This window comes from Notothenia rossii, assembly GCF_949606895.1.
Source record: "Notothenia rossii genome assembly, chromosome: 9".
Classification (NCBI taxonomy): domain Eukaryota; kingdom Metazoa; phylum Chordata; class Actinopteri; order Perciformes; family Nototheniidae; genus Notothenia; species Notothenia rossii.
Window position 1 is genome coordinate 52,430,865 of NC_136907.1, and position 72,089 is coordinate 52,502,953.

The following is a 72,089-nucleotide window of genomic DNA, read 5'->3' on the forward strand; positions in this document are numbered from 1 at the left end:
GCAAAGATGGCAAAGAAAGGCAAGTGTCAGTGTATTCTCTTACCTATATTTCAGTTTTTGTATTGTTAGATTAAGATTGACAAGCTCAACATTTCAACTCTGTTATATTAATTAATAATAGTAGATCATTGTTTATTACAAAATAAACAATAGTTTTGCAAAATATTACAATTTTGTAATGTCCTTAACTTCCATGTGGTGCCATATCTTAGCTAAACAACAGGCGCGTTCACACCGCAGTACTTTTCCCACTTTAGTTCTGATATAGTTCCGAAATGTCACGTTCACACGAAAAAGAGCCGGAACTAAAATTAGTTCATCAGAACCTTTATTACCCCCTTTTCCGTCCCTGCAAGAGAGCAGGGACTTTCGTGGGAGAAAAAGGTTCTATGTCTGATTGGCTGGGCGGAATGCAAACCACGCACCGTAAAACTCTCAAAAGGTTTTGTGAAGCCGCCATTTTATTATCCTCGCATTAGCATTATTAGCATTAGCCCAGCGCAGAAACACAGAGAGACTAACTTATTGCAACACAAAAGAAAACATGGGAGCGATGGAGTGCTGAGGAGGTGTCAGCGTTCTGTCGATTTACTCGGAAGGCTTCAGTACTGAAGCCAGTCCCCAACTCCGGGGACTTCCGGCCGGGGACTTAGGGTGGCAGTATACGGCGTGAAGTTGTTTGCGGCCTGCCAGTAAACCCAAAGCAGAAGAAGAAGAAGTGACGTCAGCGGCTCATTTGCCTAATCCTTCCCCCAGGAACTGATTCCGTTGTGAACACGATCTGTACTTAGTTCATGAGACCTAAAGAGTTCTCATGAACTAAGTTCTCATGAACCTTTGTGGGAAAAGTACTGCGGTGTGAAAGCGCCTAAGGTCTCATGGCTAAACTTCAACCCTGTCACATTTTTTCAAGGAAATTCCAAGTAATTATTTATATTTTGTGCCTGAGGTGGGAACATGTAAGTAGTCCACTACCAGATGTTATGATCAAACATTTTGGTTTCATTTTTTCAAAGATATAAAGACCCAAAAGGCACCCGATTCAGAGAATATTCAGAATCCTGCTTACTGTAAGTAGGCCTACAGTAAAAGTACTTAGTTATAATTAAGTACACAAATGACATCACCCATCTCTTAAGAGAGCTAAAGGTGACCTGTGCAGAAACACATTTCAATCAATATTTGTCAATACTAAGAGCCGCTAGATTGTACTGCTGTAATGGAATATGTAAGCAAGGAGAATAAGAACATACCATGTGGACCAGCTGGAGTCTCATCTGCCTCCTGATCGCTGCCTCTGTCCCTCTTTCTGACACTTGATCTTTATTCCTCATACATTTCTTCTTCTTCACTCATGTCTTCATCTCCTCCTGGCTTCCTCCTGCTCTGACCCTCCTGGTCACTTCAGTGTACTCTCTTTTCCTTTTCCTCTTTCTGTTCTTCCTGATCACTTCTCAGATATGTCTTTTCGTTGTTGTTGAATCACTCCAGCTACTCTGGCCTGCAAGAGTCTACTTGTGAAAAGCACTGGTAGCCTAAAATGCTTTTATAACTTTACACGTTAGGGCCATGTAGCTAAGTAGCATATAATAAATATAACAAGTATTTATCAAACGCACACAGGCAGCTGTGTGCGTCAGCTGTGTCCAGACACACTGTGAGTGTGTCTGGGCTCCTGCATCTCACCTCTCTCTCGCCCTCCTTTCTCTCCCTGCTCCTCTGTGAAGCAGTAAACAAGTTTTAAAGTTGATCTTATCTTATTTTACCTCGTTAACTTCTTTTTATTTATGCATATTTTAATAATCACTCCCCTTTTAAACTGTATTTTGTTTTACTGTCCTGTAGTATAAATTGGAATGATTTCATACCTATTATTTACTCTGTTATTTTTTATAACTATAATTATTACAAAGGTGTGCATTGGGAATACTTGTTCACATGAATGGTGATCAGACCATTTGAGATCCACAGAGATAACTTAGACAAAAGTTAACCATCTAAACACTCCAAAAAACTTGAAACCTCCTCTTTTCATTTCAATTTCTAGAACATTTCTTGTTAAAGAGCTACTTGCAGGTTAGAGACACCAGTGAATAAATGTGTAGGAAAATGATTTTCAAAAAAATATACATAAATATACACTAGTGACATCTGGCGTCGTTTTTGTAAGACATTTTTACTTCCGCATAAATAAGACAACCCGCTTGTGACGTCACATGGGGCCGGTCTAACGTATTGATAAACATTGATTTATTGGACCAGGTTTAAATTATTCAATACGTTTCAACCTGGTTTTCATCCTCACCAAAGCACTGAGATGGCGTTGGTAAGTGTTTATAGACCTGACACACAACATAGATGACAAGAAGGTCTCAATTAAGTAAAAATAAACATAACATTCCCCTTCACATAAGCAGGTTGAGATTGTGTGCAGGCCGTAGCTTTGTTCTTCTCACAGGCACGAAATGAATGTGTATTATCAAATATATAGCAAAGCGGTAGCTCCTATAATTACCACAGTGTATGGTCAGAAGCCCGGAATCACTAATACAAAAGACTGATGGTGTACTGCGTTTACTACAGCGGTGTTAGATCGATCTGTAACCTACATTAAAGGTATTTATTGTGTCAGTGAAACTGATTGTGCTACTGTAATAGGAGAGGCAATTAAACATTGGTTCCGCTGAAGGGCCAGGACTGGACTATGTGCAGGTAAAAGAAGGTAGAATACAATGGTTATTTCAAAAAACATATTGCTTTACACAAGATTTTTTGTTGCAGCCGAAGATCTGCAAAGGTTCGACCGGACTTAGAATAGATTGGTCAACTTGAGTGGTAATATGGATGAACAGAAATACGTTTTTCTTTAAAAAACTGAAATAATTATAGGAACGTTTAACTAATTATTATTATTGATCACATTACCATGTTTGACACCAACTTCCTCCCGTAATTCTGAATGTCATGCATGCCAATAAATCATGTTCTAAAGTAAGACCCTTTGATTTTTCTTACCAGCTTGTAATGCTTTTTTAAATTATTATTACAACACCACACGTGTATATTTTTATCTCCCCCAAAATAATATCAAATGATTGTATTTTAAAGTAATGATTAATCATGATTCATTTGAATAATGTGATCAACATGAATACATGTGCTCCTGTTGTTATGCTTTTGCAGACTAACAAACAGCATAATAAGCTTATACTGTCCAAAAACTAAAGCAGATTAAGTAAGCAGAGTTTAAAGCCATGTGTCAGTGCATGCTGGCGTGCGCGCGCGCGTTTTTGTAATGAGTGATGAGAGAGCGAGGAAGATAAGGGGGAGAGAGGAACAGAGCTCCAGTTTTCTTCAGATTGAAAATTGGCCAACTCCCACCCTCTGTGTGTCCTTCCACTGCAGAGCACACGCCGGTGGCTCTACATCTCCCCCGGCCCCCGCTTTATTAATCCACGGACCACAAGTGTTTGTTTTCTCGCAGCAGAATGAGCGCTGAATGCAGCAGCTACTCCAACACTGACGGTGCGTTTGTGGACGGATTCTCGTGCCCCAGAGCCGGAAATGCCGCTGTTGCTGTGTACTGTTGCGGATTTAATGATGTCAAGTACTGCTGTGATGATCCCAACAGCTTTTTCGCCTATGAGTACGGATACATGTGGTGGCTGAGGTGAGGGAAATTTACATTTGAAAAAGTGTCATTATCTTCAGTGTTTTACTTATTTGTAACTCAATTGGAAATTCTACATTCAAGATTCAAAGGCTTTATTGTCCTATGCACAGTGTAGTTATGGCAATGAAAAGTCCCAGGGTCCTCCGACTACGCAACATAAATAAGACATTAAACAATAAAACACATTTGAAAAAAAATCTAAATAGTGCAAGAAATAACAGAACAGCAATCAAATAGTGCACGGGAATGTTGCAAGGCTATTGTGCAAATAATGCGTGTGTGTGTGTGTGTGTGTGTGTGCGTGTGCGTGTGCGTGTGTGTGTGTGTGTGTGTGTGTGTGTGTGTGTGTGTGTGTGTGTGTGTGTGTGTGTGTGTGTGTGTGTGTGTGTGTGTGTGTGTGTGTGTGTGTGTGTGTGTGTGTGTGTGTGTGTGTGTACTATCCAGTAATGTGAGCAGTGCCACCTGTTTTAACTCCTGACTGATAGATTATCTCATGAATCCAATCCATCCCAGCTGTCGCATGCTTTGCTTTTATTTATGGTCTGTTTGATTTAATATGTTTTCCTTTTTATTTTATTTCCTTATTAGTTAATTTGTTCATTTCAGTCATTGTGCTGTTGCAACACGTGCATTTCTGATCTGGAGATTAATTATGGCTCATCTTATCTTCTCTTAACACATTAACAGCTCTAGTTGTTTTAGTTTCATGTGTGGATGAAAAAACTATTTTGGTACAATAATGCTAATAACTCAACTCCATGGCTCCTTATGATTTACCTGCAATATTTAACATTATACCCTTTATTGAGCTAAACCAAATTATTAATATATTTGATCTTCCCCATTTGGATATTCTCTTTTCCATCCTTCAAATCATCATGTCCTCTGTAATGCTCTTTTCTCTTCTTCTCCTCTTTTCTTTACTCAAATGTTCTCCTCTTCTCTTCTTTCTCCTCCTGTCAACCATCCCCTTTCTGTTCCTCTGCTACTTTACCTTTCTACCTTTGCACTCTCCACTTCACTCCTCTTCTACTTGCATTGTCTCCACTCATCCCTTTTCTCCTGTCTCCTCTCTCCTGTCCTTATCTCCTCTACTTTCTCTCATCTCCTTGTCTTTTCTTCCCTCCTCTCAGTATCGGTGCTCTGGTTGGTCTATCCATTGCCGCGGTGGTCCTCCTTGCCTTCCTCATAACTGTATGCGTCCTCTGTTACCTGTTCATCGCCACCAAACCCAGTCGTCTTGACAACGGCCTGCCCCTCAGAGCGCCAGGTAAGTGCGTGTGTGTGTGTGTGTGTGTGTGTGTGTGTGTGTGTGTGTGTGTGTGTGTGTGTGTGTGTGTGTGTGTGTGTGTGTGTGTGTGTGTGTGTGTGTGTGTGTGTGTGTGTGTGTGTGTGTGTGTGTGTGTGTGTGTGTGTGTGTGTGTGTGTGTGTGTGTGTGTGTGTGTGTGTGTGTGTGTGTGTGTGTGTGGTGCTGTGGTAACTAGTGATTTTGAATGTGTTGCCACTCTTTCTGAAAGCCTGTGATTCAGAGACAATTTGCTGCAATCCTCATCTAAAAAATCATGTGGTTTGGCATTTGGTAAAGAAAACGCATGCTGATTTTGAACTATGCGGAATCTATTGTGTTTCAGCAGGAGATCCCAGTGAGGGGCTGAGTCGTGTGGGAGCGGCCTGCATCTCTGGTCCGCAGGGATTCAGAAAACACTTCATGAGCAGAAAGCTTGACTGTGATAACCAGCCGTCAGACCCCGAGCTGCTGTTCCAGAGGTGCTTCACAGCTACCGTCGTGGGTATTAAAGTAGAAAATCCTTTGTAGGCTGCTGAGGGACTCTGGGCTTCTAAATGGGCCCGGCGGTCCAGAGAAAAGGAGAGTTATGGCGCATTTCCACCATGGCACGGAGCGCGGTTTAAGCGTGTCGTGTCCTGCCCGGCCCGTTTTTGGTTGCGTTTCCACTAGGCCTAGTTCCAGCCCGGGGCTACTTTTTCACCTTTTTTCTGGCCCGACAAAATCATGTTTCTATCGGGCCCAACAAGCGGGACAAGCTACAACTACAACAAAATGAACGTATTTTACCGTGATTTAATTGTAATACACGTTTCTAAATGATGCCGAAGTAACAACATACTGATACCGGTTAGTAAAAACCATGAATTAATGCTTTGACTAGTCTGCAGACAGACGGCAGGCGAAAAACCTTTTAAAAGGCGTGTTGTCTAAATGGAGATCGTCCAAGCTAACGCACTATGCTCCGACCGTCCACACTCACAACAACCGCCTATACAGAATAAACCAGCGACTGTATTCGCCATGACACAGACAGTCTGTGGTTTGTACTTGTTTAACTTTTGTCTAGTTTCTGAACAGATATGAGGAGCTGTGAGCTTGAGTGCTAACAGCTAACGGCTGATGTTGTTTTTCTGAAGATGACGTCACGGCTCCGCCTACACTGCGTTACTATAGATACCCCAGTTCCTAAACTGTAATGGAAGCGCAGCATTAAAGTGAGCCGGGCCTAACAAGGCCTAACAAAACAGTACTAAGTCGAGTGAGGCCTGCGGTGGAAATGCGCCATTAGTCAATCTAAAGGCAGAATTTGCTGCCAGGGGACGGCTAGGATTTATAGAGGAGAGGTAGCTGCCATTACAAAGTTCTGATGGGAGTTGTGCTGGGAAAGAAGAACCCCTTTGCACCAGGAAGTCTCTAAATAGCAGTGATTCAAAATCTTCACACACTAGATAGTGCGCGTCCTGCATAAGCTATGTTTCAGCAGCAGTAACCGAGAGAAAATGGGCATCTATCTACAATCTTCTTTAAGGACCTGTTCACAAAGCGCCTTCTTCTGGCAGAAGATTTCATAGATTTCCTACAACGATATCTCGACACGGTATCATGACATGACAGACTATATTCGCCCCCTTCGATTTTGTTATCTAATTGTGTTAGTATGTTTGACGAATAATTTTGCTTTCACACTTTGTATGAATGAGCTTCAACCCTCTCTGACAGCTGTTAACTCAGAAGGACGATCCACTACAGAGATAAAACACTTCAAGGGTCAGCCAGACCAATGTGCTCCTATAAATGTTATTTTTAGTCTTTGTTATGATAGTTTAATCTGAAAGACAATGTCCAAAAACGCTTCTCCTAAGAGTTCTACATACACCGCTGCTATTCTGAAACGCTGAAATATTTTCAACACGAAACGCTTGGAACTGCTTTGGCTCTGATCGTATTGGAATCAATTGAAAAAATACGATGGCACTCTATCTGGACATGAGCCCTTAACATTTAAGACAGCCAAACACCAATGTTCATGCAACTGGAAACACGGTCAAAAACACGTTTTTCAACTCAACACACTCCCAGCTGCTAACATTCTAGCTTTTTCTTGAGAGCGCCACTTGCAATGGCATTCGCTTTGTCTCATTGGGATCAATAAAAATAAAAAAACACTGGAGCTAAAAAAAAGGCGCTACTGTATGTGGACGTGGGCGCCTTAAAAAATGTTTTTGAATGGCCTCAAGACAGCCAAAAACCCATGCTAATGCAACTGGACAAATAGGCCGATCTAGAATAGATGTCAAAGATGTGGCCTACAGAAGAAAAAAGACACACAAAGACAACAGTGGATTCTGGATAGCTACTGTAGGCCATAAGTTAACGCCCCACTGATGAAGAAGGGTGCTATATACATTGATACTCAGGGACTGAAAGACTTGTGAGGACCGTGAGATGGGAATAGAAAAAATGGCATTGTTGATTTTTCAAATGCTTGCAATTATATATGGTTAGTGACAATCAATTATTTGAAAGAAACCTATTCAAAAATACATTAATCTTTTTTCAAGTCTTTTTTAAACAATATGGGAATTTCGAGAACTGTGTTACTATAGACAAGACTAGAAAACGAGGGAAACAATCATTTATAACATTAAAAGGAGTCATTTTTGAAATTCATACTTATGACTCCTGTGGTCTAAGAAAGTTAAAAAGTATTAGTAAAAATGAACAATCCTTTCCTAAATTCAAAAACCCAAGACTTAAACAAAATCAAATTTGTGATGTCATCAAGTATAAATGATGGATCTCCTCCGTACAATTAATTTGGAAAGATGTTAAAGATGATGGTGAGAGATTTGATTTACAGTTTTGTTTTGCAACTGAGAACAATTCAATAGAATAAAGCATTGGAATGAAAAATAAATACTTAACTAGCCATTTAAATAACATTAATTTTGGGGGTCACCGCATGACTAAATATAAGGAGTGGACGTAGCCACTGTGACGTCACCCTTTGGTTTTTGTTCTATGGTTTTGAATTTAGTTTGGCCGTCGCCACCAACACACTGTGAAAGGGTTAGTTCAAAAAGGGAAACACAGACAACTCCGTGGTAGCAGTTTATCAATCAATTTGATGAATTTCAAAAAGTCTATCAAAATTAACATCATACTATATTGCAAAAACTAGCAATTGAAACCATAAATGTATCAGGCAAATGTTTACCGAGCTAATACATCAATTGAGAACTGGATAGTCAATTCCTTCTCAAAACGTTCAAGTGCCCTTGTAACTCAGAACGGTAGCGTAGAAATGTATAAATTCATGCAAAATGATCTTGTATTTGTGAGTATGTTTGCGTGTGTAACTGACCTCAATTTTAAATGTCAACACTTGTGTTCAGTTCTTTTTTGTTTTTCTCTGTAAAAATGTACTACAAAAATGAATACTTTAAAGTTCATTGAATTGTTTCTTCACAAAAGTCTTTGTGAGGTGCAGAATTCAAACTCAACTGATGGAATGAAATGTTTGATGGAATTCAGTTTTTGTACTCATGTTAAATGCAATTTCCCATTGGTAAAGCAAAGTGTGTGCACAGTATTCAACTGTAACATACATGTACATGTCAAAGAATGTAAAAGAAAAAAATCACTAAAGGGGATCAGTTTCTATTCTTTATGATGTTCCTATACATTTGATTGGAGTCACATTGCATCAGTGTACATAGTGTTTTATTTACACAGTTCTTTAAGAGCACCAACTAAATCTGGATCAAAAGACTCAACATTATTATGCATTGATTCAGCCAATTAATCGACGGACTGCCATGTGGTGGAAAAGCAACAAACAGCTCATTATATTTAAATGTCAAATACTGTGGAATACATGATTTTGATGCACAAAGTCTTAGATTTATGTTATCTACAAAAATCATATAAACACAGAACCTTCTAATGGCTATTGCATCCCAAAAATAAGATAATCATGACTTAATCTTAATCTATTATACTCAATCAATATATTATAGTTCTCAATTATATACAAAACATGTCTCTGAATTGTTTGGCTCACAATACCAAACAGATCATGCATTGCAGCATCCCATAATCCCCTCTGTTTCAGCCCTGTTTCAAAAGTGCTGATTCTCTGTCTGTTACTTTAGATGAAAATAAGGAGCCACCCCCCACGCCCCTCTGAGAGATATTTGGTTAAAAAGTACACAATGGTGCTCTAGGAGGAGATTCAGGTGATAAGGGGGGGTCAAATCTGATCAGCTCGTTTTCAGACAGGTTTTTATATAAATGGATCAGGAGCAAATATTTTTTCCTGAAACTTTCAGAATCTCTTTACACAGAGGGGACACATGTTTATGTATAAAAGACATACAAAAGTGGATTTTGCATAATAGGTGACCTTTAAAGATGTATGACATTAGAAAAACATGTGTTACTGGCACTATTCTGTAATTATTTTCCAATTGTAATTGAGAAACATAAATGTACAGGTCACCCCAAAATACACATATAAGTCTATTTCTAGAAATAATTACCCCACCGACGTTTCTGTGAGCAGTTACATGTAGGAACAACTTTTTCCCTATCAATCACTGCAGAGAAGGAAGCATGCATTTAATATCAGCGCAGGATGAAAACTTTGATGGTATCAATGAGTTGTAAAGATATGCTGCATTCCATTTACATTGGAGGTCAAAGGTCAGAACTGGGAGAGACATCACATCTGAGTTGACTGCGTTCCAGTAGCAGTAGCACGACTCTATGGGTACAGTGGGTGGAGCCCTGATGGATAAACGCCCTGTCGTACAACAACATCGACCCATCACACTGCCCCTGACCGGCCTTTGGTTAACAGCCACCGCACCCCAACTTCCTCTCATCCGGTTGAGACCGTGGAGAAGTCGGGGCCGCAGTTTACTTGGCTGGTAGAGCACATTCACAGAGTGTGCATGGACGATAGTGGGGAGAGTCCTCCAGCCCTGCATGGGGCTTACTGCGCACAATGTTTCCCGGGTCCCTAAGGAGCATGGGAAAACATAAGTGCATTATGTCCAGGGGGGGGTCATACCTACTGACCCACAGCCCCCCCCCCCCCCCCCCCCTCACCAGTCCTGTGTTGCCCCAGCAAGCACAGACGGTGAAAAGGAGCCAGACATGTCCCAAAGATAAAACCTTATGAAGGGGCCTGGCGTAGACCAGGTCGCCGCCGTGCATATGTCCTCCACATTCACACCCTTGAACAAGGCTGTTGATACAGCCATACCACGTGTAGAGTGTGCATGGACCCTAGTGGGGAAGGCTCTCCCCGCCTGTCCATAGGCATGTGAAATGCACTCGAAGAGCCATCCTCCCAGGCGTTTCTTGGACAGAGCTTTACTGGCCACACCATCCCAAAAGCACACAAACAGCTGTTCAGTGCGCCTAATGGGAGTCGTGCGCCCTACATAACATGCCTACATTTAGCCTCCCTGTCCCCAATATGGGGGGACCAGGCTATTAATTTGGCCGATGCTACGGCCAAATAATCGCTCTGATCCAGTGAGGTGGCACCTTGCGGAAGAGCAATCAGCGAGACGCCCCACATGACACCTGTGTTTATTTGCAGCCGCCCTGTCACGTGGCAGCGGGGCAGAGGTTCTCCGCCCAGCCTGCTGCCTGCTGGGAGAAGATGGGCTGCCAAGCTCCGCCGCTATGGTCATCATCACCTAGGGGGAAGTCCTGGCGGACAGACCTGGGCGTCCATGGACGCCGGACCTGGAAGTGCCCGACAACGAGAAGTCCTCGTCATCCTCCTCCCCGGCAAACGGAGCCATCCGCCCCGCTGTAATGGCGAACATGAATGGCACCGCCTCGGATGGGCGCGGGAAGGGGGGGTGCTGAGGGGGCTGCAGCACAGCCATCTGTTGGCATGAGTTTGTATTGATCATATCCCACTGAGGCACTCTGATAAAGAGGGCTTGCTCTATCTCTCTTTAGCCCCGCTTTAAAGCCACTATCAGCTGAAGAGGAAACTATTAGATGGTTCATTGAGACTTAAAGTCAGACAGTTCAGATTTGGTGCTGGCTTTTAATTCTTCAATCTTTTTCTGCAGAGAGGCAGGCAAACCCATCATATGGAAAGAAATTCATGGAGAGAGACAACAGTGAAAGCAAAACTGCATGTATCCCAGTATTAAGCATTACACGATTGTATTTGGTAAGATAAAGGATTTTATTCAATCACATGAATAATCCAGTCCTTGTAGGTTTATAAGAAACAAAGAGGTTTAGGAGTAACAATTTGTTCAGCTCCAGGTCTAACAATGAACCATTAGAAAACTGTAAAAGATTATAATGAGATTTGTATTCTCATTGAACACTATCTGCATATTGAGTTAGATCTGCATCCCTGGAGTAGAGAGACTTGTGGATCCTCCATTAGCATCGTTTATGCTTGAAATTCGTGGAGATGAAACAATTAGATGGTTGGTAAGAGCTAACTGTCAAATGGAAAAGTGCTATTTGCATAGACAGGGAACACACATAGAACCGGCCATCAAACGCAGATTACACCGAGTGGTTTTTGTGAAAAGATGTCCTTTGGGAGATATCAATAATTTTCTCAGTGAGCAATTGTATTCTTGACACCACTGTCTGTGATCAGCCTCTCTTCAAGCATTTCCAGCTATTTCTAAAGGATCTTTTGATTAAGTCGTATAGATATTCATCCTCTTTACTACATTTCCAACACAAAATCCTTAAAGGGGACATGCAAAATAACTTTTTCAGTTTGCCTTCCATAAACTCATTCAGTATTTTGGAGCTGCTTTAGTAAAAAACATGGGAATTAGCAAGCCATTCGGTTTGGTTACCTTACTACATCACATGAAGTCTTATTAGAATATAACACCTCCATGTGAGTATATAGCAACAGCTTGATAGCTGGATTTGCAATTTTTCTTGCCAATCAGAGAATATATTTTTTTCCCCAGAGAAATAAAATAACAACCCAAAAATAGGCTCTGAAATAAAAATATTTTATTCAATCAAATGAACACAGTGACAAATTTGTTCCAAGAAAAACAATTGATGCTGGATGAAATGATTACAACTTAATATTTAATTGAACTGCCTAGAATGGATATAATTATAAAGTGAAAGGGCTACTGCAAATTGATTACTTATATTTTTATTAATTCTACTCTTAGGCGGTGCACCAATGATTTCGGACCAAAGAGCAATTCATTAGCAATTTCTTTCATACTGAAGGAGGGGACTTGCAGAATGCTGATGTCTTTAGCTCTTGGGACTGACAAGAGCAATGTATGCGAGAGTGGTGAGTATCTAATAGAGAGAGATAAAAAAGTAGCATGTCGATTTAACATTTTACGTCATTAGAAGAACCTTATAGTCTCATGGATTAAAGCCAATGAAAGAAACAAAATATATGTGTAAAATGTCCAAAGCTTTTGAAATGCCAGCAGCCCCATTCAAAGGCTTTTGGCGATAGCATGAGGCAGGGCAAAAAAAGCAAGAATCAGATGATCTACACTACAGAATATTTAGCTATACTGTGAATGAGAAAACACTAGAAAATGCATTTCCTGCTGAAAATGCGTGTGAATGCTATAAACTGTGTACATTTGTTGCTGAATTAAGCTGAAAATGCAGAAAAAGCTAAATATTTTATTAGTTGAATGGTCTCTGTAGCCTGCTTTTAGCTACAAAAACCAAGTAAGGGAGTTCCACCCTCTGAAACTCCCTCCCTGCAGAAATCCGCAACGCCCCTTCTCTCAACATCTTCAAATCAACCCTTAAAACTCATCTGTTCAACATCGCCTTCCAACAAAAACTCAATCTCTCCCCCTACTTACACTTCCATTTCGGCCCCCTGATTTATGTTTATGTTTTCATGTTTTATGTCTTGTCCTTGTATGTTTCTTTGTAAAGCGACCTTGAGGTTATGAAATGCACTATACAGGGGCGGATCTACAGTTGGGCAAGGGGGGGCAGCTGCCCCCCCCCCCACTGTAGAGCCTTGCCCCCCCCAGCTGCCCCCCTAACATTTGTTTCCCTAAAACTGTACTTGTAGAAACAAACCTAAACTATTTCCACAAGCTTCTCAAGCAACGAAACAAGCAGTACATTCATTAAAAGTGAATCATTTTAAATATCATTTTAGGCCCGTTAAAAACGTAGCTACGGCCCTGCATTAAACTGCGGAGCGGCGTTCACACAGACCGCGGCTCACACAGCTGCAGAGAGGGAACGAGCTGTCCCAGCACCTGAAGGTGGATCAGCTTCCCCTGGGAGCATTTCCCCTTCCACTAGTTTTGTTTTTACTAAAGACGAGAGCTTGAAACAAAATATTAATAAAACGCTGCCGTTTGAATCGATAGCGTTTAACAGACGGGCGCTGTTTGGGACGTTACGTTACAAAATACTACGAAGGCAGCGCTAGCTGGGAGATCGATCACTTTATTTGCTAAACTATGCGGTACTATTAAATCCACGTAAATTACACACCACAGCAATGAGGCCAGATAAATTAAACCATACATCCTTTACCATCAAACTGGATCTAAACACAGCTGCCTGTGTGCGTTTGATAAATACTTTCTTATGTTATATTTATATGCTACTTAGCTACATGGCCCTAACGTATAAAGTTATACAAGCATTTGTACCAGTGCTTTTCACAAGTAGACTCTTGCAGGCCAGAGTAGCTGGAGTGATTCAACAACAACAAAAAGACATATCTGAGAAGTGGTCAGGACGAACAGAAAGAGGAAAAGGAAAAGAGAGTACACTGAAGAGACCAGGAGGGTCAGAGCAGGAGGAAGCCAGGAGGAGATGAAGACATGAGTGAAGAAGAAGAAATGTATGAGGAATAAAGATCAAGTGTCAGAAAGAGGGACAGAAGCAGGGATCAGGAGGCAGATGAGACTCCAGCTGGTCCACATGGTATGTTCTTATTCTCCTTGCTTACATATTCCATTACAGCAGCACAATCTAGCGGCTCTTAGTATTGACAAATATTGATTGAAATGTGTTTCTGCACAGGTCACCTTTAGCTCTCTTAAGAGATGGGTGATGTCATTTGTGTACTTAATTATAACTAAGTACTTTTACTGTAGGCCTACTTACAGTAAGCAAAATTCTGAATATTCTCTGAATCGGGTGCCTTTTGGGTCTTTACATCTTTGAAAAAATGAAACCAAAATGTTTGATCATAACATCTGGTAGTGGACTACTTACATGTTCCCACCTGAGGCACAAAATATAAATAATTACTAGGAATTTCCTTGAAAAAATGTTACAGGGTTTAAGTTTTTGACAAAAAGTAGCCATGAGACCTTAGGCGCTTTCACACCGCAGTACTTTTCCCACAAAGGTTCATGAGAACTTAGTTCATGAGAACTCTTTAGGTCTCATGAACTAAGTACAGATCGCGTTCACACCGGAATCAGTTCCTGGGGGAAGGATTAGGCAAATGAGCCGCTGACGTCACTTCTTCTTCTTCTGCTTTGGGTTTACTGGCAGGCCGCAAACAACTTCACGCCATATACTGCCACCACAATTCCCCGTCCGGAAGTCCCCGGAGTTGGGGACTGGCTTCAGTAGAAGCTGCTGGGACTCCCACCTCCTCATCACTCCACCGCTCCCATGTTTTCTTTTGTGTTGCAATGAGTTAGTCTCTCTGTGTTTCTGCGCTGGGCTAATGCTAATAATGCTAATGCGAGGATAATAAAATGGCGGCTTCACAGAACCTTTTGAGAGTTTTACGGTGCGTGTTTGCATTTAGCACAGCCAATCAGACATAGAACCTTTTCTAGCAGGGACGGAAAAGGGTTAAAAAAGGTTCTGATGAACAAATTTTTGTTCCGGCTCTTTTTGGTGTGAACGCGACATTTCGGAACTATATCAGAACTAAAGTGGGAAAAGTACTGCGGTGTGAACGCGCCTCTTGTTTAGCTAAGATATGGCACCACATGGAAGTTAAGGACATTACAAAATTGTAATATTTTGCAAAACTATTGTTTATTTTGTAATAAACAATGATCTACTATTATTAATTAATATAACAGAGTTGAAATGTTGAGCTTGTCAATCTTAATCGGACAATACAAAAACTGAAATATAGGTAAGAGAATACACTGACACTTGCCTTTCTTTGCCATCTTTGCTTCAAAGGACTTCTGTGATGTAATTCCCTCAATGCAGATCACACATGGACTGATCCATTATTTTATTAGGAGGGTAAATGGTATGGCGTGACGGGGTTGAAACGAACTGAGGGACGTGTGTCAATATGGCAATTTCATAGATAATTCAAATATTTTTTCAGAATTTCTTTTTGATCAGTTCAAGTTGATAAGCATATGATTATATTAGCAGCAACATTTTGGGATAATTGGCCATTTTAATTTGTTTAATATTACATTAATATGTAATAATGCTTAGTGAGGACATGCAAATATGTCTGTTGTCTACTACTAAGGCAATCAATTTTTTTAAAACAAAAAATATATATATATATTTAGTTTTACATTGTAATGCAAAACAACCTGTTCCATTAATTAATTGCTTTAAAATACATTTTGTAGTTTCCTTTCATTTAAAATTATTGAAGTAAGCTTGGGGGACTCAAAGGGCACCCGGTTGTTTGTCTGAACACCTTGTTTCTCTTGTGCATTAAGAACACTTGTGTTAGTGCATGAATTAACAATAAATAGGTTATATACAGTATAAAATACCACGTACTGTCTGCCCTCCCATGCCACCCTGGCATGACCTCTTGCCACCCCATGTAAAATGTTCTAGAACCGCCACTGGCGCTATATAAATTCAAGTTATTATTATTATTATTATTATTATTATTAAGTGTGTTGCTGAACTTAGCGGAGAAATGCAGAAAAGTGAAATGATTTGCAATGACTTTGTTGAAAACCTGAAAGTAAAATGTTAAACTGGAAGAGTAGGAAAAATAGTGAAGAAGCTTAATATTTAAAAGAAAAGGTTTAAAAAAGGTATAAACAACCTGAAATAGCTGAATGATTGAATGGTTTATAGCTGAAAGTAGGCTGAACTGCAAACTTTTGAACTAACTTGATGGCGGGTTATCTGTCGCCATGGCAACGGCATTTGATGAAACCCCGTAATACGCTTAGATGTGTTGATGGCTGCATCGTTACCAAACCTATGAAGTTTTGGGTCATTTGGAGCATTATCAATGCACACCCCCCCCCCCATACAAATTAGCCATAAACTCATTAAATATGGGCATATTTTAATGCATTTCAGGAACACAAATATGTCTCTTCCTCTCTCCCGCAGACAGCTGATCGCTGTCAGACCGGACCATGGCTGTAAAGGGCTGTCTAGTTCCCCCTCGACACATAGACTGATTTTGTCCATGTCTGCTTAGACCTTTCGCGACTGCAAAAATGTTTAAACAAACAAACATTGACCATATGCTGTTCACCAGCACCCACCCTCCTCTAAGTGACAAGCTACAGTTGGCTGTCTTTGTGTAACTCGATTTTGACAGAATAACAACTGGTGACTTCTAGAATTGTGTGAGTAACATTCTGTTTTTAGACTTCTCTGTTTCAGTGTGTATACTCTGTATAAATGCTCTGTAGTTGATCTGACTGAAATTGTGATTTTAAATCTCAAAACCGCTACAGTATATGTCAGGCAGAAACTTGGGACAATTAATTTGACTGAAACCTTAAAACTGAACTAACTGACTGCTTGGGTTAAACTTTGATTTAAACAATACTAAGAGCTTTATTGAGTAGGTGTAACTGTATTAAGGGTTAAACTCATAACTTTATAACTTAGGGTTTAATGTAATTGGAAAACCATTGTGACACTGAAAATACAATAACAACTCAGGAGGGAGCCAGTCTAGATTTCCTTTTGAGGGCCACCAGCTGCAGAGAGCTAACTAATTAAAGGGGCATGGCCCCACGGCTGCGTGAACTCAGCAATCAGGTGTACATTTTAGGCAGCACTTTCCTGGAGCGTGAGCTCCAGCGTCAGTCAGACGAAGACTGACAAAGACATTAGAGTCCTGTTGGAGTCACGAGGGAGGCAAAGAGGAGGCATATCCTACTTTGATTGAGCTAAGTATCTCTAGTATTTTATTTTATTTGTTTTTTATTAGCCCCTCATGCTATAATCATGTGTATTTTTCTCCATTCCTGTTTATGTGTCTTCCCGCAATTATCACTGGCCCCGTGTATCTCCTAATCGATATAACCGGCCTGCTCTCGTCTATCCCACATGCTGCACTGAGATCCAACATCTAGTTTCAGGTGGCCTGTGGAACTGCCAGTCAGCTGTTCCTAAGGCTGACTTAATCTCTGGCTACGCTTCCCTGCAGTCTCTGGATTTCCTTGCTCTCACTGAGACCTGGATTACTCCATCCAACACATCCACCCCAGCAGCTCTCTCCACAGCATATTCCTTGTCCCACACACCCAGACCCTCTGGCAGAGGAGGTGGCACTGGTCTCCTGCTCTCTCCCAAATGGAGCTTTTCCCTCTTAAAGCTACCTAACTTCACTCCTTCCACCTTTGAATTCCATGCCGTCACAGTAACCCATCCTACATCCTCCTCTCACACATCCCTGAAACTGGCCCTCCCGCTGTACTTCTCGGAGACTTCAACCTCCAGACAGGGAAGATAGCTGAACTAACATCTCTTTTAACCGCCTTTGCTTTCTCACTGTCTCCATCCCCACCAACTCATAACACTGGCAATGTCCTTGATCTCATATTCTCAAGGAACTGCTCTACTTCTAACCTCTCTGTAAACCCGCTCCACACATCCGATCACTTCTTCATTTCATTCTCTCTACCTCTTTCCAAACATAACGAACTAATCTCTTCTAATTCTGCACCTGTCCGCCGCAACCTTCGTTCCCTCTCCCCCTCTACCTTTGCCTCATCGGTGGAGGAATCTAGGTGTGACCCTAGATAACAAACTGCCCTTCACTGCAAATATAGCTGCTACAACCCGCTGCTGCAGATACACTCTTTGCAACATCAGGAGGATACGTCCCCAGCTGACCCAGAAAGGCTTTCGTCATCTCACGCCTAGACTACTGCAACTCCCTCCTGACTGGTCTACCTGCATGTGCCATCCGACCTCTGCAGCTCATCCAGAATGCAGCTGCTCGTCTGGTCTTAAACCTTCCTAAATTCTCCCTCCGCTCCCTTCACTGGCTTCCGGTAACTGCTAGAATCCACTTCAAGACAATGGTACTTGCGTACCATGCTGTGAATGGATCTTGCCCTTCCTACATCCAGAACATGGTTAAACCATACTCCCCAGCACGTGCACTCCGCTCTGCATCAGCCAAACAGCTCGCTGCACCCGCACTGCGAGGGGGACCCAAGTTCCCATCAGCAAAAACACGTGGGTTTGCTATCCTGGCTCCAAAATGTTGGAATGAGCTCCCCATTGACATCAGGACAGCAGAAAGCTTACACATCTTCCGGGGGAGACTGAAAACTCATCTCTTTCGACTCCACTTCGAGCGATAGAACTATTAACAAAGCACTTATATACTAATAAAGGGCTTGCTTATCTAAAGCCAGTTGAGTAGCACTTGAAATGTTTTAGCTCTATGAAACCTGATGTACTTATATGATTCTGTTTTCTTCAAGTTTCTACTTTTTTGGTCGAACGCACTTATTGTAAGTCGCTTTGGATAAAAGTCTCAGCTAAATGCAATGTAATTAAGCAATAGCTCACGACAGGCCGTGGTATATGCTCATTATATCACAGCTAAGGGGCGTGGTTCGGCCAGACGCGAAGCCTGCAGTTTGCTTTTCAGCCCAACGGTATACTGTTTTTCTTAGACGCGGAGGGATACTGACTTGTTGTGAAAAGTAACTTACAATTCTACCCGTGGTATACGCTCAGTATATCATGGCTAAGAACCAATCAGATTGCTTGATTTGACTTGTCCGTTTTATAATTAAGCAATAGCTCACGACAGGCCGTGGTATATGCTCATTATATCACAGCTAAGGGGCGTGGTTCGGCCCGACGCGAAGCATGGCTTCCTCCACTGCTCCTCTGTCCCAAGGCGTCCCCCAGGGTTCGGTGCTTGGCCCCCTCCTCTTCATCCTTTACATGCTCCCCCTTGGCAAAATAATTTGTCGCCACAACCTTCAATTTCACTGCTACGCCGATGAAATCCAACTTTATATCTCAACAAAAACCATCACCCCCACAACACACTCCACTCTCACCAACTGTCTCTCAGAAATAAAAGCATGGATGCAAACAAACTATCTCCAACTGAACAGTGCCAAATCAGACATCATCATCATCGGCCCCCCATCCCGTATCAAAGACATCCAGAATTTCAACTTCACCATTGACAGCCACACTCTATCTCCCCCCCCTCACATCCGCAACCTCGGAGTCATTTTCGACAGTCAGCTCAAATTCAACCACCACATAAATCACATCACCAGGACCGCCTTTTTCCACCTCAAAAACATTGCCCGTCTCCGCCCATCACTCTCCTCCTCTGCTGCTGAAATCCTGATTCATGCATTCATCACTTCACGACTCGACTACTGCAATAGCATCCTCTATGGCAGGCCTATTCAACTGGCGGCCCGCGGGCCAGATGCGGCCCAGAACCAACTCCCGAGTGGCCCAGCCTCCCGTAGCCAAATTCCTACACTAGTACAGACCATGAACGCAACACTCCGCATTGCATAGAAACCACCAAACCACAACGCAGCACGTTTTTTGAAAGTGCATCTAGTGGTGCTAGTAACGGTGGTCCTATGATAGCAACTCTAAAACATGTCTCTCTCAACTCTGAAGCGTAAACAGAGACAAAACGGTCATTTATCTTGTGGAGCAGATCCAAGTCAAGCTGGACCTTTTCGCGACCGACTTGAGCACGGGTCGGATGCTGCATTTTCCGACGCTCCCCAAACACATCACATCTCCGGCTCAAATCACGGATGGGATGACAGATTTCATTGCGAGGTTGAAAGAGAACTTTGCCGATCGATTGGATGGACTTGCTCTGCCCACAGAGGTGATGGGCTTTGCCAGAGACCCCTTCACTGTTGCCATAGAGGGGGACGTATCAACCAGAGCAAAGGAAGTGGTCCCCTGCATCGACAAGGGGAAATATACACTGGAACTTATTGACATGCAGCTCACTAACGGGCCAGCGAAGCTTTGGAGTGATGTCAACAAACAGCAGTTCCCTAACGTTCAGAAAGTAGCGATCTGTGTGCTCAGTATCTTTGGATCAACATACACATGTGGATCAAGCTTTTCACACAAGAACTCAATCAAAAGTAGCACTCGCTGCTCCCTGACTGACAGCTCTCTTCACCAATGTCTTAGGATTGCATTGACATCATATGAGCCAAAAATCACTGCTCTGGTTCAAAACTAAAAATGTCCCTTCTCCCATTGAGAAAGTCAGCGATGACAAATCACAAATGAGATGATAGTAAGCACCTAGTTTACTATAGTAGACGTGTACTGTAGTATTCATTCCTATAGTTACCCGTATCCCTTGTTATGGGTTTGTGCACTGAAGGGTTTGACAGTTCTTTCTGTATTCATTTAAATGCACTTTGTAATGTGTCTGGGTCAAATGTGACCAAAACGTATGATTTTTTTGTTATTACTTGAAAGTGAAAAAATAGTATTGCTTTGTGTTGCATTGGAGCTCTTTAGCTGTTTTTTTTGTATGTGAGGACATTTATTAAGACTGCTATTATTTTATTCAGTAAATGCACTTTTTGATGTGCCTGGTTCAAAAAACATAACCTGAATATTTGACTTCTAAAGCAAACAAATGTAATGCTACAACTATGCACTTTTTTTCAGATTCTGTTAAATTAATGCTAATTTGTTGTGTTTTTATGCACTTTTTGACCTACCTTTGTTAGATGAACGATGAATAAAAATTGCATGTTTTTCATCGCAGTAATATGTGTTGGTTTAAAATGTGTCACTACCCGCTTTTTAAAGGCCGCTGAATGTCTGGCCCAGCTGAATTTTGTAGTTATAAAATCTGGCCCAACTGAATGTGTAGTTGAATAGCCCTGCTCTATGGCATACCATCCAACCTCCTCAATAAACTCCAACATATCCAGAACTCTGCTGCCCGCCTCCTCACCCACACCCGCTCCCGAGACCACATCACTCCCATCCTCCAGAACCTCCACTGGCTCCCCGTCCGTCAAAGAATCCACTTCAAAGTCCTCCTCATAACTTACAAAGCCCTCAACAACCAGCCCCCCCCCTACCTCACAGACCTGCTGCACCACCACACCCCTTCCCGCTGCCTCCGCTCATCAGAAGCCAACCTCCTATCCATCCCCACCCGCACCAATCACCGGACCTGGGGGGACAGAGCCTTCTCCGTCGCTGCCCCCTCCCTCTGGAACTCACTCCCACAACCCATCAGAGACTGCACCGACCTCACCACCTTCAAAAAACTCACAAAAACTCACCTCTTCAATCTGGCTTTTCATGTGTGATTGTTTTTGTATTATTTGACTTTAACTTTAACTATATATTTATTTGTTGTTCCTTTCTTCTCTTCTCTTTTTTTCTTCACTATTATCTGTAAAGCGTCTTTGAGCACCTGTAAAAGCGCTAACAAATTAAATCTATTATTATTATTATTATTACGTGGTCACTTGTATAGGTTGAGGTTGTTCGAGGCTGTTGCTTGGCATGGTGAGAATATTGCTCCACTTTCTCCGGTCCCCGAGATTGGGCTTCCAGTAGCTCTGGAGAGAGCTTTCGCACCTGTGGCCACTAACGGTCATAATTTCTCTGCTTTGTTTCAAGACCCGCATCAGAAAGCTTTTGAATGGTGGTACTTTTCCAGTTGGTCTACCTGCTCTTCACGTAGCTCTGCATGTCGTAGTTTAGGTGCTTTTTTTCTGGAGATAGGCACTGCTCAATCCACTCCTCCATAGTAAGACCCCCCCGGAGTTCGAAGTTAATCTTAAATGTTTCCATTTTATGCTTTGTACGTTTGTTTCGTAACGGAAGAAATTTAAATATATTTATAAAACTGACAAGTCAAATCAAGCAATCTGATTGGTCGATAGCGTTTTTGCGGACCTCTTTGATTACAGATTTGAAAACATCGTTGCTTGCTTTAAAAGTAGCACAATTCATTATGTTAAACCTTCAAAAGTATCTAGATATCGCTGCCCTAATGCCAAAGGAACTGCACACTGAATATCTTTTGCCGTTTGATGTCTATGTCTGGACCGCTGCGTCAAAAAGGAGGGCTTCTGCCCCGTTACTTCTCCGCTGCTTTCTTGTTGCAGTATTTGCTTTTCAGCCCAACGGTATACTGTTTTTCTCAGACGCGGAGGGATACTGACTTGTTGTGAAAAGTAACTTACAATTCTACCCGTGGTATACGCTCAGTATATCACGGCTAAGAACCAATCAGATTGCTTGATTTGACTTGTCCGTTTTATAATGTAATGTAATATTGCAACCATGGAGAACAGTGATGGACGCTGCCACAATGGAACTCATATGAAATAAACAGCTGATTCCTCACACAGACAGTAGCCTGTTGTTTCTATGCATAAAATAGTGAGAAATATGCCTCTGGTGAATTATTGTATAACATATTTTTTCCATAAAAGCTGGTGGGTTGAAAGCAATACGGGAGGTGAAAATAACTATATTGTAGAATACAGATGAATTCTGATGCCGTGGCTTTATCTGAAACTGACAGCATAATTGCATTTATGGCCCGGGACACACATATTTTTTAGATATATTTTAAATAACAAGTTTAAATAAAATGCTGGAGTGTTTCTTGCTCTGCCATACAACAAGTGGGATTTATATTGTATTACTATACTGTAGCATATCGGTTTTGATTCCCACTGTCACGGATATAATCATATTCTGAATTGAATAAGATAAAGTACTTCAATAAAAATACAAAATAATGTATCTGTTTACGTGTTTTACTGAACGAGCATACTGTAGGCCTACTGTGATCTGCATGCACTTATCAAACATTTAATTAAAGTTTTTTTAAAAAGTGAGGGGGTCCAAAATCAACCAACGTGCTTTGTTTTTAACGTTCATCACTATAATAATCAAAAAGAGAAATATGAACGTTAGTTTTTACTGAAATGATCAAATAAAGTCAACATTTCACTGAGCTGTGTGGGGTTTACTAAACTTTTAAAAGATGTTTGAATGGTGATATACACAGTGATAGATGTTAAGGACTAACAAGTTTATAATAAATACATGTGTATTTATTTTAGGATCTTTTCATACAATCATACGTATTGGGATCATTTGTATTAATGTGGACTGGAGGGTGAGGGTGACGAGCATAAGTTTCCCTTTCCTTTTTATTTAAATTCCATCCTTGGTAACGAAGAATATGTTTCTCTGTTGTCCACGTTTAAAAAGCATAAAACAACACCACCAGAGCGCGGTGCAAAGTATCTAGATAGAATATGGCGCTGGGTTTACAATAGTTGTTGTTCTTATTATACATCAATGTAGTCCGCTGTATAGAAAACTGTAGTTTCCCCACAGCAGCAGACGCACATTCATGACGTCCGCTGGCGCATCATAAATACGTCAATAGTGCAGTCTCTTCTCCTAAATCCTTTTGAATTCTCTCACTATTCATTAACCCTGAAAGGGTCTGTGGGCCATCATCGACAAAGCTCTATCATCCCCCCTCTGTTAACAAGAGATAGTATGTTGCGAACTCTCTTTGTTTCAAATAATTGCCAATCGGAATTACATGCAGGGCAGCATCATCGGTCTGAAAGGGTCTCTGGAAATATCAAACATTTAATTAAAGTTTTAAAAACAGTGACAGGTTAAAATCAGAGGTGGATTATTTACCTAGGTAAAAATATGTGTTAGAAGTAAACGTCCTGCATTCAAAATTGCCAATTGCCCAAGTGAAAAGTATTATCATCTGGAAGTAAAATGAATCATTATGTTATTAGTATTAAATACATATAAGTATTTGTACAATTCATATTTAGAAATACTCAGTTGTAATTAATGATGCATACATTTGTTCATCCATTCAATGTGGCATCTGCTATAATGGGGTTAATGTATGATATTACTTAATAATACAACACATTACTGTATAATACGTGATAATGTATGAGTTGATTTACTTTGATCTACTGTACTGTGTACACCACAACAATATTACAAAAAATATACTGCATATTAAAGCAAAATGGGGCGAAGCCTGCGAGCTAGTTCAGGCAGTCAACTCGAGCACTTATGCTGCATTCATACATAACGCCCCTTGCCACTCTACAACAAACCAACAGAGTCTCCTTAATATGCCGCTCTATTTAACCTGCCAGTCCTCTCTCCATGCATTGCTTGCTGCTGCTATTGCCGTAGCTACCTTTACGTCGCTGCTGCTTGCCTGCCCCACCACCACCCCAGCTTCCACCCCAGCTTCCACCTGTAGGCTCGGGGGTTAGTTATTTGATCATCACTCATCGTGCTATGTATATCTAGGGAGTGATGATGCCCGAGCTTAATCGCCAAACTCAACTATATGCTGCTTCTAATAAACATGTTAAAGAAACACGTGAGTTGTCTGACTGAACTATTGTAAAGGTAAAAGTATGAGCATAAAAAATAAAGAAAGGATGAAAGCTTGTGTTTTTTTGAAGGCTCACACGCCACTACACTGTCCAATGGATATCCCTGGGGAGCCTTTGGCAAGCAATGCTCTATTTTTGGTGAAGAGAGATGCAAGGTGTATAATGAGGTGCCAATAGACTCATGATTCACACTCTAAGGCTTAAAGTAGAGCTCTCTGAAGATATTTTCCCTATTCCAAGGGGGAATGGAGAACCGAGTCTATCACAACTGGACCTTCTGTAGACACACACTCAAATGTGTGGACCGAGAAAGATAAACAAAATCAACGTAACACAGTAATATTACAGATCAACAACACAGATACGATCCTCATTTATTAATTTTATTTATATTTTATAAAATGTATTAATTATATAATTAAATCGATTTTTTTGTTGGTTTTATCTGAGTTTTTCAGGGTATTCTCTGAATACCTTGAAGGCCCTGATGGTTCACCACTGCCAAAGGGTGAGAGAAGATGGCATTGAGTGTGATTTAATAATAAATCAGATTAAGTCCTTTTGTAATAAAGTATGTGCTTTTAAAGCCTCGTCTCAGCTACGTTTAATCCACACCTAGTCCATAGTTGGAGGTGGTTCAAGAAAGAAAAAAGGCTTTATATGAGAAAAAAAATCCATTGACAGAATTGATCCTCCATAATAAGTCTGGCCTTCCAGTATAGATGCACCATTTACTTTAAATACAGCCATGGTCTTTTTTGTCCTGAATTTATAATGATAGACCTCTATTTTGAAACACTACATTTAAACGGTTTCACTCACTATTAAGATACTAAATGAAGATAAAAACGCATTTACATTCACTACTGACTGCAATAGTGAAAAGGAAATGGATGACAAACCTCATAAAGTTACTCATTAACATCTCTGTCTTAAGGGCATGGAGCAGGGAGGGTGGTATTATGGTATGTCCTGCAACCTTTGCCCAGGAAGTCTCCTATTCTTTTCTTTAGGAGCTGAAGAGGAAGACGAAAACAGCAGTTTAAAGTCAGGTCTAGGAGAATTACTCTGTTGGTTATCATATTTTCTACAGGTAAGTCCTTTTAGACTTGTTTGTGTTGTTGTAGATTGTTTAAAATTAAGGGTTACTACTGTATGTGTTCCTCTGTGACAAAGGTTGGACATTATTTCGGTCTGTTGTTGTTATGTGACCAGTGGTCAATTGAGATACAGCTACTTTGTGCGAAATGATATAACTTTAGCAGAAATATACAGTATTTACAGTGTATTTCCTCCTCTGGCATATGCTATGTTCAAAGTTAATAAGTAAGCAGTTCAAGACTATAATCATGAATATTGCTCTAGACCAGGCACATTAACTACCAAACATCATGTGACTCTGTGAGAAGGCAGGGACTATTTAATGTCAATATTTTAGGTATGATTTTGGTTCAGGTGAAATTGTTTGTCAGAAAGTCCTTCCCAGAACCAAAAGAGCTGTGAGTATTGGCTGTTTAAAGGCACCTGTTAGCTAATATTACACAAACAATGATTATCACAGCACACTGGAGAGTGTTGGTTGCATATATTTTGGTGATTTAGTTCATCATTAAATGGTGATTATGACACTGGTATCATTTTGTAGTGTTGAATCAAATCTTCTCGATCAAAATAGGATGAAAAGACAAAAACAATTGAGAAACAGATACCGTCTTACATTCCAATGTTGTTGGAAAGCTTTATGATAGTGGCAAAACAATAAAAAGTGTATTGGCCATGACATTTGAAAAACGAAGTATGTCTTTCTCACTGCAATTGTTGGGATGTCCCATCAGCCTTTACTTTAGGGATGGGTTCCCCCTTTTCAAAAAATGAACTGACAATCTCATATTTATGTACATTAAAAGTAATTTGGTTGCTGTTATTGCTACTTCCTTCCATACTTAATGCAATATACGTGATAGGGGATGATATTACCTTTGGACTTGAAATGCATTCTCACTAATTGAGAATCAAGTCCTATTTTGGCAGATTTCCAGCTATGTTTTTCCTTGTTGATCTGAAGGGTAGTAACACGAAATGGGCTGGTCTCATAAAATGTTTCCATGGAACAGAAATGCATTCTCATTATGTTTTCGAGGGAAGCTAAATTAATCATAAATTTGTTTCTAAACAAAGTCCACATAGGGAGGAGTTTGTAACGTTCATAACATTCGTCTACAGTACACTTACACATGTGACTTTAGTGAAGTACAAACATACTTATTTAACCTAAACCATGATCTTTTACTGAACCTATCAACCTGTTTTTATTTAAATGTTTCTAACTAAGCTTACTAACGGCGACTGTAATCTGGGAGGATTGTAATTGAGAATGACGTTTTGCTGAATGGACGTGATTTTTACAGGGTTACACAAAAGGGAATTCTGTACCTCCAAATTAACTGAATTAGTTTAAGCCTCTCCCAAAACCCTCTCATGATCTTCAGTAACATGTTATTTCTTCACGTTTTCCATCAGAAAGCAGAGATGGGCTTGTGGAGCTGCAGCCTCTTTGTGCTGTCCTGTGTTAGTGGAGCTTTCATCAGAGAGGTACATCTGGCTACTATATTTGATGTCGGGGGACACAAAGGCAGTCAGAGACATCTTCTGATGGAAGAAGATTACCCTTTAAGTAACGGTACTAAAATACTAAGTAAGTATTTCAAAAACGTTACCATCATGTAACTATTTACAACCAGGTGTGTTCAAGAACTTTGAACTCTATAACATTCAAGGTACAGGAAACAATTTGAAGTGTTAAAGTGGATACAATAAAATTTGTTTCCTGCTGTGTTCCCAGGGACGGCTGATCCAGACGAGGGCACAAAGTCGTTGAATTGGTCCTATATGGCCGCGGGCCTCGGCACAGCCCTCACTATCTCGCTCCTCATCGTGATGACCGTCAAGTTTCGTCTCTTCCATCGCTTCTTGGCCAGCTACAGACACTCTCTGCTCCAAGAAGCCGACGGGGTTAGCCAGTACGGTCAGGACGAGCTGCCCTACCCTCACAGTGTGATGGGTAGAATAAGAGAGGGGTCTGGGGGGGATCCAAGGGGTTTGGATGACGATGATGATGGCTTCATCGAGGATAACTATATCCAGGCCAGTGAAAAACACAGGGCAGAGAGGGAGAGAGAGGAGGAGGAGGAAGGGATAGAAGACAGCGACGATGATCTTCAGTTCACTATAGCATGATTGGATAGAGGGAGACAAAAGCGGCTTTACCACTCAGATAAAGGACTATAGAGAAGATTTTGATTGAAAGTCAGAAGAATAGCTCTGATTCAGAAACTTCCTAGCTCTTGACCTTTCAAATTAATCTAGGGAAGCACTATGGCACAAGGAAAGTCATTTTGGGCCCTCATATTATCTTCTGACCTTCGAGGAGTACTGAGCCGAAAACTAATAAATGTCAAAACTGAATGAGCCCCAGTTGCCTCAAAACTTCCAAAGCTGCAATAACAATTGGACTTGTGTACAAAATCAGCACATTTTAATAGTATGATATGATGATAGTTATAAAAAGACTGAACTAAATTGAAGTTTTTGAAGGATGTTACTGCCTTTCTTTGAGTTAATTTGAGTAGTTGTATCCAAAGGCTGGGTGCAGGATTGCCAATTCAGTGAAGCAAAAAAAGAAGAGATGATACGCACAGTGTAATATATAACATAAACCTTTATTGTACTGGGACAGGCCTTGTTTTGACTACACTGGGTCTACGTTGGACGTCATCTTTGTTCATCTTTTCATATACTATACGTTGCCCTTTGTTGTGCAAGCTATTCCTAAATCGATCTGGTCAATCAAAATGTTACCTTTACATTAATCTCCATTTATTGTCCTTGTATGCAGAGATGAAGTCCCAATTAAAGCTGAACATTGTAATTCTTTGAAAATGAATGTATTGTTTGTATATCCTTTTCCAAACAGTTGGAAGCTGCTGTTTGTACTCTGCTTATTAGTAATTGTAATACCACCTGCGAATCACTTGTAGTGTTGTTAGTAATTTAGTCATCTTTTATTCATATTGAAAGTAGGTGGGTGGTTGTTTATAATTATGTTGGCAATGAATTAACAAAAAAGAGGTAAAACAACTTGACACTTTTTCATTAGTTGTATGTGCAGAAAGTTACAGATTTAATCTAATTAGTATCCAATCTGTGTGGTAGGCAGGAACCTGCATTCATGTAAAATGGCAACAAATATTTCAATGCATTTCTATGTACAGTGTTCATCAATGATTACAAATCATTTACTGTATGAATATATTCTTTACAATTCCAATGCGTATTCATTCATTGACTCGTGAACCGTGAATTGTAATATGTCTGTTGTCAAATTAAGTAGGCTATTCACTAAATGGTTTATCCAGTTACTGTATTTCAAACTAAGAACATCAGTTTTCAGTTTAGTTTGTGCCATATGAAACACAATATTGTCCCATTGTAGAATCAATCATTACTGCACAAAAAGAACATGTGCAATTTTGAACAATACAATCAAAATGAGTTTAAAACAATAAAATAACAATAACAAATTGAAAGCGTGTTATTTCAGTGGGCCATTAATCAATAATGAGCCATGGTACAATAGTTAGCATTAGATGGACATTTGGTTCCACCGGTTTGGGTCTTAAAGATGATTTTGGCGCAGAGGACGAAAGAGAGCAGAAAAACGAGTTATTAAATCAAAAAGACTACCTGCTGACATTGATGCAAACATCCAGAATAGCAGCTATGCTACGCTTAAATTAACTAGCTTGGTTAGAAGGGAATGTTAGACGTGGTTTATTTATTGGAAATGATACAGAACATCAAAGTCTCGGGCAGCTCTTCTAGATAAACGCTAACAATAGGTTAATCCAATGGTTTGCATCAAAACATCAAGATGTACCGCTCACCAGATGTTAATATTGACATAGGTGCCGGGTCAGCCGACAGTCAGGACAGAACAGACTTCTGAAAGTGTGCTCTCATTCCCCACTGAGAGCTACAACTGAGGAGTGCACAAAAAGTCACACTTGCCACAACTAGAAAATAAAAGTTTTGAATCTCTGTTGTAAAACCTGAAAAACAAAATGCTTTCAAATCATAGACAGTCTTTCATTTCTAGATTGAAAAAGATACCCCCAACAACCTAAAAAATATTTCCCATCAGACCAACATTATATAATAGTGGTGAATTATGACTCTTTTTAATATGAGGAATTTTAGGATCCTTTGTGGTTTTTCATTTATAAAACATAGAATAGCGGATAGTGGAACATGCAGTACCAGCAAGAGAAACACACCTGTGCTTTTCCAGTTGGTCGGTATACTCCTGAAAAATTAACACAAAGCCAGAAATCTTTTTCACAGCAGTCATCTCAACAGTTGTGAGAATACAAAATAACAAAACTGTTCTTTGAGTCAATTGTAGAAAAACATACAGAGAATCCAACATAGAAATAGTTGTTTATTTGATTCGAACACCTTACTGACTCTTTATTTTCATGTACTCATGTAATCATGTTTCAAACGTTTTCCTCAAAATGTAGCCATTCTTTAAAGCATGCAGTGCTGCAGCTTATTTTGAGGTATACTTTTAATGATCAAAATTACAATATTGTACAGTATGCCAATGGAAAAGGACAGAATTGATCTAGAGCTATAGAACCAAAGCATCCTTAATGTATTTCTTTATTTAGTTGTTTGAAAGTCCGCTGGACAAATGTATTCTGATCACGCCTTTCAAAGGAACTAAATAAGTTTTTTTTGCCCATTAGTCCTTCAGATAAGGCTGGTCCTGCTGGAGGAAGTCTCTCTCCTGGCCGGGCCTCCTGAGATGCTGAACACCCTGACAGTCCGACTCCCCAGCGCCCTCGCTCTGTTCAGCCTCATCATCATCCTCCTCCTCTGCTCCCTTCTTCTTTCAACGTATAACACCACATTGTAGGCGACCACAGCTAGAACCATGCCCGCCCCGGCAGCCATCAACACCAGACTGGACACAAACATCTCCTTGCTGTCGTGACTTTGGCTGCCAATTGTTGCCATGCAGAGAAGCACCGTCCCACAAATCATCACTGCCAGCCCCACGGCCAACATCAGCGCGGGGTCGGCCCTCCCCCCGCTCTTCAGCTGGTCGATCCGACGCCAGCTGTGCACACAGTTCATGTCCTGGATGGCTGAACTGAGAAGTAGCTTGAGAAGAACAGCCAGAGCCAGGAGGCAGAGGGTAGTGCCCACCCAGAGGCGCCATTCCCCGGACAGGCTGGTGGTGGTGGAGAGGAGGCCAACGCCACCCAGCCCCAGCCCCATTATAAGGGCCACAGAGGCAAGGTAGCACAGTAAGGATCGACGGGGCTCTCTGAACCACCACAGCTCCACTTGATCTTCCAGGCCACGCCGCTGCATCAGTGTGGGGTCGAGGTAGAGAGCTGGGGGGTGACGGATGATGTGGCGGGTCTGGTAGAAGGTCTGCATGCTAGGTATGGATGATTTCAAGCTGTAAGAAGAACATGACACCTTGTCTTATATAACTGTTCTCTGGCTTCTGTGGAGACCCACTTGGTGTTAGATGAGTGACATCTCCCGCTTTCTTCCATCTGCCCCCCATCATGCAACCTTTGTTAAAGCATTACAATAGTGCCTTCAGAAAATGCTCAAGTAGTTTGTCCTTCTTGCTTCATTCTGTGAAGAATATGATTTTCATGAAGAAATAATCCAGCTCCAATGGTGAGGGGGTGAATCTCATTTGATCAAGCTCCTCTCAGGGATGGCCTTCTTCTCAGAGTAGATGGGAGAATGATCCTGACGATAAGGACCCCCAGCCTTGACCTCCACTGTGTAATACTCACTCTGTGAAGAGAGGTAATGATGGTGTTGACACTCAGGCTTGGTGCAGTGTGGACACATGTCTTCTTACGATCAACAGTCACTGTACTAGCGTCACAGATTTATAATCTTTGCCCTCTTTTCCCCAGTACCAGGCAGGACAGAGGACCCCTCCCCCTTCTACTCTCATCAGACGGGGACACCATCTTGACTGGTTAACTGGGGGAAAAGACGGGTCACAATAGCAGTGTTGGATCATGGTTTGGACAGAGATTGGCGACATTGTCCCGCGTTCCCCCACACAGACAATGGGCTGACCGGAGAACACAATGACTGTGCTGCTTTAGGCGGGGGGGTGGGGTGGGGGGGGGGGGGGTGAGCCGTGGATGGGTGTTGCGTTGCTGCTGTGGAAGGCTGAGTGATGTCAGTGTGTAGTGATAATGGGGTTTCTGTGATTGTAAGGATAGCGTCATCCACACACTACGCTGAGCCTCTTAGATAGGCCACAACGAACGCTGCCTCTTCTCAATGAGACGTTCACTGACACTATCCTGCTGATCTTTGATTTTCAGTAATACACTTGAAAATGTTCCGCTAAAACACGTTGCTTGAATTGAAAGGACTAGATTGACATTTTGGGAAATACACTTTATTTGCTTTCCTTTCTGTTTTGGCTTCTGGAGTTAGACAAGAGGGTTGATACGACTACTAGGACTGTAGCCGCTTCAGTTTTTTTTCAATAGCTAACACATTAAGACGACTCTTAAAGAAGAAATATTGAGAACTAACACTAAAGGAGCAAAGCTGTGCCCTAGATCTGCAACCAGAAGCACATGATCAGCCTCACATGTTATTAACCCTAACCCTAACCCTGCTTGAGTACTTCCATTTTAGGCTACTCCATACTTCTATGCCACTAAAATTTGGAGGCCATAAATGTTTTACTACTATACATTTATTAAACAAGATTGATCAGTAGTTACTTTGCAGGTTCATATAATTGATGCAAAAAATAAATTAATACCTGGCATTTTAAAAGGTAATTGAAGTTAGCTCTCACTTTACCAGATGTACATTTAAAAAAGATGTACACATTAATGGATCGATTATTATAATCCAGTGATACATATTTCTACAAAAAGGGCTATTTTGCACATGGGTACTTCTAGTTTTGGTACTTTAAGTATATTTTGATGCTATTACCTTTGTCATTTTAGTTAAGTACTGTAAAAGTATTTCTACACTGTAGTGTTACCACTTTTACTTTCATCCGAGTACTTCTTTCACCTCTTTTTCTTGAAGAGTTTGGTCTACATGTGCTCTTTATGACTAAAATGAGATGATAACTGATAACTTAAACAAAAATGAATTGACTTTCAAAATACTCCAATACAAACCAGTTGATGAAGCGAGCTGCAAAGACTCTCAGGTGCTTACATTAATTGTTCACTCACCACAGGCGTAAACACTTTAAAAAGCGAAAGGTGAGTGTGCCAGTTTTTTTTGGGACACTCACGGTTTTGCTGCTTTTATGCACTTAAATCTATTTATATCACATTCTGTTATGATTGCAGTGGAAACTGTGTGGAGAGAGAGAAAACATTTCCAGCAGCTTGCAGTTACTGGTTTTGTGTTTGTATAATATATATTTGTACTTACAATAAAAAAAAAGAATTTATAAAAGGAAGGTATGTTTAAGATTACACTTAGAAGTCTGTAACTGCTCCAAGAGTTGACATTTCTTGTAAAACTTTAAAAGATTTGAAGCTAATGTACTTGCAGGATTTGTGCTGATCTGAATTTGTATCCTCATTATTATTTGATTGTGCTAAATGTAAGTCTCTCTGGATGAAAGCATCAGCTTAATGAAATGAAATGCAAAGAAAAGGATGGTGTGAATCAATTGAGGGCCAAATTACGGTGACAAAACCTTTTTTTTTTTTTTAAGTAAATCTTTGTATAATTCCTGTGTTTGGCTGTGTGAATTGTGCTTTTGACAAAATAAGCCCTCTTTTCAAAATTCTGCTTTAGGAACCCTAAAAAATCCATCGTGCTGTGATGGATTTACCCCCCGGGGTCTATACACTGGTGGTGGTGAAGAGCTGAAGGGAAATACACATCTGGAGTGATGAGGGTTCTTCTGGGCTTGGCATGGCCCTGGAGCTGATGAACTGGAGGTGAAAGAGGTGGAGGAGGTCTGCATCGATTCTCCTGAACGACGCTGACAGGGGAGAAAAGAGCAGATTTAAACGTTTGCCGGATGTGCTGTGATTGGCTTGTGGGAGATGAGACGGGTCTGATTGGTTTAGCTGGGGGACTGTTGCTTGCGCCCTTGCTTATTGAAAGAAAGGGCGAATGAGTGAGAGAGGATTTGTGAATGAGAGTGTAGGAGACATTCTTCCTGCAACTTAAAAGTCCCTGCAACCAGCTAAGAAGTAACTGAGATACATGTCAAACATTGGCCTTTACAACTGTGGTTATGCAGATTATTTTACCCTCAGACAGAGCTGGGTTGATACCTTAGTTTGTTCATTTCTGGCAAATTACGCTTAAGCTTCATCGTTCAAACTTAGAGGTTATCTTGCCTGGCTGCCCTTATCTCCAGTCGTTGTGTTAAGCTAATATCTCAAACTTGTTAGCCTTAATGTTGAATCATTTAATATTTGGAAAGTCACAAAATGTCATAGAATTCCTTTCATAACTAAATTTGACTTGACATGACTACCTGCCTGCTATGGTTACATTTACTTTCCATCATGGCATCTTAGAAGCTTGTACACTTTCTTGTTTTTTTGTCTGTAGCTAATCAATCTTCTGGCACATCTGCTTTTTTTGTAGCCTTGTCTACAGTTGGCAATTTGTCTTGTCAAATGGGTTAACCCTAACCCGCAGGTGCAACTAATATGATTACAATAATAATGGCTTGATTCCATGGTGTTGTTCCAGGACAAGGACATTGTTTTCATAAATCCTGGCTTGCTTGAAGTACAACTGGCTGGAACGAGACCATTGGTAATGTTTTAAATTGCATCTGTTCATTTCCTGTACTGAGAAGTTGCAGATAGAAGGCTCTGATTGACACATTCATTATATATCCATAAAAGGTTAAACTGCACATATGTATCTAATATCATTTACATTTTCAGTATGCTATCTTAATAGGGCCTCAAGTGACTTCATGACTTCAAGTTTTAAGCTATGTCAGTGCCTAGAGGCATTCCGTACGTTTATGACCAAAGTTCCCCTCTCATGTGACTGAAAGCGCCTGTCAGCTTAGTCATGATATTAATTAGTAACTTGCCAGTTAAAAGCTTGCTGAATGACCCTAAAACCCACAGCTTAAAATATGCTATATAAATGTATTTATATAGCACATTTTAACACAAGACAATTCAAAGTACTTTACAAAAAAACCTTAAAAGAATTAAGACAGAAACACAGTTAAATAGCCAAAAGAATACGAAGAATACAAATGTCCCACTAAACTGAATGAATTCATTAAGAGAGTTAACCCTGAACATCTCAGTGTTATGAATGGGCAGTCGCCCCCTATGTGTTGAGCTCAAATTACACTTTCTCCCCCTGGTGGACAAAATTCATACGTGCAATTCACCTTTTGTATCAGTTTAGTTGAACATCACTGAAACCAAATATCAAATTATAATCTTCAAAGGTTAAGTCCATCCAAATGTTACCCTTTTTGTATAGAAAAAGAGGCATGGGGCAAGCTGACATAATAAATGATGGATAGATGGATGGCCGTATGGATGGATGGTAAATGGTATGAATCAAATGTCATCAGTATCCAACCAAGCTCTTTATCATTGTCAGTCATTTTGTCAATAGAAAAAAAAAAGAAGTGTAATGTAATCTTCGGTAACGAGGTTGAGAAGAAACACAAAAGTATTAACATTATGGAATTCCTTCTCTTTTGTAAGTGCCTCCACTGTTTCAATTGTAAAAAAAATAACGATTTCCTGCATGGTGTCATTCAGTGTCTTTGTGTTTCCTTTTATTTTGAAAAGTGTTTCCCCCCTGTGGTATGTTTCTTTTTAATCATTGGTTGCGTTCCGATAATCCAAAAATCAGCTCCTAAATTCTAACCCTATCTCCTATTCCTTGACCTCTGAATGAAACGTCACGGGGTTAAGGGATAGTGGATAGGAGAATTCAAAAGGATTTAGGAGAAGAGACTGCGGTACTTTAGAGAATCCGAATGCACTTTCACTATCTGACGTGTTTATGATGCGCCAGCGGACGTCATTGTGTGCGTCTGCTGCTGTGGTGAAACTATGGAAACTACAGTGTTCTATACAACGGACTACATGGATGTTTAATAAGAACGAGGGACTCATCTAGAGACTCTGCACCGTGCTCTGATGCTGTTGTTTTATGCTTTATGAACGTGGACAACAGAGAAACATATTATTCATGACCAAAGTTGTAATTGAAATAAAAAAGGAAAGTGAAATTTATGCTCGTCACCCTCTCCCTCCGGTCCACATTAATACAAATGATCCCAATATGTATGATTGTATAAAAATATCTTAAAATCAATACAAATGTATTTATTATAAACGTTTGTCCTTAACACCTATCACTGTGTACATCACCATTCAAACATCTTTTAAAAGTTGAACAAACCCCACACAGCTCAGTGAAATGTTGACTTTATTTGATCATTTCAGTAAAAACTAACGTTCATATTTCTCTTTTTGATTATAATACTGATGAACTGTTAAGTGTAAGTATCAGGGGCGGATCTAGACAAATATTCATGGGGTGGCAAGAGGGTGGCAGGAGAATTTCAGGGGTGGCATCCCCTGGCAGAAGTATATGCTGATTTAATCGCAGTCATATCAATCAATGTTAACTTGGAAAGCCACAATATTGATATTTTAACTCAATAACATGAGGTGACATTATTGTGGCACATCAGTAAAGCCTTAAATATAAATATGTAAGGTGGCACACGTAATTTAATGAATTTTAACTGAATGAGTTGGTTTAACTCTTAGACCAGCAGGGGTACCAAATATGCAGACTGCTGCAATAAGTACATTAACTGTCTCATCGATGTGTGTCTGTATGAATATGATAATATTAACAATCATATTATTCCTATCAGCTGTCAATCACTGTTATGATTCACATATTCAGTGTTATTATTAAATAAACTATATTTTTTGGAGGAGTTAATGATGAATGTTCCTCAATATGCTTGCTCACCCTCCTTCAAATTTGAAAGACCAGTAATTACTATCATAATTCAAAAGAATCAAAGGAACAGTTCAGCGCCCCACAACTTCATTGCAAACAGTTACAACCTTGACTTTACATCAGAAAGAAAAAACATTAAAGAAATGACTAACTGCATCAGTTAGGGTTAAAAAAAACGTGTATTCAGCTAAAACATACATCGCTGCAGTTATTATCCAGTAGAATGCCCGTACTTACTGGCCTAGTTAATCAAAGTGGTTACTTTTTTTTGGCTGGGCAGTGAAGTTTTACACACCGTCTTATTTGACTTTCTCAGGACTTGAAACTGTTTTTTGGGGGCAGACCCCCACAAAGAAGAAACATATATTTACACATGTAAGGTCATCTTCTTAAACAGTTTATTATTCTCATCGGCTCATCCGTGAGCAGAGCATCAAGTTGGCATGTCTATAACAGCTGAATGTGGTGATTACCATCTTGATCAGCAAAACGCCACACAGATTTAAAGCTATGGTGTGTTTTGATTCAATGCTGAGTACAGCCAAACTTGACAGGCTCTTCTCTGTCATAGTAGACCGCAAACAGTTGCGGGCGCCAGAGTATTTGTGTTGGGTAATCTATGGTAGGGCTAACCCATACAGTGGTGGGGCTCAAGTCAGTATTCAATGCAAATTGAACTGTATGAAATAAAAAGGCACATTTGTCTTGTAGTAAATAAAAAGGGCGACCTGGAGCCAATCCTGCAATTTCCCCACAGGTGAAAGAGTTGAAAACCCAACCCCTGCAGGGATTCTCCCCCAGGAGATTTTTTGAAATACTAACATCAAATACACATTCTGGTGCTCTCTTGAGAAGAAAATAAATAAATATATATTACTACACGACGTATTTAAAAAAATGAATGCCATTTTAGTTTTTTCTTACTTTGCTCTGAAAGCTGAACCTGCTGCTCCTCACAGATAGGAGAGGGAAAAGGCTGTGTGAATTACTTTACATTGTGGATAAGGGTGGATAGCCCCCATTGTTCTGTGTGTCAAAATGAAAGACAGCTCACACACCTATCAATCATCAAACCGTGGGGTCTTATAGTTGTACCGATGTATATAGAGATGTACTACAGCAAAAGTATTCTCCGTCGGGACTTCCTGCAACAACACCACGCCGTTATCGTGATTCTGATTGACCAGAAGACATTATCAAAGATGTTCTATTGAGAAGACGATCACTACGTGACAAAAGTGTTCAAAACCGTTTCTAGTCTTCGGTATTTCCAGACAAGTGGCTACTGAAATCAATCTTACTAACTGCTGTCTGTGCAATTTACTCCGCGCGAGTTGGCACACTTTATTTTGCTTACTTTAACATCATTTTTCATGGTGGGGCTAAGCCATTTATTGGTATGGCTGTAGCCTACCCCAGCCATACCCTGACGGCAAATACCTCATTCCTTCTGTCTACTTGAAATCCGAAATGCTTCTCGTTTTGCGCTGTCCTCACGTTCAAATGAAATCGCCGCCAATCATATTTCCAAGCTCGTGCCAGGGGGGGGGGGAGGAGGGGTTACAAGGCTTGCGTCTTGTGCTGCATTCACTTGCACTCGGACATTAGAGATTTTCTCTCATAAATGTCCGATGATCCACAACTTTTCTTTCAAAACAACGCTGCCAAATGGGGTGGCAGCTGGGGTGGCAAGGCATTTTTCTGAGGTGGCAGCTGCCACCCCGTGCCACCCCGTAGAACCGCCACTGGTAAGTATTAATATGTCTGCATGTAACTGCACTATAACTGTTCCACAGTAAGAGGGCGCTATAGGCGTAAGGAGGCGCAGCTATTGTAGCTGACGTCAGTTATCAGATATAAGGGATTGTTCCCTCCCCTTCTATCTATCTCTCTCTAGCTCTCATGGAGAGCAGGTCAAGTGGTGTAATGCACATATGAAAATAAACCATGCCAGTTAAGGCTAAAGAGTACCTCGTCGTCATGACCAGTTTATTGCTATACATGTGACTCTGTCAACAGGTTATGGACCCAGATCACGGAAGAGCAAAATAACGATAGCTAGTTAGCTGAAAAGTTTAGGCTAGTTTAGCGGCGGGAAAACCGCGGGACGCCAAAGCTAAGCTAACGGGCAGCTAAGCTAAGCTACAATCAAAAGATGGCGACCAGAGGCAGAAGCAAGTGGCCAACGTTTGACGGAAGGGCAGAAGAATACGAGCTCTGGGAAGAGCGGATGTTGTGCTGTATGCACGGAGTGGGGTTGAAAAAGACAATTTTGACGGGCCTCACGGGAGAAATAACGGAGGCCGCGCGAGCCCTGGATACTAAGCTGAACGCCGACGCATATGGCGAGCTAGTGTAACAGAGTTATAAAGGTTGGTGTAAAATCCGGGTTAAATTGGAGAATCACGCCATCTAGTGTTACAAATGCGTGCCTGCATTACTGTAGCTTTGTTACCGCAATGGATTGTGGGAGATTCTCATACCGCGTGAGGATCTTTTGAGAGTAAGGTTCTATTGTATTATGTCGGTGGACAAAATGTATGTTATTATTTTATTACGACAATAACTTTCTGTTGTGTTGTTTTGTTTAATGTTAGTCGTTTAATGCTCACAGCAACATGTTTTTTGTGTGATTGGCTATTTGTTTTATATGATTTATTAATGTGATCACCAATAGCTAATCTGAGCTAATAAGCTAACGTGAGCGTGGTGCTATCTCTCCTACAGAACGTGTCCTTTTTATGTGTCCATTCAAACGCAGGTATGTGAGTTTTGTACACCAGTTTGTTTATGTTTAATGTTTCACATTGTTTACTACCACTATACGATCATTGATGTGTTGTGGGAGATTCTCATACCGCGTGAGGATCTTTTGAGAAACGTGTCCTTTTTATGTGTCCATTCAAACGCAGAAACAAACGCAGTGAAATAAACCAAAGTATTCACCAGCTCTGAGTGGTCTGTTGCCGAGGGGACACTACACCGGGGGTTACATTGGTGCCGTGACCCGTTCTTCACTACGCCGGACCAGGGTGGATGTCTTCTCGCCGCTGCAACGTTTTGGAGCTTCAATTCCTTCAGTGTGTTGGACTCTCAGGTTTATTTTGTTGATATAAGCCTTATTCTTTTGAACTTGTCATTTTATTTTTGGTTTACTTTCGATGAAACATGAGTTCCAGTAGATTTAATACCTTTGAAATCACTCCTTTCAATGTTGGTAGGGGTAGAGGGCTATTTAGTACACCTGTTCCATTTCCACTAGGTGACTTTAAGGTGGGGGATAGGAAAACTTTTGATGGGGATTCAGTGCACAGTCCTATCAGAAGTGGAGATGTGATGACACCTTCCATCCAGCATACAGTAGAGTTATCTACACCACAGTGTTTTAGCACATCAGTCCCCAACCCTCCTGATGATGTCGGACTAGCTGACCAAATGAGCACTATTGTGCAGCAGATAGGGCAGCAGCTAGCTGATAGCATTATGTCACGCATTAACACTACAGCTGCTGTACACACGAGTCATGAAGAAAAATGCATTAAAAAAGACACACTCCCCAGCTTAACACTGGATCTCTCCCAAGTTCAGCTAGTCACTCAGGGAGGAGTTAAAGACCCACCTGTGTTCAGAGGAGAGAGTTCAGACACACTGCCTGTTGATGAATGGGAGGATTTGATGAGAAATTACATCAGGAAAAGCAGTATCCAGCCAGAGCATCAAGCTGAAGAAATTCTGATTGACCTGAGGGGCAGAGCAAAGGATGTTGTGAAGTTTGGGATAAGAAATAGTGGAATTGATGTCCAAGAGAACCCGCAGGCCATATGGACTCCTCCGCAAACATTTCAGCTCCAGCCATTGCTCTTCTGTGCCTCTGGCTGACTTTTATTCCACCCTACCAAAAGAACAAGAGGACCCATATGAGTACTGGCTCAGACTAAACAGAGCTGTCGATGTGGCTGACAGTTGTCTTAGGGAACAGGGTAAGGTGTTTGATAATCCCAGTATTGAAGTCACACGTATGATCATCAGACACTGCCCCAGCAGAGATGTAGCTCTTACGTTTAGGTCCAAGACAATTGATAAATGGTCAGCACGAGAAGTTCAGGAAGTGCTAGATGAATACCATTTAGAGAAGGGACTGAGGTCTTCCACAGAGAGAGGCAGGATAAACATGAATGTAGCTGAGGTGAGCACAAATGCTGCTTTAGTGTCAGACATTCCCAAACAGGCACAAGCTGTGAGCCAGGACAACCCAGCTTTCGAGAGGTTGATTGGCATGCTGGAGAAGGTGTTGCTTCAGGCCCCTGGGTATGCTCAAGCTAATAGGAGGCAACATACTAGCAACAAGCCACCAAAGATTGAGGGCTTTATGGACATGCCTTGTTCTATATGTAATGACAGCTCTCACTCTGCTTTCATACACTGCCGAGAGAACAGACTTTGCTTTCTGTGTCACTTACCTGGTCACCCAAGACGTGACTGCCCAGAGGGGAGACGTCCTCTTCACTACAACCAGCAGGGAAACTGAATGATCTGTGCAAGAGGGAGGATAGTGCAGATTATGTGAGTGAGCCTCCCACCTTGGATATGAAAGACATTGATGATTGTGAAACATTGTATGACACCTACAGCAGCATGGTGCCATCAAATAAGACACTGATTGTACAAAGGCTGCAAAGACTCCCGGAGACTGATAGTCTATTCCATACGGCTGTGACCACCGATAATGGACATGCTCTCAAAGCACTAGTGGACAGTGGATCTATGGCATGCACAATTAGTGAGGCAGCTGACAGAAGACTTTCACAATCTGTCCCTAACATGGAAAGGAAATCAGCTTAAGACTTTGTCATAGTTGGTTGTGGTGGTCACCTTGTTACTCCAACTGCCATGTATGATCTTACTGCATCAGTTTATGGCTTTAAGGTAATAATTCCTGTTCTAGTTGTGCCAGGCCAGACTGATGAAATGATTCTCGGCAGCAATGCCATCAAGTGGCTCATTTCGTAGATGAAAAAAACTGTAAGTTGCCAAAATATCACATTTCCTGTGACAAGTGTTCAGAGTGATAGTTTGCCCAAGTTGATGTCTCTGCTGTCCTCCTCAGATGAATGCAAAGGTGGAGCAGGGACTAACAAAATTGGCACGGCAAAACTGAAAAGATGTGTAACTCTGCAGCCAATGTCTGAAAGTTTGGTGTGGGCGAAATTACCTGAGTCTGATGTCTCTGCAGTAGGGAGTACAGTCATCATTGAGCCCACCCAGTCAAAAGCCAGACCTGCACAAATTCTGGTGGGGAGGGTTGTCACGTCCTTATGGGGAAATGGTTGTGTTCCTGTCAAAATTTGAAACCCCCTCTGAAAAGCCACTCACCCTTAGAAAGAATGCAAAGGTTGCTGACGTGTCCCCCTGTCTTTCAGTGCAGGATTTACCAGATCCAGTTCGCGTCCAATCCGGTGCACAGTACACACACAGCCCGTCGCCTGAGCCAAGGTCAAAGGAGGAGATGTCCCGCATCTTGAGTGATTTGGACCTCTCATCTTGTGAGGTCTCTCTCGAGTGGAAAGATAAGCTGATGAAAATCATTGAGCAGTATGAATCAACATTTTCGAAGCACAAAATGGACTGTGGTGAGGCAGTGGATTTTGTGCACAGAATACACCTGGTTGATGACAAGCCCTTCAGACCTCCATACAGGCGGGTTCCGCCATGCCACTATGACAAGCTACGGACTACTCTGAATGACATGGAGGAATTAGGGATCATTCGCAAATCTCAGAGTGAATACTCATCACCCCTTGTCCTTGTTGTCAAACCAAATGGTGACCTTCGCCTCTGCAATGACTTCAGGTGGTTGAACGCAAGAACAGTAAAAGATGCACATCCATTGCCACATCAGACTGATGCCCTTGCTGCGCTTGGTGGAAATGTGTTCTTTTCCACAATGGACCTCACGTCAGGGTTCTACAATGTCGGGCTACATGAAGATGACAGAAAATATACGGCGTTCTCCTCCCCATTCGGTCTTCATGAATACAACAGGATGCCCCAGGGCTTGTCGAACAGCCCTGCCACTTTCATGCGAATGATGATGTCCATCTTTGGGGATGAGAACTTCACAAGTCTGCTATGCTACATGGATGACCTCATGGTCTATGCTCCATCTGAACAGGTTGCACTTGAGCGTCTACAGATGGTTTTCTCACGTCTTGCTGCCGACAACTTAAAGCTCTCCCCTAAGAAGTGCTACTTTCTACGCAGGTCAGTCAGATTTCTGGGACACATTATTTGTGAGGATGGTGTTAAGACCGACCCGAGTAAAGTGGAGGTTATAAATGATATGCAGGAAGCTGACTTGATGTAGCAAGATGGGCAAACACCGTGTGCTAAGAAAATCCGGTCTTTCTTAGGGATGGTTCTTTATTACCACCATTTCATTGATGGAAGTTCTGCCAAAGCTAAGCCGCTGTTCAACCTTGTGTCTGAGCCTGCCACACCACACAAAAGAGGGAGAGGCCACAAACCAAAGTTTAAAAAAGGCAATGTCCGACTCTCTCCAACAGACTGGAATGATGAGTGCAAAGAAGCATTTGGAACATTGAAGTATGAGCTGGTGCACAGTGTCACTTTAGCACATCCAGATTTTAACGCTCCATTCATTCTTGCAGTTGATGCCTCCTTTGATGGCATAGGGGCCGTCCTTTCACAGTTGCCTCCTTATGGAAAGATGGCCAGACCTGTAGCATTTGCTAGCAAGACACTTTCCCACTCTCTGCTGAACTATCCAGCACATCAACTTGAGTTTCTCGCTCTTAAATGGGCAGTTTGTGACAAATTTAGCCATTGGCTAAAAGGGCGACACTTCACAGTCTGGACGGATAATAACCCATTGACATACATCTTGACTAAGCTTAGGTTGGATGCTTGTGAGCAGAGGTGGGTTTCAAAGCTCGCAGCATACAGTTTTGACCTGAACTATATCCCTGGTCCAAAGAATGTGGTCGCTGATGCATTAAGCAGAGAGCCATTTGTCCAGTCGTGCATGAGCCACCGTCTTGTGACTGAACCTTATGCGTTTTTACTGAACCACATGTCTGGATAGAACAGTGCAGGATGCATTTAGGTGTACTAATAACTGCCAGGTGGTTGTTGATCAGTCCGAGGAAGTCGCCGTCATCACCCAGCCTCCTTCTCAGGGGTCCCTGTCATCACATGAAGTCTCAGCAGTGTTGGATGCACACGACACTGGAGGTGTCGGCCAAGCGAGAGGAACAGGACCAGCTGTTTTTCAGGTCGCTGGTGTCGACCAGACTTCCTCTCTACCGAAGAGTAAACTTGTTAATCTCCAAGAGCAGGATGATGTCATAGGCAGGGCTCTCTATTACATCCAGCGCCGCAGGAGACCCACGAGACGTGAGCGTGCTGCTGAGTCTCGCGGAGTGACAAAACTGCTAAGACACTTGCCCAAACTCTCCGTCAAGGATGGCATTTTGTGCAAGGTAAAGAAAGACAGACAAATGAATACGACAATCCACCAAATTGTGGTTCCAGACTCCCTTAAGTCCCAAGTTCTCAATGGCATACATGACTCAGCTGGTCATCAGGGACAGGCCCGCACACTTTCTCTTGCCAGGCAGAGATTCTTTTGGATAGGAATGGAACGTGACATCTTCAATCATGTGAGGAATTGCTTCCGATGTGTGGTTGGAAAAACACCTGAGCCTAACGACCGTGCTCCTCTTGAAAGCATTTGCACCTCTGAACCGATGGAACTAGTCTGTATTAATTTCTAGACTGCTGAACAGACTGACAAAAAGTGTGTGGATGTTTTGGTAGTCACAGATCATTTTACTAAAATGTCTCATGCATTCCCGTGTAAAAATCGGTCAGCTAAACAGGTCGCTCGTCGACTTTGGAATGACTTTTTCTGCATATATGGTTTCCCCAAACGCATCCATTCAGATCAAGCAGCCAATTTTGAGAGTGAACTCATTAAAGAGCTCATGGAGGTAGCTGGCGTCCAGAAGTCACACACCACCCCTTACCATCCTATGGGGAATGGAGTTGTCGAGCGGTACAACAGAACACTTGGGAGCATGATAAGGGCCCTGCCTCCACATTCCAAGGCCAGGTGGCCACAAATGCTCCAAATGCTGACATTCTGTTACAATTCCACTGAGCATGAGACAACAGGCTTTGCACCTTTCTTTCTCATGTTTGGGAGAATCCCACGTCTGCCAGTTGATGTTGTGTTCCAGCATGCCCTCTCTAGCAGTGCTGTTGTTGACCATTGTGAGTTTGTTTCCCGCTTGAAACGTGACCTGGCTGAAGCTGCTCACATTGCCCAGCAGAACAATCGGACTGAACAGGCGCAAAGAACTACAACCGCAAAGCAAAAGGGTCACCTCTCACTATTGGTGAAAGAGTCTTGCTCGCAAATCGTGGTGAGAGAGGGAAAAGAAAGATTTCAGAGACATGGGTTTCCACAGTTTATGAAGTGATATCTGTGAAGCCAGGAATCAATGTGTACTGCAATACAGACCCTTTGACGTCAAAGGAAAAAGTTGTTCACAGGAATCTCCTGCTTCCTGTGAGTTTTCTCCCCGTGGGAGGTGATGAAGATCTTGATTCAAGCTGCTCTTCTGTCACTGGAAGTGGACAAAGTGACCCAGTGGTTTCTCTTGCTGTACAGAACAGTGAGACTAAGACATTTAACTGGCTCCTGCAGATGGAGGATGCAAATGATGGGGATGAGACAGCCAGTCAGCCTGATTGTTCTTCAGTTGTGGATGTGAGCACAGCACCTTCAGAAGCAGAAGAGTCTTTGATCTCACATGTTGTGTGTGAGGTTTTGAATCCTTCAGACTCTTTCGTACGTGTTGCACAGTTGCCCTCCACCGTTGAATGTGAGGTGCCCCAAGATGCATCTTTACAGCCCTCAGCAGAAAGAGCTCATTGTGTGCCCTCCCCTGACATGGCAACAGATACACAACTAGGTGCACTCACACAGGGCCATGTAGTTAGTGAACAGCCTCTTCCACTTTGCACTAGGGCAGGTAGACCTATAAAACCTCCAGCTCGACTCATTTGTGGAATAAATGAGCAGATTGTTGATGACTCAGTGTCAACAAGTGGTTCTGTGCTTTCTATTATGAGAGACATATTATTTGGTTAGACTCCTGATAGTGATTATAGATATATATATTAGGGATGCACCGAATATTCGGCCGCCGAAAATTATCGGCCGAAAATGGTTAAAAAGGCTCTTTCGGCTTTCGGCCGAAAGGGTTTTAGCAACGAAAAAATATCACCGAATGTCAGAGGACAGGGTTACGTTGGTAAGCTAACGTGTTGTTGTGATGACGTAATCAAAACGCAGCGACAAGCACGGCGCGCGACCATGCTCGCGGCTGGCTCACAGCCAACATGTCTGCCGCTTGGAGATATTTAAAAATATCAGAGAAAGAGGCGCGGATTGCGATTTGTAAAACGTGTTCAGCTGACATTTCTCGAGGGGGTGTAACTGCAAAGACTTTCACCACTTCGGGATTACTCCACCACTTGAAATCAAAACACCCGGACAAATATGCGGAGTAAGATCAAATCACAAGCACTGACAGCGAGAGACTGTTCAGCGCTGCCTCTCATGTGCTTGATGAGAAGAGGAACAGACTTATGGCTGATAAAGCAGAGAAGCTAATGTTCATTAAAAAGAACCTCCCACTTTTCCTTAATAAGTAGACAAGGTTGGTTTTTCATAAGCTTATCTATTTCTACATGTCTACTCTATACCCACTTTCCTGAACAATTTTCATTGTGAGTTATAATTCACCATCTCAGGTTATCATTAGGGGGAAATGACAGCAGCACAGTGTTCAATATATTGTACTTTCGTTATCTAAATGATCAGAGCCGGCCCGACCCATTAAGCGACATAAGCGGCCGCTTAGGGCCCCGCAGCCACTAAGGGGCCCCCTAGCAAAAAACATTTTTTTTAATATATACAAAGAAAAAACAGTACACAGTCGCCGTGATAAGTACGTTTAACTAATTGTGTTAATATGCGTAGATTGCCTACTCTCAAAGTCATGTATTATATTATTGAGTCAATAATATAATACATTAACCGTGCTTTACCTGAACCTCATCATGAGAGGATGGGAGGATTGTAATTTCCCGTGTTCACTGAATGCAACAGAGGCAAGACACCAGACCAACCAGAGAGTTAAATGGAAATAAACATCTGTCTTATTGGCTGACAGGTACCTATCCAGTGAGCTGTGACAATGTTTAAAATAAACTGTCAGTCGGACTCAGAGTTTTTGAAGATGGACATAAGAAAAACATTTCTTAAAAAAGACGACAATTCATGGTGGCTCAACAACCCCAGAGCCACAACTTGAGCCAGGTAAACAAGGTATGTAAATGTCAGTAAGCTTCCAAGTTATGCGAACATGTAAGCAAAGAATAAATTACAGCTACGTTGACGTTACTTTGAATCGCGGGGGTAAGCTAAACCGTTAGCAAGTAGCTATAGCTAGCCAGATATTAAATAAACACTTTGTCATACAATCTAAATGTTATGTTTTTTAGCGTTTCAAAGAAAGCTCTCTGGGAAATGTTGACTTACTGTTCGACTTGAAGCTAGAAGCTACCTTACAGTACACAGTTGATCCGGAGTCCTGTCAGTTAAAGTGTTTCATAGTTAGCTTAGCTAAGCATCAACCTAGCACTGAAATACATGGATGTTATGTGACAGTATTTCTGAGAAAAAGTCGCTGAAATGGTGGCATAATTGCCACTGTGTGTCAACAGCATGTTTGAACGTATTTGCAGCATTAAATGTGGCTGTTTGGCCACTGACGTTGCCATAACAACACCTGCATTTAAATGTGCAACCTCTTTTTGTGACAGATTTTTGCAAGAAATTATAATTCTTCTGAATGATATTCCTATTGACAGCTAGTTTCTATGTGAACATTATGAAATGGACAGCCAGAGAGAATAAATGAAAAACAGTTATGAAATACTATATGACAAAACAAGAATACAGTTTAAGTGATTTGTAAAATATCCATAAAGAAAAATCTGTTTACAGTTCTGTTTCATATGGGTGTTGAGAGATGTATCCATAGATCTCTTAATTTTGCTATCAAAGTGCACCAGATTGATGCTTTTAACTTCCATATTGAAAAAAAAAAAGATCCAGGGGGAGCATGCCCCCGGACCCCCCTAGAGGAGGTGAGGACCCCCCTAGAGGAGGTTAGGTCCACGGTGTTTACACGCTTATGTATACAATATGTGTGCTTATGCTAACATCATAAGACAAAAGTTGGTTCCGTGTTGTGTGTAGTGAGAACACGCTAGAGTGAGGGGGGCCCCCAAGCCAAAGCTCGCTTAGGGCCCCCAAAAGTCTAGGGCCGGCCCTGTAAATGATACAATGTTGTTTACATTGCTCATGAGGACAGACCACCTTATTTGCAGATTCTTGAAATTGTAATTTAATTTGTAATTGATTGTGGATTTTGTATCCAGTTTTCACTTTATGTATCTTTATACAATGTGTACTACTTTGCTTATGAGGACAGACAGCCTTATTTAGATTCTTGAAATTCAATTGTAATTTCGTTTGTAAATAGTTACATTCATGTGGATTTATCCATTTTGCACATTTGTATGCATGCACTTATAGGTGCATTTGTTGTTGTTGAAGCCTTGCTGTTACAGTCTTTATTTACACTATTTTGTTTTGGCCTAGATGTTTATGTAGTTTTAAAGCACCTTGGCTTTGTTCTGAATGCAATTTGTTGTAGTTATCCTACAGAGAAAAGAAAATGGACTTGACTTGGAATTAATGTAATGTATGCATTCAAAAGTGCTGAATAAATGTTTTATGGACCCATACTAGTGATTATTATTTAAGTTAAGTTTTGCCATAATCATGTCTTTTTCCATAATCAGGAAGCTGAACAACATTGGTAAAAAATGTATACATTATATATATTTCTATTAATCATTTTCGGCCTTTCGGCATTCGGTTTTCGGCCAACTGTTTCCTATTTTCGGTATCGGTTTCGGCCAAGAATTTCCCATTAGGTGCACCCCTAATATATATATATGTTTTAGTTTTTTTTCAACCAGTATTTGCAGTGTTCCTCAGTAATTGCTAGATGTAGAAGAGTAATGTTTATTTTATAAGAGGTGTACACGGCATCTTTTGTGTCTATGTTACGAAGGGGTTTGGCTAATCTCTTGCTGACTTGTTCCAAGTGGACAGTTTCAAACTGACTTAAACGAGGTTATGCTCAAATTTCTACACAGCTTGTATTTTGTATTTTGTATCTCCTGTGTGTTTTGTTGTTTTCTGTGTTTTGCCCCAATTTAGCAGAATTTTAGGGGGGTGTATGTAACAGAGTAATAAAAGGTTGGTGTAAAATCCGGGTTAAATTGGACAATCACGCCATCTGGTGTTACAAATGCGTGCCTGCATTACTGTAGCTTTGTTACCGCAATGGATTGTAGGAGATTCTCATACCGCGTGAGGATCTTTTGAGAGTAAGGTTCTATTGTATTATGTCGGTGGACAAAATGTATGTTATTATTTTATTAGGACAATAACGTTCTCTTGTGTTGTTTTGTTTAATGTTAGTCGTTTAATGCTCACAGCAACATGTTTTTTGTGTGATTGGCTATTTGTTTTATATGATTTATTAATGTGATCACCAATAGCTAATCTGAGCTAATAAGCTAACGTGAGCGTGGTGCTATCTCTCCTACAGAACGTGTCCTTTTTATGTGTCCATTCAAACGCAGGTATGTGAGTTTTGTACACCAATTTGTTTATGTTTAATGTTTCACATTGTTTACTACCACTATACGATCATTGATGTGTTGTGGGAGATTCTCAAACCGCGTGAGGATCTTTTGAGAAACGTGTCCTTTTTATGTGTCCATTCAAACGCAGAAACAAACGCAGTGAAATAAACCAAAGTATTCACCAGTGGTCTGTTGCCGAGGGGACACTACACCGGGGGTTACACTAGCACCACTCCTAGACGACACGAGCTTGGGGCTGATATTCCGGGACACAAAGGACAAAGGCCGAGAGAGCCTAAAAGTGTTAAGAGAACACTACATCGGCAGAGGTAGGCCCAGGATTGTATCCCTTTATATGACATTGACCGCGCTGAAGAAAGCTAACACAGAGACGGTGACTGAATACGTCATCAGGGCGGAGCAGATCATCACGGCGCTCAAAAGTTCAGGAGAAGCACCGAGCGATGGATTAATGATGGCGATGGTTATGAGGGGACTAGCGGAGATGTATAAACCGTTCACACTGTTGGTGATGCACGGTTCAGCGGACATGTCGCTGGGAGAGTTCAAGGCCAAGTTGCGTAACTACGAGGCCTCAGAAGACTCAGACCCGGTCGCCGAGGAGGCGGGAGAAAGGGTAATGAAGGCCCGGGCAGCGCCAAAGAAAAAGACCGGACCCCCGACGGAGATGGCGTGTTGGCGATGTGGAGAAAAGGGTCACCGAAAAGATAATTTCACAAAAACTGTTTGGTGTAGTTTCTGTAAAACTTCGGGACACGCAGACAGAGTGTGTAGAAAGAAGCGTGAACAGAGCGCTCGGTACGCGCGCGCGCAAGATGGCGGCTGTGGACAAGATGGCGGCAGCGGTGGACGTGAGGCGAGTCCAGACGACGCCCGGAGAGCAGCGGGAAGAGAGGACTTCACCTTCGGGGCGCAGACAGCATACGCCAGCTGGTCAGCACAGGTGCGTCGTCCCACATCATCAACGACAGGAACCGATTCAAGAACTTTGACAGCACCTTCGAGCCGGAGAGACACAGCATGGAGCTGGCAGACGGGAAGCGCACTTTGGCGCACGGGAGAGGAGACGCACAGGTATGCCTCATAGACAGTGAGGGGCGCTGGTGTACAGTGACGTTGAAGAACGCCCTCTACATACCCTCGTTCCCCCAATAACTATTTTCTGTAAAATCTGCTACTGCAAATGGTGCCAAGGTGTTCTTCAATGAAGGTAACGATCATCTTGTTGTGGAGCCTGACGGTACGAGATTTAACATTGAGGTGTACAAGAGAATGTATTATCTACAAACAGAATGTAATGAAAATGATGTGTGTAATGTCAGTCATGATATTCAGACATGGCATGAGATCATGGGTCATTGTAATTACGAGGATATACTGAAGCTGCAGGCGGTAACAGTAGGCATGCACATTAACGGTGAAAAGCATAGACCTAACAAAGAATGTGATGTGTGTATAAAGGGAAAGTTCGCTCAAACAAGGAACAGAGGTCCCACAGAAAGAGTAAAGACGCCACTTGAGCTACAGTAGTTAACACAGATCTAGCCGGTCCAGTAACTAATGAGTCCATAGGTGGCTTTAAATATATGCAGTCTTTCACAGATGTGTGTACAGGGGCAGTGTTTGTTTACTTTCTCAAAGCAAAGAGTGACGCACTTCAGGCCACAGAGAAATTCCTTTCAGATGTAGCTCCGTATGGCAGCGTAAAATGCCTGAGGTCCGACAATGGAACAGAGTTTACAAATAGAGAGTTCCAGTCACTGCTGAGAAGGAACAAGATCAGACACGAAACGTCCTGTCCTTACTCCCCGCACCAGAACGGGATAGCTGAGAGGGAAGGGCGCACTCTTTTCGAAATGGCTAGGTGTAAGCTAATAGACGGTAACTTAACTAAGAGTCTATGGCATTATGCGGTCCAAGAAGGAGCTTACACCAGAAATCGGTGTTTTAACAAGCACACGGGCACCACCTCATATATAGCACTGACAGGAAAAAGGTGTGATCTAGCCAGGATGCACAAGTTTGGGTCAGTGTGTTATGCTTACCAACAGGACAGAGGAAAACTCGAGTCCAGGTGTGAGAAAGGACTTTTTGTAGGGCATGACAAGGGCAGCCCCGCTTTTCTAGTCTATTATCCCGGTAAGGGGAAAGTGCAAAAGCACAGGTTAGTAAAGTTTGTCACAAAGACAACATTTGAGAACGAGACACAGACACAGGAGCCAGAGCTGGACTCCAGAGTAGGGTGTGAGAAAAGAGAGACGACACAGAGTAGTGTACTGAGCACAGACATGCAGACAGACGGTCAACAGACACCGGAGGATGATGGCGAGAAGCACCCTAGGGTGACGTCACGTGCCTCATGCAGTGGGAGATATCCCCCCCGGGAACATAAACCCCAAAGTATCTGAAAGACTATGCCCAGAGAGAAAGTGATGAGGATGACAGTACACTTACCAGCATAGATTACTGCTACAGAGTAGTGAGTGGTGTACCTCAGACCTTTAAAGAGGCCATGATATCCCCTGAATCAGGAAAATGGGAGAGAGCGATGGATGAGGAGATGAGGTCCCTGGAGGACAATCATACTTTTACTCTAACAAAATTACCCGAGGGTAGACAGACAGTGGGAGGCAAGTGGGTGTACTCAATCAAGGAGGGTATTGAAGGGCACGACAGGTACAAGGCCAGGTTTGTAGCTAAAGGCTACAGTCAGAGGGAAGGAATAGACTACGGTGAGACATTCTCCCCTACAGCTAATCTGACCAGTGTACGGGTAGTTATGCAGAAGGCAGCCGAAGACGACTTGATTTTACACCAGATGGATGTGAAGACAGCCTACCTGCATGCACCCATTGATAGGGACATATATATGGAACAACCTGAAGGTTACGAGAAGAAAGGAGAAGCTAGTGTGCAAGCTAGAAAAATCCATTTACGGCCTGAAACAGTCTGGGCGAAATTGGAACGAGATGCTTCATACATGTCTAATTGAAAACCACTTCATACAGAAACCCTGTGTGCTGACAGAGGTGTAAATATGTGGATATAAAATATCACTTCATAAGATCTGTCATCAGAGAAGGAAAGATGACACTGGTTTACTGTCCTACAGATGACATGGTTGCAGACGCTATGACCAAGCCTGTCTCCAAACTGAAATTGAAAAAATGTGCAGGGGTCATGTCCGGTGTGTAAAATATTGCCTACTATGTAATATTGACTGCCATGTTCTTTGATGTTTTGAACTGTTATTTTTCTTGGAAAAGTTGTACAGTAATACACGTCATTCATAAGTGGGAGTGTTAAGTGTAAGTATTAATATGTCTGCATGTAACTACACTATAACTGTTCCACAGTAAGAGGGCGCTATAGGCGTAAGGAGGCACAGCTATTGTAGCTGACGTCAGTTATCAGATATAAGGGATTGTTCCCTCCCCTTCTATCTCTCTCTCTCTCTAGCTCTCATGGAGAGCAGGTCAAGTGGTGCAATGCACATGAAAATAAACCACGCCAGTTAAGGCTAAAGAATACCTCTTCGTCATGACCAGTTTATTACTATACATGTGACTCTGTCAACATGAACGTTCAAAACAAAGCACTTTGGCAACTTACCACATACTTTTAAAATGCTTAATAAGCACCCTAACTTTCATGATATAATTTCTCCGTCATAATCGTTTGTTTCCGTGAACGGCCGACTGTTGTGTGACGCAAATGCTGCGGCTACAAGGCATTGTGGGGAAGCATTGTCTCCTCTCCTTTCGGTAAGGGAGGGCCCAATCCCAAACCACTCCCTCGACCCTACCCCTCCGTGACGGAGTGAACCCCGTCTGTAGCCACACTCGCAGCTCAACGAGGCTCCCTCCTGTCAGGTGGAGGGAGTAAATACAGTGGCAAGCTTTGGGGCGGCCTCCCATCTCTCCGGCAGAAACAGGAAATGCCGTAACTGTATGTAACAACGGTTTCAAATCAGCATCTCTTTTACAAAAATGTAAATTAATAATTCAAATAAAACTCCAAACATATTTCATTGTGTTACTTTTTTGTAAAGCTCTTTTAGTTTTAAACCTGATGTTTATAAGCTTCTTAGTTTTTGCAACAGTCTGTAAATATACACAACTTTATAATAAAATCCACACATTTACCTTTTACTAGACTAAACACAGGTATGATCCTAAGTTAAAACATTATGAGGTTATCATGAGGTTGTTAACATCGCAGTTTATCAGTGGATGTTTGCTTGTACTACTTGTAAACAGCGTGTTTCCTGATGGACACACACAGCGTGACTCCGGTCAGGTAGAGACCAAAGAGGTTTCTCAATACTCGAAAATTTCCCCTCGTCGACTCCTATCCTCGACTCCTCTCCTGAGGAAGAAATGGGGAATTGAAATTACGGGCTAAAAGTTGTACAAGTATTAAAAGTAAGCATAGGACACCAAAACCAACTGAGACCCGTCTGTCTGCCGCATCTACTCAATGTACAACAAACACCTACACACTGTACCACCATACTTGCCAACCCTCCCGATTTTCGCGGGAGACTCCCGAAGATTTCACTGCCCTCTCCCGGTTTCCTCCCGGGGTCGTATTTCTCACGCATTCCCCCCCCCCCTGGTTTTGAAATGCTCCCGATTTCTGAGGTCTCAAACCCCTACACACTGTACCACACACACCTACTGCTCCTAAAGCATAATCAGGCTACAGCCGTTGTGTATTTTATTATGTGAATCAATAAATGGTCTTAGAAAAATATCGACTCTTTGTTTGTAGATAGGCCTATCTACTAAACTACAGCATACAAATACAGAAAGTAATGTAGGCCTGTTATACTGAGTGATATATATTTTACACACTGCTCTGCTTTCTGCACAGACCTCACAGCTGTTCTCACTGTAAACATCGCGTTGCGATGAAAGCAGTTACTAGTATAATATCCAAGGGATGCATGCAGAGCTGTCATTGGCTGAGATAAGTCCGGCCGTGCGTTCCCGGAAATGCATCCGTGGAGGAGCCGTGGAGGACCCATCAGTGTCCCCTCGGTTAGAGGGTTATGGCTAGAAAGGATCCGTCTAGTGTAAATATGACGTCACGTTCTCGTTGTAACTCTCGTTGTAATCGGAGCGGCTCGGAAACACATCTACAGCAGTAACATGATGCAACATACACATTAATGCAGCAGCAATATTAATAGAGAAACATCAGACTTAATAGTAAAACACTGCAAGGGAACATTTTATTGCACCAGGAGCTATCTTGGGACTCTTACTGCGACAACGTTGACTTGCCTGTGAATGACAGCATGGTACTGGATTTATATAAACGAGGCGGCAGTTAGCAGCTAGCGGCTAGCAAGTAAATTATGCTAAGTTACACATCAATCGTTATGTACTTTTATATTACGCTGACATCAGGATCTAGTGATATCCAAGCAACAGAGCTTCATTCAGCATGCTACTTGTGTGGGTTGTACATGAAACCACTTGGTAATATATAAAAATGTATATGTTGAAGCCTGATGCTATGCTAAATGCTAATTTCTACCTGAAATGCTTATGTATTTTTAATTACATTTTCGTAAAGCTTTCACTTTTTCAGCGGAATAAATATTATAACTGGTTTTGTTAAGCATTGCCAGCTTCACTGTTGAGCGTGATGTTGTGCCCAGCATTCTCCTGTCCTGTGCTCTGAAATCAAAATGTGGATAAGAATAAAACAACACTAAAATAAACACTACAATACAACTTGTAAAACTTTGGAAAAAACAGAAGGTTGTTCATTTGTGTGTATACTGTACATATACAACACAGGCAATATACATATTGTAGGAGCCATATGTTAAAATGTATATTTGAATATTATAATCCTTTGTTATTAGTGCTATCATATCATTTATTTGAACCAGCCGTGTGAAATTGACGGCATAGACGATCGCAGCTGTACGTGATTACGAGACGTTATAGCCAACGGCAGCTGCTGGTGATTGGAGTGTGAGAAGGAGAAAGAAGCACCGAGCAACATAGTTTTTTGACCTGAGAGAATGTGTTTGTATTTGATACCTTTTTGTGTAAGTAAAAAACAAACTATCCTGAGACGTATTTTGTCCGAGTCAAGCTTATTTGCTATATGTGAGCCGAATTTTGGATTACTGGAACTACATTACAATTATATATATATAATTAATACAACTGTTAATTTGATTAGAGCTTTGACATATATCTTTATTGATATATGTATAAATATGACGACTTAGTCGGCCTAATAGCAAAGAGCTACGTTCAACTCTTTTAATGGTATATTGCAAGTGCAATAAGAAGCTACAGGAACATTAATCTACGTCGGTAATATTAACTTTATTTAATACAACATTTAAGGTACAAGGTTTACATCATACAGCCCATGTATTATAATATTTTACAAATGATGAATTACAGCAAACATGTGCAATATATCCATTATTACAGCTCCGTGGGATGGCAGTAAGGCGATATGGTCCGTTGTTATTGTGCATCCATGGGTAAAGACAAACTCATGTAGTACTGAACCTGCTGAACACGTAACATGAACGTGCCGGGCGGCGCGGTCCCGTGGGTTAGATGCGCGTTCATAATGCCGAGGGAAATAACTCTCAGAATAACATTATTAGCACATTTTTACAACTTGAGGAACGAATTGTGTAGGGCTATACAAACATTCATACTGGGTAGTTTATTTAGTTTAAAAAAAATTATCCAACGAGTTACAGACCACTCTTTCCCAATGTAAGTTAAAGGGAAAAAGTGTTTCCGGGACCAGCAACCAAACGGAAGTGTAGTACCGCCGTTTGGCCAGCACGAATATTCTCATCAGACTCCGGCGCACTTGGGACTTGTAGAGACCGGTCTCAAGTCAACACCGCTGCAGACTCGCTGTTTGAGGGCTTGATAGCCCACTTCCCCTCCACACCGCTCCACACTCGTTGGTTTGGAACAGCCCTCAATATGGCGGACCCTCCGCGTGAACGCGCAAACGGAGGGGTAGGGTGAAGGGGGCGGTTTGGAAATGGGCCAAGGTCATGGCCGAGGTCCTGTGGTTCTTCTTCTTCTTCTCTTGCTTTTGGCGGATTGCAAACAACTTAAAAGGTGCATACCGCCACCTACTGTACATGAGTATGCATCATCACATCATTCCAACTCATTAACCTATGTTCTAATCAAAATTAAATTAAAATAAATCAATAAAACCGATAAATAAATAAAACAAAACAAAAAACAAAACAAATCTATGTTCTTTCCTGACCTAATGTTAAATTATTTTTCCTACCCCAGTTTCACTCAAGAATTTAAACGGTGCCTTTCTGGTAGCTTTTACTCCCTGTCCTTTTGTTCCCAAAACACCAACCACATTCCACTCCCTCTCTGCCTCTAAGACTTTAGCCTTTAATTGTTCTCTTTCCGCTTTATAGATGTCACAATGTAACAATATATGTTCTACATCTTCTTTTACTGCACAGTTCCCACACTTGTTACTGTCACTTTTCCCCATGATATACAGCATACTATTCAAAGCCGTGTGATTTATTCGGAGTCCAGCCATCATGATTTCATCCCTTCTGTTTCTTTCTTTATGAATATTAATTGTAATTGTATTTTGTAGTTTTTGATAATCTTTGCCTTTCTGGTCTTTCTCCCACCTTTTCTGCCAGATCTCCATCCCTTTTTTGTTAATGACTGTTTTTCCTTCTCCTTTTCCAAGTTGAACTGGTAATGTTATTTGCTTTTGTAGTGCAGTTTTTGCTAATCTATCAGCACACTCGTTCCCTTTCACCCCCTCATGTGCAGGCACCCAGCAGAACTGCAGATCTATGCCGCTTCTGTGCAGTCTTAACAGGCTATGATTCAGTTCTATGAGAATGTCTTCTCTAGTAGTTGTTGTTGATTGTATGCTTTGTAATATGGACAATGAATCTGTACATATAACCACCCTATCTGGTCTGACCTCTTCAACCCACTGCAATCCTATTATTACAGCAAGCATTTCTGCTGTATACACTGATAATTGATCAGATGTTCTTTTTAAAATAGATATTTTAAAGTCTGGGATGTATATGCCAACTCCAGCACGCTCTTCCTTGTTCTTAGAGCCACCTGTATAAATTTGTAGGTAATACTAGTACTTTTCGTTCAGATACATACTTGTTTTAATTCCCACTTCATTTATTTGCCACTCTTTTTTCCTTTAAACAATACTCATATCTATTTTAGCTTCTGGGAACAGCCATGGGGGAACACTGCTAAAAGGGGTTGCTTTGGCAAACGTGATATTCTCCACTCCATATGCCCTCGTTCTTTCCTTACTCGTCCAGCCAAACCCACGTCCCTGGAATTTTGCATATTCCCAACAATCCTGTAATATTCTGTTTGGAATATTTTCTTCTCCACTACCTTGTAGTCTGACCCAGTATGACAGAGCAAGTTTCTCTCTTCTGATCTCCAGAGGTGTCTCTCCTGCTTCTATCAGAACTGCATTAATAGGGGATGACTTTATTGCTCCAATACACAATGCTTTATATTGTATTCTATCAATTTTTAAAAGCGATGTTTTTGCTGCTGCTCCATATACTATACAACCACAGTCTATTGTGGACCTCATAATTGATCTGTAAATGTCTATTGATGCTTGTTTATCTGCGCCCCAGTTGCATCAAGCTACAGCTCGCAATAAATGTAATACTTTTTTGCATTTTGTTTCCACTTGATTAATATGCATTTTCCATGTGTATTTGCTACCAAACCACAGTCCTAGGTATTTGAACTCATTCACCTTTGTCATTGGACGCTCATATAGTGTTAGCTGTTGGCCATCAATCTTGCGTTTGTTTGTAAATACCATGTAACATGACTTGCTTTCTGACATTTTGAATCCCCAGTTATATGACCTCCTCTCCACTTTTGTAATCGCTCTAGCTATATTCTCCATAACGTATGGGGCATTTCTTCCCCTCATCCAAATAGCCCCATCATCTGCGTACAGAGCCGATTGTATGCATGTGTCTAAGCATGTAAATATATCATTAATCATGATGTTAAATAATATTGGACTGACTGCACTCCCTTGGGGAATACCATTTTCTATTTCAAAATAGTTGGAAATATCTGCTCCAACCTTTACTCTAAATGTCCTGTCTGTTAAAAAGGCCCTTACCCAATTGTACATTCTCCCTCCAAAACCCATTCTACTCAATTTGATCAGTAACCCATCCCTCCACATAGAGTCATACGCCTTTTCAATGTCAAAGTACACTATTGCCATTATCTCTTTCATTTTCAATGTTTTTTCCACATCGTTACTCACTCTTACTAGCACATCTATTGTGGACCGCCCTTTACGAAATCCGCTCTAAAAACTACTCAGCAGCCCTTTCTGTTCCAGTACATGTGAGAGCCTAAGAACAATGATCTTTTCCATCCATTTACATAGGTTTAATGTAAGAGCTATTGGTCTGTATTAGGGTTAGCTGTATCTTTCCCTGGCTTATTGAATGGTAGCACGATTGCTGTTTTCCACACACTTGGCATATCTCCTTCTCTCCAGATTTTATTGAAAAGACTCAACACCATTTTCATAGTTTCCATAGGTAATTGTCTAAACATAGCATAGCATAGCTGGTCTTGTGCTGGGGCTGTATATCCTGTACCCAGTGCTTGAATTGGGCCGGTACTCACCGGTACGCAGTACCGGCACTTCTGATTTTTACCCATGTGGTACCGGCACTTCTTACTGAGTACCGGCAAGGTGCCGGTACTCAGTAAAATGCCGGTACTCAGCCGCTGGCAATATACGTATATATTGTAAACGCAACGCAGCGCAAATGTGGGTCTGACTCTGCCTCACAGAGGGTGACTGGCTGTCTACATGACGTGGCCTGCCGACATTGCCACTTTCATACAGATCATACTAATGCCCTCGATTGGTCTCTGTGTGTCATTCAAGCTCGGGAGGGTGTGTGTTGGTGTATGTCTGGCGCGAGCGAGCGAGAAAGCGCGCGCACCGGTTACGTGTATTGTTGTTAGCATCTGGTGCTAGCTAGCTGCGCTAACGGATATAAGGAGCTGTTTCAACATCAAGGTGGAGGGAGAGTCCTTTGCTGTCAGACTGAGAGGCTGATAATTACAGCTCTGGTGAGGTAAATTACTCTCTGAGTCTTTAGATAGTTAACTTAGTTTAAGTTATCTCAGTGGGTCTCAAACGGTTCGGTCACCATTTATGTAAACACATATTTCCATTGAGGGGGTAGTGATTAGTAAAATATGCATGAATAATACAAACAAAATGTTAACTAGGTGAAAAAAGGTAAGATAAACTTGTTGAGAGCTAAAACTAGTCTTAGCTGTTGCCTCAAAGAGGAGCAGGGGGGAGAGGAGGGAGACAGGAGAGGCCGATTCAGGAGCCCAGACACACTCACAACTATAAATGAACCAAAAACAAATAAATAAACAAGTTTCAATGTTTTTTCATATTGGATATTGTATGTTATTGGTTATGGCCATGTACTTATGATTTTATGATTATTTAAATGTATACATTTTTGTTTCATATGGGTGTAGTCTCTTTATTTCCCCCTCAAAATGCACCAGATTGATGCATTTAAGTCCAACATTTAAAAAAATATCTTACCGGGGGAGCATGCCCCCGGACCCCCCTATAGGATTTGAGGCCCGGCCCCACTGTTCCCAAATAGATTTGCAATTTTTTTTAAATAGTAACCCATCTCCATATATTTCTTTTTGGATAGTAGATTTAAACTAGAGGGCTATCACTTTGTGCAGCAACACTACTGAAAAATAAATCCAGCAAAATGGCACAAAAAACTGGTAGTGGCCTCAGGGACGAGGAGTCATTTAACCAGCCAGTAGGAGTCAAGCTTTACTTTCTTTTATATCCATAAAGAAAAAGTAAATCTGTTTACAGTTGTTTCCTTATGGATGTTGAGAGGTATCCATATATCTCTTAATTTTGCTCTCAAAGTGCACCAGATTGATGCATCTAACTTCAATATTTAAAAAAAAATGTTCCCAGGGGAGCATGCCCCCGGACCCCCTAGACTAGAGGGTGTCAGGTCAACTCCCCACTTATAAAAATAGCACTTTACCACTGCACCCCCTCTAATCTCAGATGCACCCTGAGTCATTTTGTTTAAGTACAGTGAGCCTTTCTAAAATATACAGTAAAGAGACAAACCCACCAGCATTATAGGATATACTATGACTTTGTGCCAAATACTTGTTGCTGATTTAGAGTACTGGCACCTTTTTTATTCCAATTCAAGCACTGCCTGTACCTTGTAAGGCTATTTTGAGTTCTGACATTGTAAATTCCACATCAAGAGCCGACCTATTATCCTGTCTCTTCTCCTTCATGTTTTCATTCTCTGCTAGTAACTGCTGTTTTTGCTGCCTATGAATATCACTGAGATGCTCCCCACTATGTACTGCTGCAAGTGTCCTTCCTAACATATCTGCCTTCTCTTTATCTGTCACTGCCAGCCTCTCCCCATCAACCAAGGCTGGAATTTCAATGGATTTCCTTTTCCCACTCATCCGCTTAAACATGGACCAGACATCACCTAATTTAACTCCTCTGCCAATGGTAGAACAAAATTCTCTCCATGTTCTCTTTTTTGTATATTTAATTGTCCTTCAAGCAGCTGCCCTTTTCCTTTGAAATTCTATAACATTATTTTGCGTCATGTTTTTCTTTAATTCTCTAAATGCATTATTTCGCTCTTTAATAGCCCTGCTGAATTCCTCATTCCACCATGGCACCACTTTCTTCCTACCCTTGATTGTTGTTTTCGGTATACTGTTCTCTGGTGCATTTATTATATGTTGCGTTATTTGGCTTGTAATGACCTCTATGCTTCCCTCTGATGTTAGCAGGTGTACCGACTCCTCACATCATATCCTACATATCCTACATCAGCTTTAGCAAAGCACCACCTGGTTATTACACCTCCTTCCTGCATATACACATTAGTATTCATTTCAGTAAGCACTGGATAATGGTCACTTCCTACAGTGGAGCTATTCAAAACAAACCATTCGCATGTACGAACCAAACAGTTTGATACTAATGTCAGATCCAGGCATGAGACTTTCCCCCTGTGTACATCTACTCTTGTGCCATGTCCATCATTAAGGCATACTAGTGTTCTTTCCTCCAGCATTTCTTCCACTATATTTCCGTTACTATCTGTATGGTTGCTGCCCCATAGACTGTTGTGTGCATTGAAATCACCACACCAAAATTCCTTCCTATGTTTATTGCCTGCTATTTCTTTAAATATATCAGTGGTTAGATTTTTACATGGGTTGTATCAATTGATTATCCTAATGTTATCTTGTTTCCTAGGGTTGCAAATTTCCACTATAATTCACTCTATATAATCAGGAGATTGCACCTCCCTATATGCCACACCATCTTTGAGAAATGTGGCACACCCTCCACCATTTTGACTATTAGCTCTATCATGCCTTATACAGCTAAATCCTGGAATGACAAAGTCTAATTGAGGTCGTAACCAGGTTTCTTGCACACATATTACCTCAGGGACCACCTCTAGCTCATATATATATTTCTTGAATTCTTGACCATTAGCTATGAGGCTTCTTGCCTTCCACTGTAATAAAGAACCGCAGTGATGCGTCGTAAAACCCGGAAGTAAACTTCTTCCGGTTCCTTTGTCAAAAACCAATGCAAATTCTCCATAGGATTTTGGAAAATAGCTCGAAATAAGGTCTGTGGTTGACACACATTTAAGAGAGGGATCACGTTTTGTTCAGCCGGATAATCTCCACATGTCAACCCTACTTTTATCATTTTTGAATCATAAATCTAGTCGCCAGAAGCAAAATGCTAACGTTATGCTATAAACGAACTACAAGCCAGTACAGCAGCAGGGTCGCACGACTTCAACGTCACGCCAACTTAAGATCGTTTCAACTGACTTGCACTGAAACTGCACTTTGAACACTTTAAATATATTAACATTTTAAACTGTATACCCCGGTTATCTAGACCCTTTTTGTTTTGTTTAATGTGTACCACGTTTATCTAGGCCCTTTTTGTTTTGTTTTATGTATACATGTCACACTGTGGGAAACGATATTTCGATATTTCTGGATGTATAACACATGTCGAATTTTTGACAATAAAGCTGAATTTGACTTTCGCGTGCTTGCATATTTTAACAAAGCTTTTCATTTTAGCCACACTGAATTTAACTAGAAGTCATGGCTGTGTCAATTACCAGTCTGATATCGTTTTGACGATGACAAGAAGAGTGTAGATAGGAGAGAACCACTACAAGTCAGGACACGTAACAGTGCAGCCTAGATGAAGGTGTGCTTACCGGTGTTGTCAGGGCTAGCATGAGGGACAAGGTTTATAGTGTCGGTGAGTAGTGATAGCAAGAGTACCGTTAACCTAGAGTTAATTTATTCACATTAATGCCCATCAACAAATCAATTGTATGTGTCACATGAAATCTTTATTAGGCAAGGCAAGTTTATTTATATAGCACTTTTCAACACAAGGCAATTCAAAGTGCTTTACAAAAAATGAAAGACATTAAGAAAATGGCATTTAAAATCATTCATTAAAAAGAAAAGCTCATAAAATAAACATTAAAAGAAAAAATACATGGATAAAAGTTACAGTGCGGTCTAAGATATGAATAGTTCAATTAAAAGCAGCGACAAAAAGAAAAGTCCTCAGCGTGGATTTAAAAGTAGTAAGAGTTTTAGCGGACCTGCAGGTTTCTGGGAGTTTGTTCCAGATATTTGGAGCATAATAACTGAACGCTGCTTCTCCATGTTTAGTTCTGACTCTGGGGACAGAAAGCTGACCAGTCCCTGAAGACCTGAGAGATCTGGATCGTTCATAATTTAGCAGGAGGTCAGAAATGTATTTTGGGCCAAAACCATTCAGTGCTTTATAAACAGCAGCAGTATTTTGAAATCTATTCTTTGACACACAGGAAGCCAGTGTAAAGACTTCAGAACAGGAGTGATGTGATCCACTTTCTTAGTGTTAGTGAGGAAGCAGAGTAAAGACTTCAGAACAGGAGTGATGTGATCCTCTTTCTTAGTGTTAGTGAGGACTCGAGCAGCGGTGTTCTGAATCAGCTGCAGTTTCTAATAGATTTTTTAGTGAGACCTGTGAAGACACCATTGCAGTAGTCCAGTCTACTGAAGATAAAAGCATGGACACGTTTTTCCAAATCCTGCTTTGACATTAGTCTTTTAATCCTAGATATGTTCTTTAGGTGATAGTAGGCTGATTTAGTAACTGTTTTAATGTGACTGTTGAAACCAATAACTAATTTAACCCGCTCACAAGAGAGCTGAAGTATTATTTGAATTATTTGAAGGATTAAAGTAACGTGTTATGGCAGGAAAGTTCAATCTGGTATATTCATTTTAATGTCACCTTATATAGAATGTGTGTTAAACTTGTGATTTCTGCATTGAGTGACTTCTGCCTAGCAGATACCAAGAAGAGGCCCCTAGGGTCTGTTGGGGCAGAATCTCTGCTCCGCGCCGTTCCTATATGAGCGGGTTCTCAAAAAAAGGAAAAATTCAAAGCAGCCAGGATAAGGGTTAAACAATAATCTGCTTTAATGGTGCAAACATACAAATACATCACCGAATCACGAAGCACTCTGCAGAGTAGTCCGGGCTCAGGTTCTACCACCGTGTGAGACACGTCTCAGGAACGGCCAGTCAGAAACAAGAGCGCCGATCTTCAAAATGATCACAACATTTATACACAGAGTTCCCTTCTGAGCAAGCTAGACAGTGAGTTGGCAGTGTTCCATTGGTCGGTTTCCCTTCTGGGCGGGATCCCAGGTAGTAAGTCAGTTTGTTGATTCTATCTGTTGCTTCTGTGCGCGTGTGTGTGTGTGTGTGTGTGTGTGTTTCTGTCCCTCTGCCCTTAGGCAGATCCCCCAATCAATGATTTGGAGTCATGACAGAGGACTCTTTGACAGGACACATACTCATTCCCCCTAAACATCTTCAACACACAAACATCGTATCATGTATCTTTAACAGAAGTTAATTGTTCTTGTGGCTTAATGGCTTCCCTGAACTTCCCTTCACCCCAAAGTCAGCTTACTAGGAATAAATACATTTTATTGATAAGCTCAAAAGGACCTTTATCTCATTTACTGCTGGGTGACCCAAGTCTCAAGGCCTTTAGGATGTGTAGGAGATAAACATTAATTCTACAAGACTTTAACTGCCTTATATCTGAAAATGTATCCGGGAATTCCCCTGTTGATTGCAAGGACTATTGATAATTAACAGAGAGACCCTGGGGGCCTCTTCTTGGTATCTGCTAGGCAGAAGTCACTCGATGCAGAAATCACAAGTTTAACACACATTCTATATAAGGTGAAATTAAAATGAATATACCAGATTGAACTTTCCTGCCATAACACGTTACTTTAATACTTCAAATAATTCAAATAATACTTCAGGTCTCTCTGTTAATTATCAATAGTCCTTGCAATCAACAGGGGAATTCCCGGATACATTTTCAGATATAAGGCAGTTAAAGTCTTGTAGAATTAATGATTGATCTCCTACACATCCTGCAGGCCTTGAGACTTGGGTCACCCAGCAGTAAACGAGATAAACGTCCTTTTGAGTTTATCAATAAAATGTATTCATTCCTATTAAGCTGACTTTGGGGTGAAGGGAAGTTCAGGGAAGCCATTAAGCCACAAGAACAATTAACTTATGTTGGTTGACTGATGCGGTGACTGTCATGGGACGATGGCGTTTGGATATTTACAAATATGGCTTTCATAGAGAAAAACAGGTGGCTGTTGTGTGATAAGATACATGATAGGATGTGTGTGTGTGTTGAAGATGTTTAGGGGGAATGAGTATGTGTCCTGTCAAAGAGTCCTCTGTCATGACTCCAAATCATTGATTGGGGGATCTGCCTAAGGGCAGAGGGACAAACACACACACACACATACACTGTGAAGCAACAGATGGAATCAACAACCGCGGAATTACTACCTGGGGTCCCGCCCAGAAGGGAAACCGACCAATGGAACACTGCCAACTCACTTGCTAGCTCGCTCAGAAGTGAACTCGCCAATAACAAATAGCTAGGGAAGAGCAAGCGATAAAACTCCTCCCCACCTGTGTATAAATGTTGTGATCATTTTGAAGATCGGCGCTCTTTTTTTTGACTTGCCGTTCCTGAGACGTGTCTCACACGGTGGTAGAACCTGAGACCGGAGTACTCTGCAGAGTGCTTCGTGATTAGGTGATGTACTTGTATGTTTTTGCCATTAAAGCAGATTATTGTTTAACCCTTATCCTGGCTGCTTTGAATTTTTCCTTCTTTTGAGAACCCGCTCATATAGGAACGGCGCGGAGCAGAGATTCTGCCCCAACAGAGCCCACCTCCGAAGATCGTGACTGGCTGAGGGACAGACTCGGGGGCAGGTTTTCAGGAATTTCTTGGCTTCTCTCCCCCGAGCCAGAAGAGGAACACTGCGGCTTGGAAACACTTACTGTTCCTGAAATTATCAAATCTGTTGGGCATCAGGGACCTGAGCCAATTGTGGCAAGCATGGCATTGTCTGAGGAGCAACAGAGGGCAATTCAGGTGGCTACCACTGGTCAGCGAACCAACCCAAACTGGCATTTGTTCAGGAAAGGAAGGTTGACTGCCAGCAACTTTGGAGCTGTCCTGAGGTCAAAGCGTGTGACTGCTTCCTTTATTGCCAGGGTGCTAGGGCGGCAACAACAGGCCCTTGATGGTGTTTTGTCTGTACAGTGGGGGACTATGAATGAATGTGAGGGTGTCAGGGCATTCACCACTGCAACCCAGATGCAGGTCCATGAGTCAGATTTGTGGCTCTCCCAATCAGGAATGTTGGGGGCATCTCCAGATGGTCTGGTAGGGTCTTCCGCTGTGCTGGAGGTAAAGTGTTCGTACAGAGCCAGGGAAATGACAATTAGTGAAGCATTGCAAATCAAGGGCTTCTTTGTCAGTAAGGAAGGAGAAACATTCAGCCTGCGTGAGGGACATCCTTACTGGCACCAAGTGCAAGGTCAGCTTCACCTCACTGCAAGAAAGAAGAAGAAATAATAAAATTGTGAATTTTTTTTAATTTACATTTACTCGCCTTTGCAATGTTGTGGTTGTTAGAGTGTTAGGTTTCCTGTCAGCTCGTCTGTTGGGAAGATATAAAATATTAGTTTCATGGAAGTCACACCGTCACATATAAGAGCATTAAGACATACAGTACATAGGCTAAAACAAAACAGCTAAAGATATAACCTTGCACTTCGATAAGTCTCGGGAACATTTTCACTATTTTGACATTTTTATAGATGAAAATTGAACTAAAGAAATAAATGGTAGATTAATCCATATTGAAAATAGGTGTCAGCTGCTACACTAATTATAATAGTTGTACTTCTTAATTAATTAAGATAAGATATTACTGTATTGATCCCAATTTGGGAAATGTTTGTGTTGCAGCAGCATAACAAGAAAAACAAAATATAAGTTATTATATATACAAAAGTATGTGAGGGTTGGAATATTAAATTGAATATAAATGTAAAATGGACATGTGATTTTACGTCCAAGAGAAGCTATGGAGCAGAGAGTTCTCTGGCAGCCAGAGGTGATTTGTTATTAGTTCAATATGTCAAACTGATTTCCCTGACTACAATCTTTAGTTACATGGTGAAATGTTATGCTGCTTGTACTAATTAGACTTATCATATAAACCACGCAGGTTTTAATGGGATGTATTCATTATCTTTACTTATGTTGCGGTCTTTTCAGCAGCGCCATCTCTAAAACGGCGATACAGTCACTACCCATCATTTACATTTCACCGTGACATGGACAAAAATGTAACGTCAGCTTACCTCATGGCACGAATCCAGACTCTCCTTTGGAAAACATCGGCCGGGAAACGATAGAACAAGCACGTTTCATGCGAAGACCTGTGGCTGCAACCCGGAGCAAAGCAACAAACCATTGCGTAGCTAACTAGTAGCGCTAGCTTTAGCTAACGTTAGCTAACGAAACGAACTGCCGAGTAAAATTGGAAAACACTGGTAATTAATTATTGCGGTTCTAACCTTCATCCTGATTTTCATTTTCCCCAGCTCCATTTATAGCTAACATTGCATGTATCTGATCTGCTTTAATATCTTTCATGTCTAGGAATTTTCCAGCTGTCTCCACAATGGCTTTGATTCTATCACTTTTCTTTTTTAACTGTAATGCAACATTTACAGTATGGCATATGAATACCACAAAATTCACCTTTTTCACTCCTAGAACATCATCATCCTCTTTACTCTTGGTGGCGCTGTGGGGTTGAATTTGAAGATTACTTTTTGGTGTGTTCCTGCCATTTTGTATTGTAATGCTCTGCTCCATTCCACTAGGGGTCTTATTGATTGTTATTGTTCCCCTTACTTTCTTTATTGCTTCTGCGTATGAAACTTTGTTTGTAATCTTAACCCTCTGCACCTCTCTGGCCTCTCTCTGCACTTCACATCCTCCAAACGCAGCATTGTGATCTCCTCCGCAGTTACAACATTTAACCTTTGCATCCTTTTCACATTTTCCATACTCATGTTTTCCTCCGCATCTCGCACACCTTAGCTGCCCTTTACACTGCTGCGCTGTGTGCCCCATTCGTTGACATACAGTACGTAGCACCTGAGAGGTTTGGGAATGTACTCCCTAAGAATGAAGTTTAAAAATCCCATTTGTACTGCCTTAGGTAATGTTCTCTCAAACTGAATGAGAACTGATAATGTTTCTTTGAGTGTGCCATCCCGTTTGCTTTTAAGCCTTGTGAGTTCCACTACTTTGCCTCCTTTTAATTCACTTTTAATATCTTCCACTGACATGTCCAATGGTACTCCTGAAATTACTCCTCTCAGTTTTGCCATTGCTCCTGGTACATGCGCCTTCATATTCTCCCCATTCAGTGAGTTCATTCCCAGAATCTTTTCCTGCTGCTGTTTGTTAGTGGCATGTATCAAAACCCGCTTGTTGTTCATGAATTTAGCAAATTTAATTTTTCCAATTTCTTTTTCAATTGCTTTGGTAAGTTTAATCGGGTGGTAATGCCCACCATCCTGATTGAATTATATTACAACTTTCCACTCGTGTTCTAGTTCTTTATCCAACATTGCTTGGCTGACACTTTGACTGATTTTTGGCTTTGATTAGCCTTGTCTGCTTCACCCGACCAATCCGACCAACTTCTAGCTCTTACTGAACTATCTCTTTCTTTCAAAGATCTTTTCTTCCTCGCAGCTTTGGATATCATCCAATCCATATCGTCTCTTTGGCTACCATCTGAGCTGGTTGACATGATGAAACACTCAATGTACAGTTTATGCAAATCCGCCCAAAAATAACAGTCCAATGCTACCGTTTCTGTATGTATCCGAGTTTTCCGATTCTCTCTGAGCTTTCTGTCACGCGTCTCCGACTTCACTTCCTTCTCCGACCAGTTCCACCCCTCCAAGCGGTCCAAGCGGTCCAGGAGGTTATAAAGGAAGTTTGAAACCTCCTTTCCTTTCATTTGGAGAATTGGAATGGCACTTAACATGGCTGCCACTGACGTACTTCCGGGTCATTTCACTTGGTTAGGAAGGTTCCTAAGCTAAATGAACTATTGGAACGCAACCCAGGTCTCTCGTTTTCCCACCTGTGTGATTGTCTGATTAGTTTCCCCTGCTGCAATTGTGTTTTTCCAGCTGTGTCTTGACCTTTTGATTAGTTCTGCTTATATTTATTTACTGGTTTTCTAATGGTAGCTCACTAGAATGTGTTGTTCTGTTTTATTTGGCCTTACCAACATGGATGTAACCTTAAATAAAGGTACTTTTATTTTAAGTGATTCTCTTCTGTCTAATTTGGGTTCACCCAAATTACCATGCTCCACATCCTAGTTGGTCCATGACAGCCTGATAGATGTTGATACACTTGCTGTTTTTACACTTGATATTGGTGTTACAATAATGAATACATCTTATGATTGAAGAATGATGGCTTGAATGTGTTTTCTAAGGTCTATTTCAACTAGAAAAAGTATAACTTTCAGTTAACTGTAAGAAGAATTGTTAAAATTGTTCCATGGGACATTCCAACTCTCCTTCATGTCCACAAAAGTTGTAAATCCCCTTCACGCTCATAATTGTCCAAACATGTCTACATTTCCAGGTGTTTACTGCTGGGTGTTATTTATTAGAATATTTTTTTATTGTGATCCACACAGTGGTTTATATGTAGGCCTAAAAGGTTATGCGTTTATTGCATGAAGTTATTTTCATTTAAATTGTTTTAAACAATCAAACTAATTGGAGTCATGTTCATTTATAAGGGTGGACAAGATGCTGCAACCATTTTCTTTAATTTTCGTTACATTTTTCAGAAATGTCACTTTGGTAATATGTTTTACTGTGGTCCATGTTTATACTGTATAGCCTATATCAGTGGTTCCCAAACTTTTTGGGCCCAAGGCACACCAAAGGACAAGTAAAAATCTCAAGGCACACCTACCCTAAAATAGCCCTTATAACACGTGTTATCACTCATATCATGTAAAATATCTGTAAATGTGCATACTTATTTACTAATGGCAAATAAAATGTGACAAAGACAACTATATTACTCATGAAATATTTATTAACGAAAAAAAAATTAAATTCATTTATAAATATAAATATATATATATATTATATATATATAATATATATATTATATAATTTATTAAACTTTAGCAAATTAGGCTTCATCAAAGCAGCAACACACTCATTTAAACCAGACAAGTCACAAAATTAAAAATGAGGCAACGGAAACTCAGCAGAAACTCAGCACAGAGAACTGTCAATGCAAGGAAACATGGTCCTGAACTACAAATTATGAATATAACATTTCACCAATCAGCATTGAAACATGTGCTATTTTAAAATTTGCCTATTTACAGATTAATGGGATACATGTGCCTGTCGGGGCGCGCAGATTTTTTTAATCCTCGGTGGCACTGAAGAGAGGGCAACTCGCAAATCCTGTTCAACAGACAGCCGTGACCTGCTGTTGTTCTTCATATAAGTCAGAGTAGAGAACGCCAGCTCACACAGGTAGGTAGTGGGGAAATGAAGTAGTTGCTCAATCGCGTGGTGGGAGATGCTTGGGTACTCCGATGCAGAAGCCAACCAAAACTGATCCAGTGGGAGCTCACTGAATTTGAGTTTCAGTGTGCGGTGCACACGGAGCTCTGCGCACTCCTCTCTCTCTTTCATGGAGAGCTTCTCTGTGGAGGATTCCTGGTGGAATGGGTCTTGGATCCAGTCATAGTACTCGATGTCAGCCACACGTGGAAAATACGTGGAAAATACTGCTCATGGTGTCATGGTACTGTCTGCTGACAGTTTTTTTCCTCTTCTCTTTCGGTGGTGGGTTGTCGGCAGTCTCTACACTGGTGGTTGCTGGTTTGCTCCGCACAAGAAAGCGCTCCATTTTCCCGCTTGCTTGTTTCTCAGTTTTAATATTGTCCTTCAGCCTTTGATGTGTCACAGTCTTATAAATCCCACCTGCGCAACTGCGTTAACAGCGGAATACGGGGTTCTGTGAGGATTATTTTTTAAATAATCGTTTTTAGGTATAGAGTTTGCCTCTGTATTATGAAATGTGTGCATACAAAGTACTGATATAGTAAATAAAAAAATAATTATTTTTGTGTAGTTGTATATTGCAATAATAACGTATGTTTGTCACAAAATCCCACGGCACACCTGGACTTGCCTCACGGCACACCAGTGTGCCGCGGCACACCGTTTGGGAACCACTGGCCTATATGAATCAACACAGTAAGAACATATGGGGAGAATTATCTATGCAATTTAAGAGGTATCTGCAGAAAATAGTTTCATAACCAGATGGTTTAAGAAAAGCTTCTTCTACAAATGTGATGTAATATTGTACTTAATACTCAATGTACATTTTTCTAATCATACTCAAATACTTTTACTTGTACAACAAGTTTTACACAGTACCATTCTCGATGCATTAGGCTACTTGAAATTGAGTATTTTTACAGGGTGGTATTTGTACCTTTACTCAAATAAAGAATAGGAATATATTTCCAACCACTGGCTTGAAAAATACATATTTTGCTGCTGGGAGACTTTTTTCTTTTTTTATTCGAAGCGGAACTTTCTTATACTTTCACTTTCGTCCCTACGTCGCAGCAAGAATTAAAGGAGGTGAGTTACCTTAGAAAAAATAAGCTAATCAAGTAAAATGACTGAATCTGGATCAATAGGGTTGATAATACAGACATAATAGATTTGTGTTCGAACAATGTAGTTTTACTGTATGTTTAATGTATTGCAATGCAACAGCGTGTTTTATGTATCCACTTTTACGGGCTTTTTATGTGTTTGAAGCAGGAACAGACGAACTATCAGTCACAACAAAAGATGATGTTCTGTGTTGCACTATGAACCGAGAAGTGCTGTTTTT

At 41.3% G+C, this 72,089-nt stretch overlaps 4 protein-coding genes across 7 annotated transcripts in view; 3 read left to right on the forward strand and 1 right to left on the reverse strand.

Moving 5' to 3' along the window:
- The first annotated feature begins 3,459 nt into the window (after positions 1–3,459).
- Positions 3,460–10,819, forward strand: LOC307020262 (protein shisa-like-2A). The gene is made up of 4 exons (XM_079651500.1): positions 3,460–3,670; positions 4,807–4,943; positions 5,306–5,460; positions 10,574–10,819. The coding sequence occupies exons 1-4, from the start codon at positions 3,489–3,491 to the stop codon at positions 10,793–10,795; spliced, it is 696 nt and encodes a 231-aa protein (XP_079507626.1). The 5' UTR covers positions 3,460–3,488; the 3' UTR covers positions 10,796–10,819.
- Positions 10,820–25,086: 14,267 nt separating this feature from the next.
- On the forward strand, positions 25,087–28,926 carry LOC307019903 (uncharacterized protein; the record flags this gene model as incomplete). The annotated part of the gene is made up of 4 exons (XM_079651003.1): positions 25,087–25,107; positions 25,537–25,692; positions 27,120–27,294; positions 27,442–28,926. The coding sequence occupies 4 exons, from the start codon at positions 25,087–25,089 to the stop codon at positions 27,834–27,836; spliced, it is 747 nt and encodes a 248-aa protein (XP_079507129.1). The 3' UTR covers positions 27,837–28,926.
- A 151-nt stretch (positions 28,927–29,077) lies between these two features.
- On the reverse strand, positions 29,078–31,617 carry tmem125b (transmembrane protein 125b). The gene has a single exon (XM_079651792.1). The coding sequence runs from the start codon at positions 31,104–31,106 to the stop codon at positions 30,411–30,413; it is 696 nt and encodes a 231-aa protein (XP_079507918.1). The 5' UTR covers positions 31,107–31,617; the 3' UTR covers positions 29,078–30,410.
- Positions 31,618–71,452: 39,835 nt separating this feature from the next.
- The window catches only part of LOC307018302 (GTPase IMAP family member 8-like), a 9,395-nt gene continuing 8,758 nt past the window's right edge, over positions 71,453–72,089 (forward strand). For 2 of the 4 annotated variants that reach the window (XM_079648477.1, XM_079648479.1), the window contains exon 1: positions 71,453–71,830. The gene's annotated coding sequence lies outside the window, so the exon portion shown is untranslated. The other 2 variants (XM_079648480.1, XM_079648478.1) reach the window with 1 other exon arrangement.

Excerpts from the sequence above, each read along its gene's own strand:
- LOC307020262 (XM_079651500.1), top strand. The coding sequence starts at position 3,489 with ATGAGCGCTGAATGCAGCAGCTACTCCAACACTGACGGTGCGTTTGTG. Across the intron at positions 3,671-4,806 it reads GGATACATGTGGTGGCTGAG|TATCGGTGCTCTGGTTGGTC; the intron begins GTGAGGGAAATT and ends CCCTCCTCTCAG. Across the intron at positions 5,461-10,573 it reads GGTGCTTCACAGCTACCGTC|CCGCCCTGTCACGTGGCAGC; the intron begins GTGGGTATTAAA and ends GTTTATTTGCAG.
- tmem125b (XM_079651792.1), bottom strand. The coding sequence starts at position 31,106 with ATGCAGACCTTCTACCAGACCCGCCACATCATCCGTCACCCCCCAGCT.